This window comes from Corvus kubaryi, unplaced genomic scaffold, assembly GCF_017639235.1.
Source record: "Corvus kubaryi isolate FWS band 111438036 unplaced genomic scaffold, C.kubaryi_AGA036_p1.0 37396, whole genome shotgun sequence".
NCBI classification, from domain to species: domain Eukaryota; kingdom Metazoa; phylum Chordata; class Aves; order Passeriformes; family Corvidae; genus Corvus; species Corvus kubaryi.
This window is the reverse complement of record NW_024581135.1, coordinates 1,731,309-1,796,242: the sequence shown is the minus strand read 5'-3', so window position 1 is coordinate 1,796,242 and position 64,934 is coordinate 1,731,309. Positions and strand designations below refer to the sequence as shown.

Sequence of the window (64,934 nt, the reverse complement as noted above, 5' to 3'; positions counted from 1 at the left end):
TGGACAGGGACAGTGAGAGGGATGGGGACGGGACAGGGATGGGGACAGTGACAGGGACGGGACAGTGAGAGGGACAGGACAGGGATGGGGACAGTGACAGGACAGAGACAGGGATGGGGACAGGGACAGAGACAGGGACAGTGAGAGGGACAGGACAAGGATGGGACAGAGCCAGGGCCACGCTGCCACAGCCGAGCCACGCCGGACAGCCGCACGCACCTGAAAGGCTGAATTCCCTCCTGGTTCTTGGATAATCCTGAGTTTGGCATCGGGATGCACTAAAATTCCCACGTCTCTCCTGTTTGTTGAAGGAACTCCTGGAAAGCATTCCCAGAATCATTCAGGCTGGAAAAGACCTCTTAGGCTGGAAAAGCCACCAAGTCCAGCCTAACTTTGATAAAGTCTGGCTTATTTTGGTGAAGAAATGGTTGTTTAAAGCGTCACCGCTCACCTCTTGGGAATGTCCCCCTTGGCATTCCCAGCTCATTAACTCCGCTGTCTCATTAACATGCGGTAATTAACACATAATCGGGGGTCTCTCCAGCATTCCCACTCCTCCTGCTCCTCTGGGATGGGGCAGGAATTCGCAGCAAGGAAGCAGCACCTGGAAAGGAGGAGATTCCAAAGGAGCGGCTCGCCCTGCACCGTTGGGGTCCAGCACCCCGGGACTCGTGGAAAACCGCGGAAAACGTGGAAAACCAGAGAAATCCCTAAAAATCCTCATTTCCAGAGGGATTTGAGGTCCACATCCCTCGGCACGAGGAGGAAGGAGGATGAAGAGCTGCTGCTCACCTGATTCCCGCTGGTTTAGGGGGAATATTTCCAATATTTTCCTATTTTAACCCCAAACCCCACAGTCTGAGAGAGAGAAAATTGATCCTGAACATCTCCTGGGATTTTTATTCCATGGATTCTGGGCTGCTCCCAGCTCCAGCTGTGTTTGGGTGACCTGAGGCGCTTGTTTGGCTCAGAAATCACGGATGCAATATTTATTTCTGTATGTTGAGGAGGCTTTGAAAGTGGTGGGAAAGATTCCTAACGCTGACCTTGCCAGGAAAAACGGATGGTTTGCAAGGCAGTGAGCCTGTAATATAGAAATGATCCCCAAAAATATATAAATATAAATTTAAAAATGTTTTACATCACTTTTAAAAAAGAATCCACTTTATCTTGCAAAGTCAGTAATAAAAGCAGGGTGTCATGGATTTGCTTTAAACTGTTTTAGAATTAATTTTTTTTAATCAGTTGTTCTTTTAGGAGCAGGTTTTTTCCTATTCCTGTTCCGACGTAACTTGAGCTCTATCAAATTCCAGGATTTTTAGGCTCAAAGTGCTTTTTTGGGGGGAGTTACAGGGAAATGCAGACTGGTGGAGAGCTCCCCAGCCCCCAGAACCCACATGGGATACTCTGAAAAATCAGGAATCTGCTCATGGAAAGGGCTGTCCTGAGTTTTGTGGCCTCGGGACTGAATTTTCCAGGGAGGTTTCTTGGATATTAAGGAGCAGCCTGTGCTCCCCACTTAATTCCAGGTGATTTCTCCAGGGAACGAAAGGCTCAGTGTGTTTTTCAAGGGGGATGTTATTAAAAAAATGTATATATATATATATATATATATATATTCAAAAAAAAGATTTATATACACATCTTTATGAAAATTAACGTTCACCACTGTTTCTTTTCTTCTTTTTCGATTTTTTTTTTTACTATAAAATCAACATTTTTTGGTCTCACCCCCAGCCAAACCTGGAATTTTGTTGTCCTTTTGGGATTCCCTCACCCAGCAAGAGGAGTTTTAATCTCTTTTTCTATGCAAGTTCCACCTGGCTCTGGAGATTCCCAGAAAATCAACAATTTCTCCAAAGCCTTTCCCTCCTCTGGCAGCTCCCTGAGCTTAAAAAAAGGAAATTAAGGTGCCTGAACCCTCCCTTGCACCAGGTTGGGGTTCCTGGTCGGTCCCTGGAGCTCCTGGGGGATTTCAAACCCCACAAATGCTGAGCTGCACCGTATTTATTTTTTAGGAACTCTCTGGGATCATGTTTTGAGATGTTGAATTGTTTTTAACTCCTGTAAATGCTGTACATTTGTATAAATAAAGGGGTTAAATGTTCACTGTGAGGTGTGTGGTAAAATTCCAGCCGTGGAATTAGAAGAAAAAACACCAGGACAAATCCCCCAGAGCAGGCTGGGATTAAATATGATAAAATTATTGAAAACGTGGAGTTTTCATAGAGCAGAGAGGGAAAACAGGATCCAGGCATCCCAAATTTAACAGCAATTCCTCCGCTTTGTGTCCAGAATAAAACCATTTGTACCAAATAACCCCGGGAGCTCAACAGGAGGAAAAGATGGGAATGATTCATTAACTACAGGGGGAATTGAAAGAAAATTCCCTAAATACAGCTCAGTTTGGGGGATTATTATATTAGACTGGGATATAAGGAAAAGGGGACTGAGCTGAAAGTCAGGTGGTGTTGTGGAAGACTTCCAGGAAGACAGGATGGAGTTAAATCCCTGCATTTCTTCTGATTCCTGCTCATATTCCTGCCTGTACGAGTTATTAATGTTATTGTCCGTGCTTTTGTCCCTAAATGATGCATTTTCCTCGTCTCTCTCACTCCAAAATGTCAGCAGCGATCCCACCCTCTCCCCTCACTCCCTGATTTCCTTTTCCACACCTTTCCACAACCATCCCTCATTCCTTCACCTCTCTTCTCATGGTTCATCGCCAACCTCGATTTTTCAATATTCCTGAAATTCGATGTCTTCCTGGATTTTAAACACAGGGAGCAAAGATCACTGGGTAGCATAAAAAGAGGAATCTGTGGAATTCCTGCAGGTCCCCAAAGCACTCCCAGGGAGTAAGGAAATAACTGCACTGCAGCATTTCAGTTCTACTCTAACGCATTCGTTTCTTAGCTCGAGGTGGTTTAATTCCAGGTTTTTTTGGGATAACACACACCTAGGGCTGAGCAGCAAAAAGCTGAGGGAAAGCCCAGCTGGCACGAAACCACCCGAGTGTTTGAGCCCCACTCGAGTTCAGCGATTCTTCCAGGCAGCTCCTCAGCAAAGAGTGACAAAAATGTCACCCCTGAGCCTCCCTGGCCTCAGCACAAGCCCAGATTATCCCCTCCAAAACCTGCTGCAGTCCTCACTGCCTGCAGAGCAAGGACTCACTGAGAATTCCATCATTTTCACAGCATTCAGAGCTAAAAAAGCAGCTCCCAGCCACAATAAAACTCCAATTAATCCTCTGGCAAGAGCCCGGATCAGTTCAGACCCCACCGTGGGTCTGTGCTGGGCCAAACTGGGCAGGGCTGGGAGGAAACCTGGTGGGTGAGGGAGGGGTTTCTGTTGAACCAGGGTTTGTTTGGTCTGAGCTGAGCTTTGCTGAGCTGCTGCTAAAATTTGCTGTTTTAAGAGGCTTTGTTTGCATTTAGGGTAGGACTGGGAGCAAACAACTCAGTCTCAGACATTTTGTGTAATCAGGTTAAAGAGTTGGAGCCGCTGTTAACAAGGCACAAACCCCAGCTTTGCATCCCTAAGCCAGGCCTAAGCTGTCTCAACCCAGCCCTGCGTGCAGCCCCTGGCAAAGCCCAGCTTCAGTCAGATGGCCCTGACTTCCCTGGAAACAAAGGGAATTCTCCCGGAGCGGGATGCCCCGGAAAAGCCAACAGAGAGTTTTATTCTTGCAGCTGACACAAGCTGGGATTGTTGGGGCCGAGCAGCTGGGGGTGTGTGTGCACAGGGACATGTAGCTCCTGGAAAACTCTGGGATTTCGGGAAAAGTTCCACTAGGAAGTGCCAGGCTGCACAGAAATTTGAGGGCACAAAAGGCTCCGAGTGATGGCAAAGTTTGGTTCTGCACTAAAGCACAGCCGTGCCTTTATCTGGTGGGAATTCAAGCTGGTTTTAAGGAGATCATTTCACACAGCTGGAAAAGTGCCCCGAAAATCTGAATAAAAATAGAGCCCAGCTCATTCCAGTGGCAAAAGCAGTGCCCAGGTGAAGGTTTGGATGGCTGATGGAAGTAGTTCCCCATCCCAGCTGGAATTAAATTAGTCAGCACTGAGGGAAAGTAATCAATTAAAAACAAACTGCAGGAATTTGACTCGGTATCCCAGGGCTCCAAGCCCCTTCCAACCCGGCCTTGGACACTTCCAGGGATCAAGGGGCAGCCAAAATCCCAGAGAGAATTCCCATGGATACAGTTTATCCTCCTTCCTCAGCCAGCCAAGCCCAGCTCAAGAGGAAGAGAAGGAATTCATTTTACACAGTCCCACGGGCAGGTTTTAAGTGAAAACAGGGTGGTTTCAAAAGTCACCTCATTTCTAAAGTACAGGATTTCAGAAATATTTTAATATATTTTATATATCTATATTTATAGATATATAAAAGATATATATATTCAGTATCTACATAGATTAATATATAAATACATATTATATATAAATATATAAATATATAAATATATAACACATGCTATATAATAGATATTTATATATTAAATATTATATGTATTAATATATTAAGATTTATTTTATAAATATATGTCTATATATAAATATATATTTATATATAAAAACATATTTTTAGATATTAATTTATATTATATAAAACAAATATATAACATATGCTATATAATATATAAATATATATCAAATGTTATCTATATTAAGATGTATTGATATCTTTTTTATATTTTATAAATATATATTTTTATATATATAAATATATATTTTTATATATTAATTTATATTATATAAAATATATAAATACATTACATATGGTATATAACATATAAATATATATTAAATATTATCTATATTAAGATGTATTGATATCTTTTTTCTATTTTATAAATATATATTTATATATATAAAAATATATATTTTTATATATTAATTTATATTATATAAAATATATAAATACATTACGTATGGTATATAATATATAAATATTTATTAAATATCTATATTAAGATGTATTTATATATTTTTTATATTTTTAAAATATATATTTATATATATAAATATATATTTTATATATTAATTTATATTATATAAAATATGTAAATACATTACATATGGTATATAATATATAAATATATATTAAATATTATCTATATTAAGATATATTAAGATATTTTTATATTTTATGAATATATATTTATATTTATAACTACATATAAATACATATTTATATATATAATAATATATTTATAAATAAAACTATATCTCTACAAATATATATTTATACATATATTTTTACATATAGAACATATCTATTTAAATAGATCTATTTAACTAGATATTTATGCATATAAATACGTATTTATATATAAATCCTGTATGTCTTAGAACAGTACCCTCCTCATCTCCCTCCCTCAGACATTTTGGACCGTGCGTCCCTGAAAATCCAATCCCACACACGTTTGGATGAGCAGCTTTCCCCTTGCCCTCAGTCCAGCAGGAAAGTGCCTGGAGAGCCGAACAGCAGGAAAACCAAGAGTGCTCTGTCTTGGCTCACACAAATCCCTCCAGGAATAAAACCTCGATTGCCACTCTCGAATTAATGATTCCCGTTGCTCTGAGCATCCCCCCCGGTACACGGACTTTTCCCAAACGTTTTCCCACGGTTAGCCCGAATTCTGCCGCGAGCTGAGCCCCCTGGGCAGCCTCTGGAGCAGCACAAGCTGCCAGCCCCGTTCGTGCCAGTGGCAGAGAGCTCGTGGCCCCGTGCCGGAGCTGGCTGAAGTTACACCCGGCTTTGCTGGGCTTTAGGGCTGGACTAAGCCCTGCTGAGTGACACCTCAATTAGCAGGGAAGGGGAAGCACAGGGAGGGCCCCTTTTTCCCCCAATGGTACCTCTGAGCCTCGGGGTTATCTGCAGGGTGTTGCAGCCTGCAGGTGCTGCGGTGGAAGGAGCTTGTTCCGTGCTCTTGGTGCCCTTGGAATGAGAGCTGCTCCAATTCCCAGCTTTTTTTCCCCTGCCCTTAATAAAAAGAGGCTTTAAAGGAACAGGCACATGAGGCAAGGCAATTATTTTGTTATTAAATTTCACTTCTACATCACTAACAGGACTTTTACTCCCTCCACCTGACAGACTGTAGAGTATTAATTTTAATTTTTTTAATCAAAACCCAGTTTATTTGCTCTCTCCCAAGTTAAGCACAGCTTAATATAAACAGATATAAATATATATTTAAATATAAAAATACAAGATGTAAATCCTGCACTTGTTGCAGGAGGATGTCAGCAATAAAGCAGTGACTTCCCAAGGAAGGCTGAGGAGAAGATTTGGAATAAATTCCTCCAGATCAATCCCAAAAATACTTACCCCTGTCCCCTGGTGTTAACTAGCTAGCCAGAGATAATTAGCTGTGACTATAGCACTGCTTGAACATGAACAATCCTCTTTCCACTGGCTGAAAACTTTTTTGGGATTTGCTACTTTGACTTCCACTGGAATCTGATAAAAAGTGACCCCAGAGGAGTCTCCAGGTAGAAGAAGCAAGATCCCAATCCCACTGAAAACCTCAGGATAATCAAGGCCTTACACACAGCAATTCTCCTCCTGAGCTTGTTTCTTTACCTTAGGAAGGAATTCATTTTGGAATACTGGGAGTTGGTTTGGATTTTATTATCAGAATTTGATTATTATATAATAAAATAGTATTATTTTATTATCATTTATTTTATTTTGCGTTCCAGAACTTTTATTTTATAGGAGAAAGTGAATTCATCCAGGTTGGCTCTTCTGATGGGAGGAAAACACAACTGGAACAGCTCCAGCTTTTTTTGGGAATTGAGAACATTCTATTTAGAAAAAGATCAGGAATTAGATCTCCCCTCAAATCCTGACATAAAACATTGATGTGAATGAGGTCAAGGCAAAACTCCCAGTATTTCCAGTGAGGTTTCTGCCTCAGGAAAAGCCACTGGAAAAGTCCTTTACAGGACAAAACTTAACTCAAAAATGAACATCCCAGGCTTAACTGGAATAACCTGACAGCTCCCACCCTTCCTAAAGCACAAGAAACCATCTGAAGAAAAAAAAAAAGTCATCAAGATATTTCCCATGTTTGTGAAGCATTCCACAATTTTCCCAGTATTTATCCAAGAAAATTCTCCCCAAGTGCCCAGTGAGAACCCTCTTTAATTTGTCTCCTGCTAATTGAGTGGATTTTGCAAACAGACACAACACACTGAAGTTCTCAACTTCTTTAATCCTCTCACTGAGAAGGAGGAAAAAAAACAGCAATAAAATCCTTGGAAGTAACAGAGCTTTTATGGATAGCAGAGATCAGGGATGGGGCTCTGGAATCACAGCACAAATTCCATGGGAAAGGAATCAATCCTGCCCCAAAATTCGGGCGCTTCACCCTTGGAATGTGGGCAGGGCAGAGCCACCAGCGGTGACAACGCTGCAGGGGAGCGGGAAAACTTTGGAATTGCTGGCTTGAGGAGGGAATTGGGAATGGAGAGCACTCACTCTTCCTTTGGGAAGTCTTCCTGGCTCCCAGTGAAGATCCAGCAAAGTCACAGATGTGCAGTGGTGACAAGGACAGAGAGAGGCACTTGGTCAAGGAGCTGGTTCTAAAGCCATAAAAGCTTTGGTGGGGCTGGCTCAGACCCTGGGGAGGGAACAGCAGAGCCACACGCTCCTGGGACAGGCTGGAAATCCACGGAGTTGGGTAAGGCTGGGAAAAGACCAATGACAAAGTTACAGTTCCTGGATCCTCATCCTGTGCAGCCACATCCACACTGAGCTGCACCGCATTCCCACGGAATAAACACTGAAGGTTCCCACTGTGCCACCAAAAATTGCTCCAAGATTGACTGGGATGAGATTAAAATCTGATTTACTGCTTCATCCCTGGAGCCAAATTGCAAGGCATTGAAATTCCAGGTATTTCAGGTGCCTTGGAATGTCCTCCCTGTTGTTCCCCGATTGATCTGATTGTTTTTCTGATAGCTGAGGAGCCCGGAACCTTCCTGTTGAAACATCCTTGTAATTGCAATAATTGATCCTAATTGCTCTCTTTGCATTTCCAAATTCCAGAGGCAAGTCTAGATTGCATCCAAGTACAGGAAAACAACGATGAGATCCAAGCATTGCCCTATTATCTCTTTTTTTCACAACGTATTTAATGACCTAAGAAAGTTACAAAAGCAACTTGAAATTCCATTTATAGATATAAACTAATTAAATATATTTAGCTAACACTGAGGAAAAAAATCCCAAGCACCATGAAGACAAAAAACAGTAAGAGATGAGTAATTCCAAGGGTAATTAAGGACTTTTTACGGAGTCTCTGGATGAGCTGGAGACCACTGAAAGTTGACCTCATTCTCATTTTCCAACAGCAAATGAGTGATGAGCCCAGTCCTGCAGATTTTATTAAGTTCTGTATTCTGGGAGAACAATTTCATGACTCATTCCATTTTTTCTTTTTTTTTTTTGCCAGTTCCTAATTTCAGGAATGGCAGAATTGCTGGAAATTTCAGTGGCATTTTCAGAGGATTTTGAATATTAAGTTGGCCAGTGAAAGGCAGAATTGTTGAGCTAAGTGAAGATGGGAGAGAAGACGAAAAAAGGAAATGATAACCACATTTAAACTCCTGCCTGAATGCTGTCAATTCCAAGTCACACGTGGTGAGCACGTATTCCCAAAAGACTACAAATAAATAACAGCTACTTCATTCTCTAAGAACACTTGGGAGTGAGGAATTCCTGACAATGCCGAGGGAGAATCATCAAGTCGAAGAACGCAAAGGTCACAAGAACCTGAGGGAGCTGAGTTTGAGGACTCAGTTGCCACTGAGTTTCCTCATGATGGGGCTGTCAGGCTCAGCGTTGGTGAAAATGCTCCCCACAACCACGTGGGTACCCCAAAGGTTGTGCCTGATCACTTTGCAGCATCCCAGGTCATCCACGGAAAATCCCAAATGCCGATAGCGCTCGTCGGTCTCGAACAGGGGGTTGTTGGTGTAAGGCCCAAAAAACTGAGGGAAACGACAAAAAGAAAAAAAAGAGAGGATTTTCCACAGGAAGATTTAAAATTGTGAAGTATGTTTAAAACTAAGCCTGAGTTCAGCTGTGCCAGGCTGGTGGAGAAGTTTTGAGTTTTCCTTTGGCACTGGAGTGCATTTGGATATCAATCCCACCCTCACGTGCTTTGGAATGAAGGACAGAACCCTGCTAGAAACAGCACAAACAGGACATGGACTCACGAGAGAAACTTCCTAAGAAATGGCAAAAATTAAAAAGGTAACCTTGCAATGAGTCCCTACAGGGAAAGTTGGTCAGAAGAGCAAAAATGTGACTGAATTGTGAACAGTTTAACTTGCAAACTGGTATTTAAATTAAACTGGTATGTAAGATGCAAACAGGTATTTCAGTTCTTTGTCTCAGGAGGAAACTTCTGACTTGAAGTCCACTCCTGATCCTTGGCAAGGATGTTACTAATGGAGTCTGAAGACAAAACCCTACTTCCATCAATCCCTAATTCCTGAAATGCATGGAATTCTGGGAAGCTTTCAAGCACTGTACAGCCCCTTACCTGCCTGTTCACCTTATAAGCATCCCCTGTTTGCCACTGTCGACACAATAAATCCCTGCTTTTTGTAGTGTTTTTAAATAAAACCCCACTAAGCTGAGCTTTGCCACCATCCCCTTGAACTACGATATGGTTTTAGCAGAGCTCAGACTAAAATTCATCTCCCACTGAATGCTCCCGTTGTTCCATAGGAACAAAAAGTTCATTTTTTGGGACAAAGGGATCATTAACAGGTGCAAAGAGGCTTTTCAAACCCTTCACCTTCACAGGTGTCAAGGTTCCCAAGTTACCTGGGGAGGGAATAAAGTAACCAAGAGATTTGGGGCATAAAACTTCTCCAGTTGCCTAAAATCCAATTTCATTTCCTAACTGAGAGCTGACACACGTGGGGAACTGGCTCAGGGTTGGTATCTTAAGTTATTAAAGGAATTACCCTGAAAAAGTTGGATTTAAGCCAAATTCCACACAGCAATCACTTACTGCCAGTCCTGAGGATGGATCAATGAAATCAGCCCAGTAGCCTTCAGAAGAAATTGCATAGCAGATTTCCTTGGCACCATTGATGAACTGGAAGGAAAAAAAATTGGGAAAAGAAAGGTATCGAATGAGGTTGTTATCACACAAAAAGAATTATTTCTAACTTTATCTGTTCTAGATAAAATCCTTTAATTTCAGTTATAAAAATTGGATTTTTCTCTCCAATTAGTGCCCTCAGCAGCTCAAAGTTTCAAATTTTTAAAAACATGATTATAATTACTCAGCTTCAGTTCCTTAAGGGTCCAAAATAAGGGAAATTTACCCTCTACAGTAAATTCTGTATTAGTTCAGAATAAGGGAAGTTTACCCCAGCAAATTCTGTATTTTGAGGCTTGATGGCTCTGATGATTAATTATGTCCAAACTGTAAATTAAATCCCAAATATCACAATTTTAGGCACAACATTTCTCATCCAGGATCTCTTTTTTGGTGCTGGAACAACCCCTTGGAGTGAGGTTAATAAAAACTTGAGCTGGATTCATGCAAATATTTAGATTTGGCTGCACAGCCTCGTTTTTTAGCCCCTGAAATGAGGAGTTTTCAGGTGAATTTTTCCAAGCAAACAAACAGATTCCCCCGGGAATTTGCTGTTTGTAACCTTTAGAGCAGGAGGTTACACCCAACATCCTCACACACCCCCAGCCAGTGACCAGATTAGACCTGACAGGGAGGTGCCCGAGGAAGAAAGATGCCAATTAACACATAATTAGACCAGATTACAACGCCAAAAAGCAACAGCCCAGAAATAATTCAAAGAGTAGAACGCACTGAAATGAAGGGAATTTTAATTTGTGTGTAATTTTATGTTGCCTTCTTTATTGTGTGTTTGCTTTAGAGAGGCCACATTTGCATTTAAAGGATTGGAAAGGTCATTTCCAGATGAATTTCAGGCATAATTATGATTTATATACAGATTAAATGCTGGGTTTGGGGAAATTGTTACAAATAATAGGTAGAAATGTTCTTTTTTGAGGTGCTAAGGGGGAATGGCAGTAGTGAATAGCGACACTTAGTGGGGTAATGCCAAAGCTGTGGAAAATGGGAAATAAAGAGACTTTCAGAGACCTCTAGTGGTAAAAGAACAAGGCAAGGTTAAGATGAAATAACAGAACTGAAATCCAGGGTAAAAGAATTTAAAAGCATCCATTAAAGTGGAAAAAAACACCAGAGAAACTGGTGGGGTTTTATATTTTTGATCAGTAAAAACTGCTCAGACAGACTCTACAGTGGAATCTTAATGAAATCAAAGGAAAACCGCAGTGAAATCCCACAAAATCCACTGATTAAATCTGGAATAAGGTGAGAAAATAGTTGCTGGATCAGGACAACAATCAAGTGTCTTTACTAATCTCCTGTAACATTTTAACAGACTTTTGTCCCACCCCACTCTGAAGAACTTAAGAATTCTAAGCAGACATTTCACACAAAATAATAAAAAATTTTTAAAGCTGGGGGAAAAAAAAAATCTCCATTTTATAAGAGAAAAGGATTAACTCCGAAATGCTTTAAAAACACAGTAACAGAGCTAGAAATGCACCAAAGCTTCATCTGCAAAGAGAAATGAGCTGATGAACTCACATTTTCTAAGAGCATCTCTCTCTCATCCTCCACCTCCTGGCTCCACACGGTCATGTCATTTTTAGTCTTCTGGGTGACAGTCAGCACAGTCAAACGGTGGGAATTCACCTCTGGGAACAGGGACTCGAAGTCTAAAACATGGGAAAACAGCATGGTCTGCCCAGCTTTTCCATGTGAGCCTCCCCCTCTCACCCAGGCAGATTTCCCTTTTTAAACTTGTTTGATTCCAATTTCGTTTCAGTCATTTCCTGCTTGAACAGATCAGATACAAATTCAGTGCTGGCAGAAGTTTCATGATTCCCATTTGTTGTTTCGTTCCAGTGCCAAAGGATTTGATAACTGGATTTTGGATAGGGAATTAACTCCAGAATCTACCTGGCACTTAAGCAGCAACTGGAAACGACATTTTTGTATGAAATATCAAATATTGTCAACAGCAAAGCTTTGGTTTCCATTCTAAACAATGGGATTTTTGTAATTATTAACTCTGAATTAACCTTTTCCACTCCACATTCTGTGGTATCAACTACAGAACATTTCCTTCAATGTTTTTCACATTTTAAAAGTTGGAATTTCTCAGTTATAAATAAAAGTGAACCTTTTCTCAGCAGCTCAGGACAGGCTTGCACTGCACATTCCACCTTGGCATTTTCAAAGTAGGTTTCAGCATTATTGATTTGCTGCTTCTGGGGAGCATCAGCACCCTAAAAACCATGAAAATTGGAATTTTCTCAGTTAATATAAAACAGGAAAAATTCTGTACATCAAAATAAGGTTTTCTGATCAGATACACTTGAGCAGTTTCAGATGATTTGCAATGAGACTTCACATTTTTCAGCTATTAAAAGTGAAATAGATTTTGGTGTTATTTAAACCCACACAGAAATGTTTATATTTTATAGAAAAAAGGAGGATTTATATTTTATTGTAATTGTATTACGTTAAAGCAGAATACATATAAATACAGGAATTATATTAATAAATATAATACATAAATACAGACATTTTCGTTAATTATCAGTCCGAAACAACGATTTTAAGTATTTCAAACAACATTAACTGATAGATTTCAGATTTACCTGATTCTAAAAGCACCTGGTTTTCACTTAATGAACTAAACCTGAATTTTCTGGTGGCTTTTTTGGGGCAAACAGGATCCACCCAAGCTGAACACAGAACCTGGGCAGCTCTCCAGAGGCTGATGGTTCCCAAGCACATTGGGATATAATGACTCATCCATAAATCCACTCTCCAGCACTTTTCCAGTGGAGATTTGCTCATGGACTCCCAAAATCTGAGTATTCCACAAAGTCAGAGCCTGGAAAGCTGAGTGAGCAGCACTAAGGATTTGTGGGAATGTTGGGATCATGCTGGCAAGTATCAAGGCTTTTGTTGATAATGATGTATCTGACTGGCAGCTCTGCCAAAATCTGGTCTCACTGTGAGGCTGGGGGACTCCTGTGTGAATTCCATGGTTTTCAGAATTAAACACTGCCCAAACTTTGCAAATTCAGGTCCATTAAGTAAAACACTGAAGAAAATTTCAATTTTACTTGGTAAAAGGTGGTGAGACTTGGCAAACAGCACGTTTGGAGACTGAAATTCTCCCATTAAGTCACTCCTACAATGCTGTTTCAAAACACAGCCTGAAGTATTTCTTTCTCCTAAAAGAAAACAACTCCAGGCAGGCTCTGTGTGACCTCTTGCTCAACCCAGTTAAAGTCCAGATTTCCAAATGGTGCAGAAAATCCTTTGTCAGGAGGAAAGAGGGATGGGTTCTGTTTCTCTCACACCCAGGAGGAGTCTGTTCTCACCTGGAACTCATTGATGTATTGTGCCATCACAAATTCATGCCTCTCGCTTGCTGAGGGCTCTGCTAAAATATCAGGGAGGCTCTTGGAAGCTTGGGATTTCTTCTGGGAAGCTGTGCCATTGAGGTGGCAGTCAAAGCCAATATTCCCAGGCAGCTGGAACCTCTGGTCCTGGGGACCAAAGGGCCCCATCACCTCATCCGGCCACACAGTCCTGGGACCTGCAAGAGGCCTCGCGTCAGTCAGCACATCCCAAAAAAAGCAGGAAAACCCAAGGAAAAACCCCTCTCCCACACACGGATTTGATCCCAAACATCAGTGATGCACAAGTCATAAAAATCACACTTCTGAATTCCCACAGCACACGGATTTAAAGGGAATAAATCTGCTTTTCCTTACATAAGTCAGGAGGTGCAGCAGCCACGTGAGGCTCATCTGAGCCAGAGGAACCTGCTGTGGAAAAAGCCTTGGGATTCCCAACTCTTTTGACTAAGGAATAAAAGCCTGGGAGGTAGGTGACCAATCTTGCTCTGTTACAGAGCACCTGAGGAGGGAAAAACAAAATTAAAGTAATTTAAATACAGCTCTGTGGGTCACAAGAGAAATCCTCCCTTGATAATTATATCAAAATTTTAATTATGATCAGCTGTTAACATCAAGCTTTAGAAGTATTTTACTATTATTTCTATATTTTGCTATTCCAAGCAAAGAAAAAGGCTAGAAACACTTAATGGAAAGTCTCTCATGTGAGGAAAAAAGCCCTGAAATCTTTAACTAGCACCACTGAAACCCCACAATTTAAACTAAATTATGGATAGGGATTGTCTCCGTGATTATTTCCGTGCATGTCACCCTGGAAAATATAAATCCCACCTGCCACAGCATGGGTGGCTTTTGAAAAATTCAATTTTTCAGGTGGGGAATAGAAATTCTTTGGAGAAAATAACACAAAAGGATTTTCCTCAAGTGCTGTAGCTTAGATTCTGCAAAAATCTATGCAGTTTTGTCACTAAATATGTGTGGAACAAGTTTACATCAAGAGAGGCACTTTCAGAAGTAGTTTCCTTTTAAAAGAACAGAATAAACGGTGCTATTTGTATGTTTCCTACAAAAATTGTGTTTAAAGCATCAGGACCTACGGCAATAAATGGTTTCTCATTCAGCACCTCTGTGTAAATATAAAATAATCCCTACCAAGATCACAAATACTCAAATGCTTAAAGACACATTGAATTTATGACTTAAATCAATTATTTACAGTTCAAGCCTGAAGCTGCCTCGTTCTATAACAGCTTTAAAAGGTTCCTGTAACACAACAAAAGTCTAATCCCACTTAAATCTTTCTCTATTATGTAAAATCACTGTTGAAATTAATTTTTGCATCGTGATTGCGTTATAAACAGATGTAAACAATTACAGGCGACATGTAATTAGAAGAAAAGAGCATTTTTCCCTATTATCAGCCTCACTCAGCATGGAGATGTCACTAATTACAGCTGTGACTGAGCTCACTCATGCAAATATTTACACACCTGGCATTACACGAGTGAAACAACAGCGAGGAAATGAATGAATTATTCATGGTCCCATGGCAAGAGCAAGAATTAAAAAAAAAAAAAAAAAAAAATCAGTAAAAGGCGTTTTCTTCTCCAACCTGAAATTAGCTGGGTGAAGCCGTGTGTTACAGAAACACAGAATTCCTCTGTGGCTGAGCACAGGAGAATATAAAAAGCACAGAAAAATTTGTGTTTAATCCTCAATTACGTTATTCCCGCGATTTCCAAACGGAAAGAGGGCTGGCTTGGGGATACTGGGAAGGGATTCTGGGAGGGTGGGCAGGCCCTGGCACAGGGTGCCCAGAGCAGCTGTGGCTGCCCCTGGATCCCTGGCAGTGCCCAAGGCCAGGCTGGACAGGGCTTGGAGCAGCCTGGGACAGTGGGAGGTGTCCCTGCCCATGGCAGGGGGTTGGAATTAAATGATTTTTAAGGTCCCTTCCTTAAACCCAAACCCGTCTGTAACTCTACTGAATGCTCAATTCCACTGCTCCCGTGATATCCACAGAACCTGGCGTGGCTCACTCACATTGGCCATGGCAAACGGTGCTCTCCCCTCGCTGACAGGCCCGGATACCCCTGGAAAAAAGAAGAGAAGAGGGGAGAGGACAGAAAGGGGACAAGGAAAAAGAAGGGAAAGGGAAGAGGAAAAGGAAAGGAAGGCGCTGGACTCCCCAGCCCCGAAGCCTCCTCACGCCCCGCACAGCCTCCCCCGCGCTCCCCCAGCGCAGCCCGGTGTCCCAGGAGCGGCGCTGCCGGGGACAGGCAACGGGAAAAGGGGAGAAGGAAACGGGAAAAGGGGAGAAGGAAACGGGAAAAAGGGAGAAGAAGAAGAAGGAACCCCCGGCCGCTCTCACCTCTTCCTGCAAAATGGCGGCGGCCGCCCGCCCCCGTCACGCCCGCGCCGCGCGCCTCCAGGCTGAGCCAGTGGATCTGCCGACACCTCGATCGGCGCGGCGCGGAACCGCGCGGAATTCGGCGCTCGGCGCTCGGTTGCTCGCGGCTGCGGACGGGGCGGTGGGGGGCCCTGAGGGGGAAGCGGCGATGGCGGCGGGGCTCGGCGGGGCCGGGGAGGTCCCCATGGGAGCGGCGGGGCCGGGATCTATCGTGGCGGGGCCGGGATCTGTCGTGGCGGGGCCGAGGTGTCCCCTCGGTGGTCCCAAACCGGTGTTGCCCAGTGTGAAGGGCAGCGAAGGGCGCCCGTGGGTGCCGCGGAGGCGGGACAGTACCCGCGGGGGGCACCAGGGGGTAGTCACGGAGCGTAAACCGCCCTCATCCCCCCCCTAGTCATTCCCGGTGATCCATAAAGTGGAAAATGGGGAGAAAAAGGGAAAAGGGGGTTTTATTGAAGGGAGTTGGGGGGGGCGGGGGGGAGTGTTTCCGCTAAGGAAAGGCGCAAGGTCGGGGGTTTGCTGGAAATGGAGAGCATCAGTGGCACTTCTGCCGCAAAACTGCGACTTCAAATAATTTATACAAAATAATAAAAATACATTAAAAACCTTCTTGAATGGCTTCCCTCCCAGTTGATTTTTCTGGGGTTTTTTTTTGGTGGAAAGGCTCTGGACAGGCTCCCCAGGGAATGGTCACAGCCCCAAGGCTGCCGGAGCTCCGGGAGCTGCTTGGAAAGATCCCAGCACGGGATCTGCGCTATCCATCGGAATTCCCAGAGAAGCTGCGGCTGCCCCATCCCTGGAAGTGTCCCGGGCCAGGCTGGACGAGCCTTGGAGCGCCCTGGGGTAGTGCAAGGTGTCCCTGCCCATGGCAAGGGCTGGGAACGGGATGAGCTCTAAGGTCCCTCCAACCCAAACCAGTCTGGGATTCTATGAAGTCGCTCCAAGGTGTTCGACTTTTTCCCCATCCACTTCAAATTCCAGCCGTCATTCCAGAGGGGGATGGAATCCAGGATCTCTGGGGCTGTGCAGTGCTGTGCAAGCCAATGCAGCTCTTGAAATGGGGGATTAAAAATACCAAGGGGGAGGTGCCCAATCCCAAATCCCATCTAAAGCTCCTCCCAAAGGCCTGTTCTGCTGGTTGCTCCTGCTCCAGAGGGAAAACACACACAAACCCCTTTGGAATACCCTTTGGATTAAGGATCTTCCTTCTCATTTTTTGCCATTTCTTTGCTGTCTGTTCCAAGCAGCTTTGCTGGTTGAGGATGGGGAATTTTAATCTCTCCCAAATAAAAGGTTGGGCGTTCCCATCCCTCAGCGACTCTACACAAGGCCTTTAATTTATTTTACTTTTAACCAGAGATTTCTGGACGTTTATTTTCCTTTGCCACTGGTTTATTAGCAGAAGTTTATTAACATAAACCAGTTCCAGAGGTTTCAATAGTTCAAAATCAGAGCAAGACATCGGTTTTGTGTCCATGGTGATAAAACTCAGCCCTACAGTGTCCTTAGATCATTTAATAAAGTTTTGGCTTTATTTTATCAGGATTATTATGATATCCATTCCTAAACAATGTGATATATTAAGTAGCTATAATGTTGCAATTTTGATTTTTGGACTTTTTCATGAGCACATTTTGCTCACTATTGGATGCCACTCAACTCTTTTATTAATTCAATGTTAGCACACTTAATTCTCATTTGCTTTTAAATCAAATATTCATGTGGAATCTCTGAACTTCAGCAAAAAAAAAAAAAAGAGATGAGAGATTGGAGAAATTCAACTTTTAACTCTTTACAGAATGTGATTTATGTCCTCTAATAGGAGGCACTCTGGATTACATCCAGCCTGTATTGACTTGTCTTTAGGCAATCCCAATTTATCTCCTCTCCAGGGCTGCCACTTCAAGATGCTCCAATCAATCCCTGAGTTATCAGCCCCTCAAGTTTGTGGTCTGAATTCATAAAGATTCATTTCAATAAAGCTTCTATCCAAAGGAGACTGCAAAATCAAACTATCCAATTACAGATTTATCAAATATTAATAAGGAAAAATCTTCCAGATCTTTCGGATGCCAACATCCTTCTCCCCTGGTGTCAGGAAAGTAATTAGCAGCTGGCTTTGATTAAATTCTTCCCTCGGAGATTGCTGCTCTCAGTTTGAGGGAGAGGAAGGAACGCACACGACAGGATTCCTAATTCCTCCTTTGAAAGCCTTTTTGGAAAAATCCCCATGGGTTCAGTTCAGGGAAACTCCTCCGTGTCCAAAACCTGCAGCAGTTTTGGAGGTGAAACCTGAAGTTCATGGCCAGGTTTTCCTGTTGTTACTGAGATGCTCTTTTTCCTCAGGGATCCCAGCACGGGAAGGACGTGGAGCTGCTGGAGAGAGTCCAGAGGACACCATGGAGACGATCAGAGGGAAAGGCTGAGAGAGTTGGGATTGTCCAGCCTGGAGAGGAGAAGGCTCCAGGGAGAGCTCCGAGCCCCTTGCAGGGCCTAAAGAGGCTCCAGGAGAGCTGGAGAGGGACTGGGGACAAGGGATGGAGGGACAGGACACAGGGAATGGCTTCCCAGTGCCAGAGGGCAGCGATGGATGGGAGATTGGGAAGGAATTGTTCCCTGGGAGGGTGGGGAGGCCCTGGCACACGGTGTCCAGAGGAGCTGTGGCTGCCCCTGGATCCCTGGCAGTGCCCAAGGCCAGGCTGGAGCAGCCTGGGACAATGGAAGGTGTCCCTGCCCCTGGCAGGGTGGGAATGGGATGATCTTTAAGCTCCTTTCCAACCCAAACCATTCCATGATTCCATGATTCCATGACTCCATGATTCTTCTCTCTTTTTTTGGGACAGTGCTTTCCTCTTGGCACCCTGAACAGGCTGCAGCACAGGGAAGAGCCTCAGGAATTCAGGAGAGAGGGATGCAGAGGGAACTTTCCCAGTCACCACCACCCTCTGCCTGGAAAAAACTCCAAGCCCAAGCTGGGATTCTCCTTCCATGCCCTGACTTGCTGGATTCCTCGCTCTGGAAGAAGAGGAGCCAGAGGTGTCCCTGAGAAACTGCTTCACAAGGAAAAAGTGGATTTTCAGCCGTTTCCTCTCTCCTCTTGCAGGAACCCAGAGAAGCTGTGCAAACTCCATCCTTGGAGTCTTCAGAACTTTGGGATGAGATTCTGGAATTGGACTGGAAACCCCAAATCCAGAGTTTCATCCTTAATGGGGGTCTTTGCTGCTTTTATTCCCCATTCCACTCTGCTGTCAACCAGGTGGCATTCACCCGGAGGCACTGGAATTCTCCATGGTGGTTTTCCCTTTGGATACAGCAGAAGCTGGATAAGTGGTGATAGGAACACCGAGATATTCCTTATTCCCATTGTCCATTTATCTGTGCAATGATGGATTGCGCTGGTGCTCCCAATTTTCCTAATGGCACCCATTAAACTTCATTAGGACTGTGTTAAACCCCACTTGAAATCGTTGGCATCGATTTTGCATCTCTAAAACCTGCTCGCAGCACGTCAGGAACTGAGCATGCCCAGCCTCCCCAGCATTCCAGCCACATTCCCTGCGGTTCCAAAGTGCAGAGGGAGGGAGTGGGATCTCAGCCTGTGGTCCAGGGGATATTTAGGATCACCCTGCAGAGCTGACAGTTCTCAGCCATCCTTTATCACTGCCCCGGCCAGGGGATTTTTAGCCTCCAAACTCCAGCTCAGCCTTTTTGTTTATCCATTTCATTCCCTGTATTTATTTTCCCTCGCATATACACTGAGGCTCCCCCTTCCCTTGACCTGCTAAACCTCGGGAATGAGGAATGTCTGGAGTGCCAGGGAAACGGGGATGGAGGAGAAGGGAGGAAAGGTTTTAACGTGCTCTTTCCCCACAAAAGTAAACATCCTCTGGCTATAGGAAGCGTAAACTTCCCCTGGAAATGGATGTGTTTACATGAACAATCCCTTTCTTCTGGCATTTCCAGAGATTTGCTGGCTACCACTGGGGAAAGAGCCTTTTAAGTGAGCGGTGCAATTACACCAGATAAGTCTTTGCATGATTTGTTTTCTCTTTTTGGGAAGACATTCCCCCTGTGGATGTACTGCTGGGAACCTGAAAGGGATTTCCTCCTTTATCTCAGGGCCTTGTGTCCCTGCCCGCTGGAATGTCCATCCCAATGGGCAGAGGGGGAAAAGGCTTTTTCCCAGAAAACTGCCTGGCTCTGACTCCACTTTATGGAGATTTACTGGGAATCCTTTACCAGCGCAGCTTCTCCTGTATCTGGAAACTCCCAGTTTGTATTTTCACCCAAGAGATAATTTTATCAACCTTCCTAAACTGGAATGTGCCACTCCCAGGGACATCGTTCCGATAGGAGCCCTGGTGTGGGATTATCCGAATGGATCTGAGGTTGACACATCTCAGTTAATTAATTCATCTCAGTTCTTGTTGTGGCTTTTCATGTTTGGTTTAAGATGGAGAAGCTTTAAAAGCTTTATCATTTTCTTGGTAGGGATTAAACAGGAATATTTTTCCTGGGAAGCATGAGCTGCTCCTCCTCGCTCCCGTGGGGAGAGTGAGGGGATTCCTGTCTCCTTTCTCTCCAGGTATCCCTTGCAGCAGCACCTCAGGGATGCTGCCACATCCAACACAGCCTGTGGGGAGCAGGGAATGTGTGAAGCTTGGATGTTTTGGGAGGTATTTACATTTATGACTGGGAGGTGTCTCTCCCACTCCAAATCTGGGTTTTTATGGAATTTAGGTATCAATAATTTGGTGCTGAGGCTGTCACCAAAGTTGGAGGCCAGAAATAGTCTGGATTAACTTTAATGTGAGATGAATTTGGTCCACACTGGAGCTGGACTTGGAAAAGGACTGGTTTGTATCAGGACTGCACTTTCCTGAGGTCCCAGCTCTTGGATGGAGAGATCCAGAAGGAGCAGGAGGACCTGGAGCTCTCTCCTGGGATCTGCTGGTGGCAAAGACACCAGGCTTGGCAGCCTGGAAGTGCTCCAAGCCCTGCTGGTCCTGAGGCATCCATCTGCTCTGGAATGTGGCATTCCAGGCTCTGGGCTCGGGGTCTGTGTGCCAGATGTGCTGGGTGCCAGGTAAGGAGGCAGGTTCCCCTCAGAACTGTATCAAAACCAGCTTTTTATAGGCTGGTTCTATTTCGGTCAATCTTTCTTTATCCATCTGGGAATTGTTAGAAAATCTGAGGAGGCAGAATTCCTGCTTAAAGCCAGTGCCATGCCTAATGGGCTACTCATTCCAGCAGATTCCTCATTTATTGGTTTTTTTAAATATACAGGGTCATATTTTTTAACCCTCAAGGATGGGAAGCGTGTCTCGCAAAAAGGTTTATGGCATCGTGTGCTGCCTGTGAGTTATGAGGCTGTTCCTGTCTGGCAGGGAATGAAAGAGCCCAGCATCTGGCAGAATGTGAAACCAGAAATCCCAGAACTTCCCACTCAGAGGAGCTGGGATGGCTGATGGATGTTGTGATAAAATGTCTCTTTTGACGTGTGAGGCAGGACAGTTGGAGGCCCTTTCTGTTGAAATTGATGGAGTTTAACCAAACCTCCTGGCTGGAAACTTGAGGAAATCAGTCATTGTGCAGCACGTTGCTGCCATGCTGTAGCAGGGATGCTGAAAATCCCTAAATATCCCTCTTTTGTCCCATGTTTTAGGAGCAAATCTCGTCTCAGCTCAGTGAGAAAGGACCTAAATAGTGCCGAGAATTTCAGGGATCAGTCCAGAAAACCATATTGAAAAGCCTCATCGAATTCTTGTTACCCACATTCAGAGCTCCGTAAAGTTTCCAGAAGACGTTCTGATGCATTTAGTGAAAACTGGGAGGAAAACAGCCATTAATAGATGTTGCATATTAGGAATTCCCAGATATTTCCTCCTCCGAGTCACCGAGTGAGGCAGAATCCAGGTGTGAACTCCCTGTCTGGGCTCTCCAGCATCGATTTGGTACTTGGGGGTGAAATTGTTGCTGTAGAGGAGCCTTGGGTAGAGTCATGAGGCAAATAATTATTCAAATGACTGCATTTTGCTTTGTTAAAGTCAAACCTCTTCACTTGGAGAGCGTTTTTATTGTGCAGAATGAAATCCTTCTGCTGACAAACCCGGTTGGCTGCTGTTACATAATTCTGTCACCAAACCCTTGTTCCTAATTTGCCTTTTTGCTGATGCCTCATTCCATAAACACTTATTTATCCTTCAGGAAGAATAAGAAATAGTGGAATTTCCAGACCACCTTCCTGGTGGGTTTAATATTCTCTTTTTTTACCAGCTCAGGGATAACAAGCAACCTCCTGACTTGTCACCGACAGATTCCTTTTCTTGTGTTGGAATGACTCAAACAAGTGACTGAAAACTCCATTTTGCATATGTCAACCTCCTCCTTTCTCAAGGTAACTTAAAATAAAGGCTCCTCACTTTCTCACATCGACTTCAGAAGGAAACATCAGACATTCCCCTTCAAAAGTTCTGATAGGAGCAGGTGAGACCTGTGAGATGATCAAAGGGAGAGGGAAGTTTGCTGAAATCTCCTGTCTGTGTGATGGAGCCATGAAATGCTGCGCGTTCCCATCCTGCACGTCAGATTTCAGCCTGCAAAGAGCTTCTTTGGTGCACACTGTTTGCATTTTCGGTTGGCAGGATCTTCCAAACGACTGAAAGAAAGGGAATCAGTGGGGTTAATGATCGGTTGATCTGTGGGATAAATCAGTATGATCCTCTGGGATAAATAAATACTGATCAGAAGAAACGGGATTAGGGGGACAAGCTGTGGTGGTGGATCGGAAGGGATCGTTCCTGGTCCGTTTTGCTGATTCCCTGCTGAATTTTTTTTTGAATTTAAAAATTCGTTTACCTCCCAGACAGATGCGCAACTTTGACAGCCTCAGGATCATTTAGCTGGAGTGGAATGAATGCTTCCTTCAAACCTGTAGATGAATGACAAAAAGCCCCAGAGATGCAGCAATGTGCAGGCAGTTTTTTTGAATCTGTAGGGTTTTTTTCAACTCCACACAGCAGACCCAACATTTTGTGCTGTCTCCCAAATCTTTTGCTTTGACAGGAGGTAGAAATCAGTGTCTGGTGTGTCTAACAAAAGGCAGCATCAACACATCTCTGTGTACTTGAATATTCAAATTCACATCTTTATTCATCTCCCTCCAATCCGTTCCAAAGTCGCTCATCACCAGCTCTGGGCATGAACCACACCAGCTGTGAGCTCAGCAGAGGTTTCTCCACAGAGGCACAAAGGAGAGCCTTGAGGTCGTGGTGAGATCATCATTTCAGCGCCCTGAAATCAGCATCCCCTGGGAGCAATCCCAGCTCAGCTGCTCCAGCCGAGCCTAAACAGCTCAGGAGAAAGGAGAAGCGAGACTCCTTTCTGCCCTGAATAAAACAACTTTTGGAGTGAATCACTTCGAGGGAAGAAAGCCTTGGAGCAAGCAAAATGTTTCGCTGAGTAAATCAGTTTAATGTGGAAAACCAGCAGAAGGGCTGAGTGCCTTTTAACACTTTTCTTTTTCTGTTGTGCTCGCTTTTTTCACCAGGGAGAAGCTGGTCTTTGGGACCCAGCTCTGGCCCTGGGTGAACCAGTGGCTGCACCTATTTCCCTGCTCCTTTGGGAGCTTTTTGGGAATCAATGAACATGTGGGGAAAATGGCATTTCTCGTTAGTATGGGCGCTACGGAGCTGATAAAGCGAGCGGGTTTGGGAAGGTCACCGAGGCAGGGTGGCTGTGGGCTGTGACATCTCTTTTGTAGCACATCATTGCCTGGTGTGAGCGTTGCTGTCCCTCCAGACTCCCCCGGGATGTCGGGGAAGTGTCCGTGGCTGCAGAGCTGTCACCCTGCCAGCGAGAGGGCAGAGGAAATGAAGGCGCTGCTCCCTGGGGCACCTCCTGAATATTTATGGTGGCAGCGCTAAGGGTTTCTGTGGAGCTGCTCGGCCCGGGGGGATCTGGAGCTGATTTTCTGCTGCTGTTTGCTTTGCAAGCTGCCAGGATCCATCCCCAAAGCCAGATGAGCTGCCTGGGTGCACAGCGGTGATGGGGCTGTGACAGGCACACACGTCCTCACTGCGTTGTGACAGCTCCTAAGGAGCTCCAGGTCTGGGGACAGCAGGGCAGAGCTGATCGTAACACACTGATCACCCCAAAAACACCCACGGGGGAGGAAAAGGGGGAAGAACCAACTCACATCAGCCAAGGACCTGCTTGGCCAGCCCTGAACTCTTGGGAGAGAGCCCAGCTCTGGCACAGGGTGCCCGGAGCAGCTGTGGCTGCCCCTGGATCCCTGGCAGTGCCCAAGGCCAGGCTGAACATTGGGACTTGGAGCAGCCTGGGACAGTGGAAGGTGTCCCTGCCCATGGCAGAGGGTGGGACAAGATGGGTTTTAAGGTTCCAACCCAAACCATCGGATGGTTTTATGAGCCCTCTGCTGCCAGTGCCCCTCTCTGTCCCTTGCAGCCCTTCTCCTTGCCCATCCATGCCTGTGGACTGGTTTAAACACTTGCCAGTATTTAAACTGAGCCCAGCAGCCCTCAGCAGCAATAAAAGCCAGTGCTGTGTGTTTGTGCACTGACTGCTGATTGCCTGGGTTGCAGAAAAGTGGGTTAGACTCAGATTATTGCCTTTGTCCACATTCCTGACCTTTTCCCTCACATATTGCGTGGCCCGCGGGTGGAGGAAGGAGGATTAAAGGTTAAGCAGCCTCTCTTGAAAGAGTTAGGATGCCTAAATGTTTAAAATGTTTCCTTTCCCCAGTAATTCCGATCTATATTAAAGCTAAAACCCTTCTGAGAGGTAATAAAACAGAGCAGTGGAGGAGATCATTGGGAAGATTAGGAAGAAGAGACTTAAGAGCTTACTCTTGATGCTTCTGGGTTTATACTTTGTTCTTGTTTTACTCTGTCAATCTCTTCTAGCGTTTCTCCCGGTGGTTTTATTGTGTTTTTATGGAGCAGGGATGGTGCTGCAAACTGCCAGGGAAAAGCTTGTTGTCGTTGGGTGGAGGGGGAAGAACATTCCTTTGCACATTTTTCGCTGTTCCTGTTATATCTCAAATTTAGAAAGTAACAAGAAGCAGCATCCAGTTCTCATTAATGCTTCAGGGTTGGTTGTTTTTTGGGGGTTTTTTTGGCACATATGTTTTCATTTCCAGGCGTCCAAAGGAGAAGATGAAATTCCTCCTTCCCAGCCAGCACTGGAGCACACCAGGACCAGCAGATTCCTTGGATTTTGCTGCCAGGTAGGAGCCTGGTAACCTGCTTTGTCTGCTTGGGTTATCCCTAAACCCAGCAGCAGTGGGAAGTACAGTGCTGGTTTTTTGGGACAAAGGGTCGTGCTGTGACTGCTTCCCTTATGTGAGCGTTCTTCTTGACACAGCCTGGCTGGTGGCCCACATTAATTTGCTCCAAAAAAAAAAAAAAAAAAAAAAAAAAAGAAAAAAAAAGGAAAAAAGAGATGATATTCACGTTCTTGGAGGAGTTGTGTGTTCCATCTGGATACTGCAAACCTGTGAACCTTGTCCAAATAACTCCCGTGTTCTTCTTGCTTGATTTTTGTGCATCTTGTCAGTTAAATATATCCGGGAGCTCCCGAGGCAGGAGCGTGAGGGCGCCTTGTGCCCATCACAGCCAAGGGGTGCCCTGGAAGATGCTCCCATGGAGCATTTGCTCCCTGATTAAATCCCAGCAGTGTGGAATTCTGTTTGGGATGGCTCACAAGTCGGTGTTGGCAGGAATTCCATAGGATTCCCATGGAAATGTGTTTTGTCGGCTCGGGTGTGAGCAGGTCTCGGAGCTCCGGGCCTGGGTCTCTCTGCTGCCCTGGCACTGGGGGGACTGGGGGATGTTAAAAGGCTCCTCTCCCTCTTAATTTCAGTGTTTCTATGGAAACAGATCCCAAACAGGAATCATTCTCTCCTGCTTTTTCTCATCCTGGTTTCGACAGTGGGAAAAAGTGAAATTGGGATGAAAGCCAGAGCAGGCAGCAGTAGGTGTTGCTGTGGGAGCAGGACCAGGTCCTTGCTGCTCACGTTCCTCTTCACTTCCAAATCAAAATACGTGGAAATAGGAACTCCAAAAGCTTCAGTTCTTATTTGGGAGATGATTTCTGTGTTTTATTCAAAAGGTGACTCATGTGACCATGACATCAGAGCATTGCCACCAGCTGCAAGGGAAGGAGGCTGCAGAGCTTTCCAGATTTCTCCTAAACCCCCTGACCTGGAGCACCTCTAGCTTGGGTTTCAGGAATAAAAACCCAAACTCTGAGAACTGTACATTATGGAAATAAAATATTCTTTTGGGGAAAGAGAATTTGGATGAAAATACTTTGGGGCCTGGCCTGTGTTTGTCAGGGAGATGAAAACCAGCAGCTTTTTGCTGTCTCAGGCATTTGAGTCTTGTCTTCATCACCGCAAGTAGTGCAGGATAAGGAGGTGCAAGCTGGGGATGAAAGCTGGGAAGAGAAATCCCTCTACAAGTCATCAGTGAAGCAGCTTCTTGGCAATGAAAACTTCAGGAATTGTTTACTCTTTGGCGATAAACTTGGAAGTCTGGATGTTGAGCGCTCGGCTGGAGAGGGACCTGGAGCTCTGGGGGCTGCAGGACCTGGTGCATGCAATGGATTTGGTGCTTTTGAGGCATTTCTAACACTGCTGGTGGCTGTCACTCGGTGTCACAGCAGGGTGACAGGTTCCATGTGCTCCAGGTGTTCCTTATCTTTACTCCAAGGTGTCTCCACCAACGGATCACGTTTTGTTTCATGCCTGGCTTGGCGAATCCTTCAGGCCCAGCTATCCCAGCACCCGGCAGGAATGAGGAATAAACTCCAGTAATTCAGGCTGTTACTGGTCAAACTGGGCTGATCCTCTGGCTGCGTCCAGGGAGGAGAGAGTGAAAAGGGAAGGAGGGTGGTGAGCACCTGGACAGGTTTGATCCCAAACCAAACAAGAGAATTTCTCACAGGTCATCTTGGGAATAATTGCCTTTTTGGGAGATTACTCCTCTCTGTGGTGTTCAGGGACAAAGAACAGAGCTCAGGAAGACGATCTGTCCTGATATCTGTGACAGGAGGGAGCGCTGGCCACTGCCCTCCTTGTCACCCTGAGAAGGGAAAGCAGAACTCTCCAAGCATTTTGAGGCTTTCCCCAAATTTCCCCATCCAGATCTGGGCTGGAGCCCTTGATGGGACCTAAGCTGGGTGTAACTTTCAAGTTCATCACCATGTCATGGTCTTCTTCAGCAGCCAGCCCTGCTCTGTGTCCCTGGTCCCATCCTCTCCAATCAAAGGAGATGTCACTAAAAAAATCCCTGCTGCTGTATTCACACTGAAAAGAAAGAGTTAAACTTTCTTTTTTTCCCATTTTTTTTAGGGCCTGCCTTGATGTAAGCTTTGGTATTTAAAATTAATGAAGAAAATGAGAAAATAATGTGGCTCATATTACTCCTCCTCAGCTGTTTTGCTTTTTCTGGCAAATTGTTGCTTGTAGACGTCTGGCATTTTATTTCTTTTTGGGGTTTTTTTAAGCTTTGACATCTCTCATCATGCTCCATGTAACTCTTTCTTGGGAATTATGTGACGGGTGGATGGTCCCTCATTCCTGGTCCTGCTCCTCAGGGCATCCCTTTGCAAAGCCCTTCTCCCTCTCTTCCTTCCCTCCTCCAACCTGTGGGCGTCTGACTCAGAGAGCTGGAGACTCATTCTGGAGCTTTCACGTGTAACTTCTCATTAATTAACTCATGACTCAACATGTTCACATGAGAGAAGAGGGACTTTGCAGTTTTGCTTTTGCTTTCCCTGGTTTTGGTGCCGCATGGGTGCGTGGTAGAATTCCTTTGGAGACAGTAACATTTGTGGGATGGATCAAGTTGTGGTTGCCCCATCCCTGGAAATGTTCCAGGCCAGGTTTGGGATAGTGGGAGGTGTCCCTGCCCATGGCAGGAGATGGAATGGGATGGCTTTAAGGTCCCTTCCAACCCAAACCAGTCTGGAATTCTCATTTTAGGGCTAAAGCCAGCTCTGGCACTGGAACCAGGCTTGAAAGGAAAAGATCTAGAAGCAATGAGGTTCTTGCACGAGTGCGGCTACAGTGGTGGGAACTCCTCTGCCCAGATTGCCCTGCTCACTGGGGTTGGCCATGCCCTGCAATTTCTCCACGTCAAAATCCTGGTGCTGGGCTGGCCGTGCCAGCGCAGTTGGGTTGGGCATCTTCCATCACGTTGGATTGAGTGTCTTCCATCTTGTTGTGGTGGGCATCTTCCATCACGTTGGGTTGGGCATCTTCCATTGGGTTAGGTGTCTTCCATCATATTGGATTGGGCATCTTCCATCATGTTGTGTATCTTCCATCACATTGGGTTGGGTGCCTTCCATCATGTTGGGCTGGGCATCTTGCATTGCATTGGATTGGGCATCTTCCATCATGTTGGGTTGGGCAACTTCCGTCAGCGATGGGTCCAAATTCCCACATGTCCCCGTGTCCGACCCCTCCAGCTGCCAGACTTGCAAATGAGGAGGTGTTAAGGTGCACGGAGGCTCCTGGCAGCAGCTCCTCATTTCTCCTGAGGTTTGGGAAGTGCCAGGCGTCCGGATGCCGCCTCCATCGGAGCTGGGCAGGGTGACGGTGACCATCCCAGAAGGAGACATTCCCATGGGTTTGTCCCATGCCTACAGCCGTACATGTGCTCCTCAGAGGGGATCTCCCTCCTCGTGGACTTTAAATGGCCATAAACCCCCAGGTTTCTCTTTCTTCCACTTTGCACTTTAGGAACGGTTGGAAAAGTGAAGGAAAAATTGTTAAACTGAAGCAATTGAGTCGAGCATCCAACTGCAAGCCTGGGGCCAAGCCTCTGATAGGAAAAACAACTCCAAACCCTCCTGCACCCAAATAAGTCCAATAAAAGCTCCAAACTTAATCTTGAACTTGAGCTCGCAGGATTGGGGTTATTAAAGTTATTAAAATCCAGTTGTTGGAGGGCTGGGGACTCCGTTAAGGAATCTGCGGCTCAGGGAGGAATTTTGCCCAGGGGGATTTCCTGGTTAATGCAGCTGTTGACTGGCAAATTGCTTTGCTGGCTGGGCCAGTGCTGGGCTGCTTCCATATGGAATTGCTGCTGCTGCTGGAGGTGAAGGGGAAGAGTGGGGAAAACTCCCAATAATTCAACCCCTGTGTGGGATTCAGGCTCCTGGTGCTCTGTCCTAGCTATAAATATTAAACCTGGATTTGGGATGGGATTTCAGCGTGGCCTGTTGGCTCCTCTTCCCGACCTCATCCATCTCCAGACCGGAGGGGTGGGCTGCAGGATGCTGCTCTCCTCTCCTTATCCATTTTTCCTCTCCCTATCCGTATTTCCTCTCCTTCCATTAATCACTCTAATGGCAAACTGGAAGGAAAGGAGTTTAAAAATCCCTATTTATCTGTAGGAACATATCAGAACCAGAGCCAGCTCTGCCCCACAACGCCTGGAGGGGGTGGAAAAGCTCTGGATTTTGGGAGCTGGGGGATGAGAGATCCCACACTACTCTGTGTCTGCAGGGAGGTGACTTTGCAGGGTCACAGAGTGCTGGATTTATTCCTCTGGGGGCTCTAAACCCTCTTTGCAAGGGGCACATTTGAGTTATGAGTTGCAGCTCCACCGAGTCCCAACGTCTGGGCAGAAACGATCCCCCAGCTCATTGTAAATGCAGGCAGGCCTGCAGTAAATAGGATTCAATTAGCAGGAAAAAGCTCGGAAAACCAGAGGTTCTTTGCAGTTAGGAGGGCTGGAAGAGGGGGAAGAGGGCAAGCCCGGGGTTGCTGAGCCAGCCCTGGTGCCTGATTCGTGCTTCACTGGGGAAATTGCTCTGGTTGGTGTTAAATTTTAGATTATGTAAGGTTGGAACTGGGTCTGACTGATTTAAGTTGTACCAGGCTGAATTTCGAGTCTCAGCTCTGATAACGTTAAACATTTCTTGCCAGGCTGCAGAGAGCTCCCCTGTTAGACTGCACAGGAGGTATCGCCCCATAATCTTTCCCTTCATGAGAAGATTCATCTATTAAACCAAAGTTTTGCACTATAAAAATATATTTAATATTATTTTTTGAGTGGACAACAAGTTTTTTCCACCTGTCTACCACTGCTGTGGCTGTCTCATCCCTGGCAGTGTCCAAGGCCAGGTTGGACAGGGCTTGGAGCAACCTGGGATAGTGGAAGGTGTCCCTGCCCATGGCAGGGCTGGGACTGGATGGGCTTTGAAATTTCTTCCACCCCAAACCATTCAATTGTTTTATAATTCGGAGTTTTCACTGAAAACACAAACACTTCCAGCCAATATTTTTTATAAACCCTGAAGTCATTTCATTTTTTGGAAGGCCTTTTCAGAGAGTTCAGAGAGGGGAAAAAAACCCAAACATTGGAAGAGCTTTGCTGGCTAAGCCTGAGAAAAATCTGTGTTACTTTATTCCCTTGTAGAAATGTGTTTGGTTCCACAAACGCAAAGGTGCCGGCGCTGCAGGTGTGTGAGGGGGTGATAAGTGCTGTTCACACACTTAGTAAAGCGGTGTGCAAATAAATGACCACATTCCCGATGGTTTGAAACTCCTGGCGGGTTCCTTATGGAAAGGAAACAGCCAGACCAAATAGATTCAGCCCAGAACTTGTGTTTTAATGGATGAAACTCTCTGAAGCGCTCGGAAACGCGGCAGGAAAACGCAAAATCCCACGTGTTCCAACGGAATTGTTATGACCTTGCAGCCAGGAATTCTAACAATTATTGCACAACGCTGGTCTCCTTCCTTTTCCCGTCCTGTCCGGGCTGCTGTGGTGGGTGCACCTCATTCCCAGGCGGAGAGCATCTCCAACAGGAATGAGAGCCCCTCGGAAAGCGGTGGCTGCAGGCAGAGCGCAATCATTAGGCTGATTTCCCTCCATAATGAGGTGTTGTGGAGCACAGCTCCATTGAAAGGCCTTTAAATAATGTTAGCATTGAATAAAACAACCTTCCAGGGAAATCAAATCCCTCGCCGCCTCTGGCGCTGCCTCTGAAAGGGAATCAATTTTCTTTGCCTGATAGCTTTCCCCAGCACTTAACGCGCACGGGGGAAGGCGTTCATTGTGAGGGTTGCCCGGGAATTGCCTTCTGAAGGTCAAATCTTGGGGAAAAAAAATGAAGGAGAAGAAAGAAAACAAGGTTTGGTGACCCCTATCCTGATGGGAGGGACCTGCTGCAGCTGCTTGGCTGGGGAGAGGGGCTGCAATGCTCATGGTAGGGTTTGGTTGTAGGTTTTAATTAGAGATACAATGAGCCTGTGGGGGTGTTTTCCTTAAAATTCCAACCAGGAAGCCAATCCTAGCCTGGATTTGGGCTCTGTGGCTGTTTGGGTGTCCCTGGTTTAGCTGTAGCATCCTTGGCTTGCACAGTCTGAGCCAGCCGGAGCATCCAACACGTTGCTTGCCTCGCTTTGGAGACAAAGCAACGCACAGAACAAATCCAGAAATCCCACATTCCTGGCTGGCTTTGCAGGGAAATTCCCGGCAAAGTGCAAAATCGGGGATTCCTTTAAAACCACGCTTAATTCCCCTCCTTGTGGAGCATCCATGTGGCTGCTCCCTGGGTTTACTCCACTGCGGCTGTGAAAACCAGGAATGAACAGTTTGGGGTGAAACGAGTTCAGGCCACCCTCAGGAAGTCAGGATTAATGAGCTTCTGAGGGTAACAGGAAGCAGGATTGGGCCCAGGATGGATTCTCAGCAAAATGCAAAGCCCAGGGATTGTGTAGGACAGGGAATGAAATGTCAGAGTGGGGGTTCAGGTACTGAGGCTGAACATTTCCCAGGAAAATCCCACTCGGAAATCATTTTCCCCATAAAATCCCAACTGCCGAGTGTCACCGTAATGCGCCCTAATGACGGGGAGGGGGGGCACTTTTAGAGAGTGGTTTTAAAAAAGCTCTGGAATCCATCTGGATTCTCTTAGGAACAAGCAAAACCTCATCAGGGACCACTTCAAAGCCCATTTCCTCCTGCTTAAATTATCTCGTGTGCGCCTGCTGCTGCACGGACATTGTTCCATTAGGGATGATTTTTGACTGTGCCTAATCGGAACAAACGGCACAATATTCCAGGAGTGATTTCCAATTTGTTGGGAGCCCTGATTCCTGCAGAAAGCCTGCCTTGGCTATGGAGCTGGATATAGGGGGGAATTCACAGCCCTCCTGCATGATGTCCTGCCCAGAGGCTTTGGAAAATGGAATTAATTGAGGGCTTTTAGGAAGCATGGCAGTGTTATCTTTTAATTGTGTGTGAGTTGTTTTAATGGTGTTGAGCTTTCAAATTGTTTCCTATTTCTATTTCTATTATATTTATATTTCTTTTATCTTTATTTTATATTTATATTTATATTTATTTTTATATTTATTTTTATTTATTTTTACATTTATATTATATTTATATCTATATCTATATTTATATTTATTTTATATTTATATTTATATCTATTTTATATTTATTTTTATATTTATATTTATATTTATTTTATTTTTATTTTTATTTTTATTTTCATTTTTATTTTTAGTGTATGTACAAAATTTTATCTATTATTTATTTCTATTTTTTTACATTTATATTATATTTATATCTATATTTATATTTATTTTATATTTATTTTAATATTTATTTTTATTTTATATTTATTTTTATATCTATTTTATATTTATTTTTATATTTATATTTATTTTATATTTATTTTTATATTTTTTAAAATTTTTATTTTTATTTTATTTTTATTTTTATTTTTATAGTGTATGAACAAATATTTTATCTATTATTTATTTCTTTTTTTTTACATTTATATTGTATATGTTTATATCTTTTCATCTCTATGATATTCTTATATTTTAAAAATATATTGCATATTTTATATATTTATGATATCTTTATTATCAATTTTATAGATTTAAATACATATTTGTTTGTAATTTTTTTTCATATTCCACAGGCCTGATGACCAATCTTTCCATCCACTCTCCAGGATGAAGGCTCAACCTGCTGCTGCCACTCCGGGTATTTTCTTCTCCACTTTCCTTTTCCCATTTTCCCTTTTTTATCCCTTTTCCCTTTTGCCCTTTTTTATCCCTTTTCCCCTTTTCCCTTTTTTATCCCTTTTCCCATTTTCCCTTTTTTATCTCTTTTCCCATTTCACCTTTTTTGCACGTGCACTGGCAGGGAAGAGCAAACGATGTTGTTTGCTTCCCAGTCAGATCCATTTGGATGATCCTGATGTCCTTTTGTGCCACACCCTGATGGCACAACGGTGCCTCAGATTAAACCCGTGTCAAAACTGGGATCTGCCCCCATTCCTCCTTTTCCCCTTGTGGAGCGACTCCTTTGTCACCTGGCAGATGAAGGGAGGGCAATTCCTGCCCTTTATTCCATGCTCCGGCACAGCCTGGGAATTGCTGCCTGCTGTGGAGTAGGATTTGGAAAGAACACATAAGTTTAGCATGTTAAAATAGGTTTTTGGTGGGATTATAGCAGAGTAACAATCCCAGTTTTTGTATCTCTGGAATTGAATTCCAGACTGGTTTGGGTTGGAAGGGATCTTAAATCTCATCCCCCGTGGGCAGGGACACCTCCCACTGTCCCAGGCTGCTCCAAGCCCCATCCAGCCTTTGCTTGGACCCTGCCAGGGATCCGGGGGCAGCCACAGCTTCTCTGGGAATTCCATCCCAGCCCCTCCCCACCCTTCCAGCCAGGAATTCCTTCCCAATATCCCATCTGACCCTGTTCTCCCCCTCAGACTCTTGTCTTTTGAACTAGGCAGCTCCAGGCCCTGGGAATGTACAAACATTCCTGGTGGTCCCTGCTCATCATCCCAAACTCCAGCCTGGCCCGGGCAGGGAATGAGCCTCAGCAGCAGATGCTGCATCCCTGCTCCCTTCAGGAACTTCCTGCAGGGATAGGGTGAAAAGGAAAAGAGGAAAATCCCGATTTCTTCATGTTCTAGATATTAAAGAAGATACTTTGGTGGCTCAGCAACACAAGGACCATTTTATTCAACATGCTTTAATGTGTACCAGGTGTGTATCCAGCAGCTCCAGCCCTGGAATTTTCCAGCAATCCAATAAATTATTGGGTTTTTTAATTGACTCCGCTATAGCTTGAGATCCACATTTGATCTCCCGGTATTACCTCTGCCCTGATGGCCTTGGCAATTTGCCCAGAGCTATTTGATTTCCAAATCAGCACTTCTGGCTTTATTTTGTGGTCATTGGTGGCTTTGGGGGGATTTCTACCCCCGAAGCTTTGCTAGGCCATAAAAATTCAGAATGGGGGGAGTTTATACCCCCAAAATCTTGCTAGACCATAAATATTCAGAATGGGGGAGTTTATACCCCCCCCCAAAATTTCTTAGGCCATAAAAATTTATAATGGGGGAAGTTTAAACTCCCAAAACTTTGGTAGACCATAAAAATTCAGAATGTGTGGATATTTAAAGAACTCAGATTTTCAGGTAGTTGGAGTTTGTTCCTATTGGAAGTGAAGCAAAGCTGTGTGGATAATGAATTTTTAAAGCAATTGGTGGGCCAAACTGAGAGAAAGTAGATTCAAATGAAATAAAAAATATATTTTTTTTTCTTTAGGGTCAGCCTAAATAATTTCCTTATAGCCTAGAGGAGATCTGGAGGGGAATTTTAGGGTTGGTTAATCCCATTGATGTTTAGCATCTATTTTTTTCCAAGTGGATCAGTTTTGCCATTTTGGAATGAGGCATCGGGAGGAAACATTCTGAACCTGCTAAATTCAGATTTCACATCTCATCCCTCCCAAAACACTGCTCTGCTAATTTTAAATTAATCCCTAAATTTATGCTCCACAGAAGGGAAACAAGTGGTAGGAACAGACTTGAATTTTTGGCTGAGAATTTGGAGATGCAGCCCCGGGGAGGAGCTGGAAGATGCCGATGGATCCTAGAGAAGCACAAGAGGTGACACCTGGGAGATCTTGGAGAGCTTTTGCACATTCCCTGCCCCTTTCCCAAACCTCTCTCCTTGTCCAAACCACATTTAGGAAACAAAGAAAATAAAAACACAGCAGCACAAAGTCATGAAATCTGCACAACCACGGGGCCATCCCCTGAAATAATCCGAAATAACCAGCTGAAAAATTCCTGTGCTTTTGATGAAGCTGCTTCAGGCATTGTTTCCAACCTGGTTGTTTGCTAATTCTGTGCAGACAGAAAAAAAACAAAGCAGGAATGAGATTTTCCCCAGCTCTTTTTGCTCAGTGAAGGGAATCGAAGATGAAACGTTTACGATGTGCTGCAAATCAATATCAGCCTGGCAAGGCTTTGACACGTTCGTACCTTTTATGAAGGAGTAAAGAGCATGGAAAATACATGGAAAAGCAATATTCCAGAGCCCAGACACCTCTGTGTGTGATCTGATGGGCAGCGAGGGATGAACCCCCAGCTGGGAACACGCCAAACATGACCTGCAAACAGAGAATCCAGAGCTGGGATGAGCCAGCTCCCTGTGGGCTCCCTTTTATTAAAACAAATGATATTCGTGTTTTGTGAAGTTAATTTATCCTACAACTCAAGAGCGAGGTGATTTTTATTCTCTGGCTTGAATTTTATTTGCTTTAATTATCTGAATAGCCAAACCGTGGTGGGGCACATGGCAAAGCCTCCCAAATCCAGGTTTTTCCATGGACACGGATGCAGAGTGTGATGCCAGGAAAAGGCCAAGGGACCACGGCAATAAATAAAATGTGGGGTTTTTAGAACATGTCACTTAAAACATAACTCTTGCTCTGCTAGTTTGCTGTAAAAAGGGTGTCCCAGTGTGGTTTTCCACAGTTCGAAATCAGCCAAGGTTTTGACAAGGGCTGGGAGGGATTTTTGGCAAAATGTTGGTGAGGTTTGACAAGGCTTTGACAAAGAACCGAGGAAAATCAGCGGGTTTGGCTCAGATTTGGATTTGCACAGAGAGCAAGGACACACAAAGACAAGGACACACAAAGACAAGGACATTTTGGCAAGAGCTGAATCCCTGCTCTTTTGGCTCCCTGCAAACCCCAACTGGGAGCTGTTGACCCTTTTGGGAACAATGGAGAGGAGGCTGCTATGCTCAATGGAGAAAGGCAGGGAAGAGGAGATGTGAGCAGGGTTTCAGATGCTCCTCATTGTCTCATAAACTCTGTTATCATTTAGTTAATTTAGGAAGAATAATTGATTAGTTTAGGAAGGATTTCTTCCCTGGGAGGGTGGGCAGGCCCTGGCACGGGGTGCCCAGAGAAGCTGTGGCTGCCCCTGGATCCCTGGAAGTGTCCCAGGCCAGGCTGGACCAGGCTTGGAGCAGCCTGGGACAGTGGAAGGTGTCCCTGCCCATGGCAGGGGGTGGAATCAGCTGATCTTTAAGATCCCTTCCAACCAAACCATTCTGGAATTCTGTGATCTTATAATAAAATGGAAAAAGTTTGAAACTATGCAGAGTTTGATGGAGCTGCCCCGTGCCTGCTCTTCCCTTGGGATTTTAATTCAGGGAGTTCTGGTTCTTACAGAAGTGGTTTGGTGTTTTAAAGGGCAGAGAATTCAGGTGGTTGTGGTGTGTGCTGGGAATTTTCAGCATCCCTCACCTCACTGTGACATGAGTGATGCCCTCATTTAAATAAAGCCATGATGGAAAACACGATCCTTATGGAAACCAGGATCCGTGTGGATTGCATCAAGGCTCTCTGATTTACACACATTACTTATGGAAAACTGGAGTCTGAAGAGCCCAGGAGAAAATGAAGGTGTGATTTCCTCTGCTGCCAATCCTGGCCTTGTCCTCTATAATTTCAAAAGGCACAAAACCACTTCAAATTCTCCCACAGTCGCCCCTGTCTTTGCTGTTGGAGCCGCCTGTGGCTTGTCACGCTCCATCCTCTTGGCTTCCCTGCAATCTTGGGACTGTTTAGCCCTGGAATAATGTAATCCAATTTTCTTTGTTGCCATAAAGGCCTTAATTAAGGCTTCATGGGATATTGCAATCAGAACACGTCGGGTTTTCTCCTATGTCAAAGTGATGCCTGCTTCAGATCCATCAGTGTCCTTGTGTTGTCAGAAGAGCTCGGATGGGTCACGTGTGGGATGAATTTATCCTGCACCACTTTTCCTCCAGCAACACAAAACTCTCAGCTGGCTTGGGATTTTTGCCTTTCTCCTGAGGTGTTTGCCACAGAAATGTGATGATCTCTCTTGGATTTTTCCTGCTGGCATTCGCAGGAACAGCAGGGGCCACCTGGGATGTGGCAAAAGTCACCCTGGTCACCAACAGCTTTGCTTAATTAACACGGGGACCGTGTCTGAAGAAAAAAAAAAACAAACAAAATAACAGTTTTGGGTGTTATCTTGCATTTTCCAGGGAAATTTTTATCATAAATCCATTTTTATTGCAAAGGTGCTGTTGGCTGGTGTCCAGCTTGTGGGATTCCAAGTCACCTCCCCAGGAGCAGAGGGGATGGGATGGAGCCAGGCTTTGGAGGTACCTGCAGCCTCTGGTGTTTCTGGGAGCAGGAGGAATTCAGCCCCAGCGTGGGCACAGAGAATCATGAAATCACAGAATCAAGGCATGGGTTGGGTTGGAAGGACTTGAAGGGCCATCCCGTTCCAACCCTGCCATGGGCAGGGACACCTTCCACTATCCCAGGCTGCTCCAGCCTGGCCTGGACATGGATCCAGGGCTGAACGTTTTCCTTGTGGCTGTGGATTTGTTGAAATTCCCAGCAGTTTGTGTCCAGCCTGGCTGAGGACAGGAGGCAGGAATGCACTGGGAATGCTCTCCTGGGATGTGCTCTCGCTCCACCTGAACCTTGCCAAGCTCTGCTGGGATTGGGCTGGGAATCTCTGGGCTGGTTTCTCTGCTGGAAAAGCAAAGGAAATCTCTTCTGTTGTTGGATCCTTCCCGAAGTGTCTTCCCAACGTGGCTTCCACAAAGAACGCGAGCCTATTCCTCCCATCCAACCTCCAGTTTGTCCTGGCTGAGGGTGGGATTTCTCCTCCTGTTAAATGCTGCTGTGGGGTTTTCCAAAAGGGTTTCCGACGCTGCCCTTTTAAAACAAAAGCCGAGCATAGATTATAGCTATTTCCCAGGTTTAATCCCTAAATATAGTGGGAATTATTTTATTTTCCCAGAAATACCATTTGCCTGGTGTGTGGATGACCCCAGGGAGCCCTTTTAGGAATGTCCTTCACAAAGGGAATCCAGCTGGGTGCGAAATGAGCCCTTTTGTCCGTCGGAAATGCGGGATGGGGGTCGGGATCGATACATCCCTGCCTCTGGAATAGCCCTGCCACAGACCTGGCAACAATGGGAAGAGAGGTTCAAAAGATTCCCGATGGATGCAGCCAGTGGCAAATAAAAATCTGCATTTTAGCAGGAGATTAAACTGCTCCTGTCGCTCCTGTTTTAGTGCTTCAGCTGCAGCCCTGAGCCGGGAACGGTGCCCTTGGATGTCGTTACTCTTATCCTAAAGCACCACAATAAAATCCCAGCTCCATGCAAATCCTGCCAACCTTTGGAATATTTGTGAGCAAGGCTCTTCCATGACTCCAAGTGGTGTTATCCATCCTGGGAATAACCTGGGCAAAACAGTGGTTGGTGGATGCTCACTGCCCTCAAATCTTTTTGTTCTGTTTCCGATTAATTAATTAATTCACATTTTTCCAGCTCCTAATTCCTTGTTCTGGAGTTGTTGTTGCTGGTTTTCCTGCAGCTTCTGCTCTTTCCCAGCATTTATGGCCCAATGGAGGAAAGGCAGAGCTCTGTCTCCAGCTGCGAAAACACCCGGTGTTATTTGCATATATGCAAATTGAGGGACTTAGCTGAATTGTGGGAATGGGAGAAGGTTGTGGGGATGGAAAACTCAGCGTCAGTGGGGAAAAACCGGGCTGGGAGCTCCTTTGCTCCACATCTTCTGTCCATGTGGAAGCCAATCCGTATAAAACTGCTGTAACTGTTCCCTTAAAAAAAAAAGGAGGTGGAATTGTGCTGTTTGTGCTGTTTGTTTTTCCCTGAATGTGGCATTTCTTCTCCCATTTTATCGCCTTGCAGATGGAGAAAGTCTCTTTGCATGGAGCATTCACTCAGCTCCAAACCACAGTCTTTGTGCCTTCCCAAGCGGAGCTGCATGAAATTCCTCAGTCAAATATTCTCAGAAAATGTAAAATCAGCTCCATCATTGTTATTTCTCTACTTACACAAGTAATTTTTGGAGGCTGAAAGGCAGCCTGTGAAGTTCACTGCAGCATTTCTAGATTCCATGGTCCTGATATTTGGGTTTAATCCTGAAATGCCATCGAGGAGTCGTGCTGGAACTGCTTCATTTTCTCAGGAAAAAATTTAATTTAACAGTGAAAATGGAGGAGGGAATGAATTTGGAAGGGTTTTTCCCTTCCTGGTTTTTTTCAGACAGGCAGGAAAATGAGAGCCCAGCCCTCCCCAGGGCTCCAGACCTTCCCAGAGCTCCGTCCCAGCAGTGTCAGGGAACATAAATCCCTCTCACAGCCTCATATGGATGTTGCCCCCTCCCTGCTTTACAGTGGATATAATTTAAACCTTCCCAGACTGAATATTCCCAGTTAAATGCACTCATCCCGCTTTTCTCTCTCATTCCTACTTGTTGGAAATGCATCCCTGCTCCTGCTCCAGCTCCCAGGACAGGGCTCACGGCAACTGTGCCATCCCTGGACCTTGGGGTGTCTTAAAACCGTGGTTTTTCCAATTAAATTTCGATTTGGAAGCTGCCAGATGCGAGCTTTGCATCGAAGTAAGAACTTAGCATTTGGGAGAAGTTCCCATCCAAATAGCCCACATTTCCCTGGCTTTGTTTCTCCCGCAGAATCCCAGGCTTGTTTACTCAGATCCTTTTTGCTTCGGTGTCACGACCCTGCCCTTTCCTTCCTCCTTCCGCGTGCTCTGCTCGTCATTAAATCTCCGGATTATGACACGAAGTCATTCCTGCTCCGTGCGTTTTTCCCTCGGCTCCTCTCCTCAGGGAGATGGGATCTATCCAAGGATGGCACATCTCTTAAATAACACTTATGATAATACTTAAAGAGAGCCATAAACGGAATTGCTGCCGTTAGCTCCAGAATGTGCCGCTCGTTCCCGCTCTGGTGGGGTGCTCGCAGCCACAGCTTCCCAATATTCCACTGCTGGCGTGGTTTTTACATTTATCTCATGGAATTCCAGCATCAGAAGGGATGTTCCTGCTCCAGTGGGGTGCTCACAGCCCCAGCTTCCCAATATTCCACTGCCGGCGTGGTTTTTACATTTATCTCATGGAATTCCAGGCTTGGAAGGGAGGTTCCTGCTCCAGTGGGGTGCTCGCAGCCACAGCTTCCCAATATTCCACTGCTGGCATGGTTTTTACATTTATCTCATGGAATTCCAGGGTCAGAAGGGATGTTCCTGCTCCAGTGGGGTGCTCACAGCCCCAGCTTCCCAATATTCCACTGCTGGGGTGGTTTTTACATTTATCTCATGGAATTCCAGGGTCAGAAGGGACTTGATGATGATCTAATTCCAAGGGATTCCCTGGCAGGGACACCTTCCACTATCCCATGCCCCATCCAGCCTGGCCTTGGACAATTCCAGGGATGTGGATGGGATGTGCAAGGTGGGTTTTTTCCCTCTAAATCGTGGATTGGGCATGGAAGGAGGCAGCCTCTGAAAGATTAATGGAGCCATTGATCCCAGCAGTGCTGTAACAACTCGGCATTGCTCACACATCTGAGGGCTGCCAGCATTCCCGGAGATAAAAGCCGGAGCGGGAATGTGCGGCGTCTGTCTCCGTGACATCGTTGCTCGTGGGGTTTTTTTTAATCCCTCTTTATTTTCCCTCCCGTTCTGCCTATGGAAAAGAAAGGAACAGGAGAATAACGAGGGTCAGGTGGCAGGGTTGTTATTTAGGATGAACCCCCTTGTCGGCTTCCAAATAATTTCCAGTGTTATTGGGTAATCAAAGGCAGGAATGAAAATGGGAAGATCAAATAAATAACGTGGAGCTAATGAAGCTCTATCCACGTGCCAGCAAATGTCAGGGAAAAAAGGGTTGGACATGCAAATTCCTCTTCATCCTGCTCCCCAGGGAAAAGTTCAGACTGACTGAAGGTCATCTTAGGCATTGTGATTGAGGCATAACGTGGTGCTGGAAGAAAGAATCCCAATGGGAATCTTTCCCTTGTTTGCAGGATTTGTTCCCCAAGGAAGCCTCAAATCTGAAATGAGCTGGGGCAGAAATGGGGCAGGAATTCCCAGTTCTGGGCTGGAAACTGGAGGGTGCCCACATCTACTGGGGGTGAACTGGTGAGATTGGCAGCACCCCAGATGTATCAATAAATGTGGTATTATATCCATAAATATGATATTATATCCATAAATACGGTATCAGATCAATAATTGTGAGGGAAGGGAGAAATCCTCCTTTTTTCTGGATATCCCCAACCACGATCTCCAATATCCTCACATACAACCCCAATTAATTTTATTACTTCCTGGGGCACTCTCAAAAATATAAGGAGCAATCCAGGCCTGACAGAGGGATGAATTAAATGATCTAATTCCCTAAAATATGAGGGTTTGGAATCCTGAATCGTCTCCATGTCCTGAGGTAGGAATTTCCTAGCTCACCCTATCCTACTCTGAGTTTTTCAGCCCCACTGTGGGGTTTGGTGCTCAACAGGAACTCTGGAAATGCACCTGTATACTTCAATTTATTATTATTATTATTACATCAAAACATCTTTGATGAGCACCTTAAGGAACAAATGTATGAAACTTTTAATCCTCTCACTTATAAACAGCTTTAAACACTTGGAGAAACATTGATGGAAAACATGTAAGGTGAGACAAAACCGAATAAATATCACACTTAATGAGGTGTCTGCACAAATAATCATAAATATCTTGTTGGAAACACATAAAATTCCATGTATGAGACGGAAGTATGGATTGCAGCAGCATCAAAGCCTCTTGAAAGAAAATATGTTGGTGACCATTAAAAGTCTGAGGGAGCTGATGAGATTTGTGGGGATCGGTTCTCCCTCTAACTCATGCAAGATAATTGGAAGGGCTGGAAGGAATTCCAAGCTGGAACTGGGAGATGGGGGAAGCTCTTTTCTGTTTGTTTTATTTAAAAATCACATTTTCCCTTCCTGAACTAACTCCATTCTCTTCCTTATGGGAGAATTATCGAATCATGGAATCATTAAGGCTGGAAAAGCCCTCCAAGGTTGAGTCCAACCATTCCCAGCACTGCCAAGGCCACCACTGATCCATGTTCCCAAGTACCACATCCACACTTTTAAATCAGCTTTAAAAAGGCTTTTAAATCCCTCCAGGGATGAGGGTTCCACCCTGTGCCAGGGCTGGACCACCCTTTCCAAGAAGGAATTTTCCCTGTATCCAACCTGACCCTCCCCTGGCCCAGCCTGAGGCTGTTTCCTCCCATCCTATCCCTTGTTCCCTGGGAGCAGAGCCCAGTCCCCACCTCCTTTTCCTGGTCTGAAGGGCTCTGTTAATGGTTGAACTCGATGATTTTAGAGGCCTTTTCCCACCTTAAATATTCCACAATCCTGTGCTGCCTTGCTTCCCTGTGCTTCCCATCCTCCCCACCACCATTCCTGCTGCCTGGGGTCAGAGCTGCACAGCTCCCCATGGATTTAGCTCCACTGGGGATGAACAACCAGCCAGGTTTGGGGGTTGGAAAAACCAAACGTGTCTCCTTTAGCTCACGGAGAAGGCCTGGAGCCCCAGGGATATCCTGGGAAGGAATCCTATTTCAACACGGATTCCTTACCCACGTTAAGCCACCTCTTGGCTGCTCTCCAAAATGTAAACAGACTTCAGGGCTGGGACTTGGGAAGTCATTTCAGATGTGTTAGCTCGGATGTTGGGAATTTGGGACTCCTGAAGCCCCAGGCCTAAAAGGAACATTGTTTTCCCTCTCATTAGTCCTTCTGCTGAACTCCAGCCACAGCCTCCCTGGATTTTCCCACCAGTATCCCTTTATCTGGTGGGGCTGAGAAGGAAAACCTGTTGCAAGCATTAAATATTTTCTGATGGCTCATCTGTTTAATTGTGGCTCTGTAGGATCAGATTTCTGGGATACAGAGCAATTCCAAGCGTTTCTCATATTACAGCTCTGGATCTGAGGACACTGCCAACTGGGAAGGCGACTGCCTGGGGACACACCAGCCGAGTTTTCCAGGGAAAAGCTTTCCTTCCCATGCTGCCAGCAGGTGATTTCTCCAGGTGGAGGGATGTTTTTGGAACAGGGATTGTGCTGCTGAGCTGCACTTTGGGAAAAAAACAGCACCGAGCTTTCTGCAGGAGGGGCTGGGGAGGAGTTTGGTGTCCCTGTCTGGGATGTGGTCACGTGCTTTTCCTGCCAAATTTCGGATTCTTGACATCAGCATTTCTGAGGCCAAGTTCTCAGGCTGGGATCCCTCTGGGACCTTTGGCCTTTCCTGCTGAGCTCGGAGCAAGGACCACACTGGCCATGAGGAGCTCTGTGCCTTGGGGAAACCGATCTCCCTTCAGACATGGCTGGGAGTAGATAAAACCTCCTCCAGCACGGAGGAAAAATTCCCATTTTGGATCTTTTTGGAGAATCTCCCTCCAGCAGTGGAAATCCAACGGTAACAACTCCATGCCAGGATCTGCAGCAGGGAACAGGACAGGGATGTGCAGCATCACAGGAAGGATGTGAGGGAAGCATTCTCCACGTGAGGTTTGCTCTCCTGCCTTGTGTTTCAGGAATTCTGTGAAGGTGGAGGGTGCAAGATGGAGGATGAAGGGTGGAGGATGAAGAATGGGAGGGTGGAAGATGAAAGATGGAGAGTGGAGGGCAGAGGATGGAGATGGAAGATGAGGCTGGAGGATGGAAGGTGGAAGACAGAGGATGGAGAGTGGAGAATGGATTGAGGACAAAGGGTGGAGAGTGAAGGATGAAGGATGGAGGATGAAGGATGGGATGTGGAGGTTGGAAAATGGGGGATTGAGGATGGAGGGTGGAAAACAAAGGATCGGGCTTGGAGACTGGAGGGTTGAGGACGAAGGGTGGAGAGGGGAGGATGGAAGGTGGAGGATGGAAGGTGGAGAAGTGCCCGCCGGGATTTCGGGCTGGATTTTTCCTGCAGTTTTCCAGAGCCATCCTAAGGTGGCGGAGTTGCCGTCTGCTGCAGGCTGAGCCCTGGGGCGGGCTGCTTTGCGATCCAAGGGGAGGAAAGGTATTCCAGGGAAGCGATCATTTGTCTTGCAAAGCAGCCTGAGCTTTACAGGAGAGGGAAAGATCTGAGAGCAAATTAGCGAGTACTAATTACAAATGTGCCAGCGCTGGAATATTCAGGTCATTACAAATGTGTAACTCCCTTTGAATCGCTCTACGGCAGCAGATGAGCAGATGGTGAGAGATCCTGGCAGCCGGTGTCCCACCCTGCCAGGGAAAAACGGGGCTGGAATTGTGCCCTGCCCTGGGCCAGGTGCCACAGAGGCCCCGGTGCCACCCCAGGGCATTCCCAGCCCCTGTGGGACACGGATGTGCCCCCTCCTCCTTGGCCGTAGCAATTCCAACCCAAAAATGCGCTGCAAAATCCATGGCATGAAAGGCTGGAGGGAAGGATTTGATGCCCCGCAGCATCCGTGCGATCCAGGGGCTGGAAGGGGAGTCAGGAGGGATGGTTTGGCTGGAAATGGCAGCCGAGCTGGGTGGGGTCACTGGTACCTCTCAGGGCACTTCTGATCCCTTCCCAACCTTCCAGGTGCTGCCAGAGCAGGAGGGATGCCTGAATCTGGGAATGTTTTGTCTCCTCGAGGAAAATGAGGTGGAATCACTTGAGCTGTGCTGTCGTTATCACTGGAATTTTATTCCAAACAATTGTAAATTCTATCCAACGTGGCTGGAGCCATTTCCGTTCATCTTCTGCATTTCTATCTTTGCAACATTTAGGATAAACGTGAATCCAGTGGGAAATTATCCTTGGCACTTTCATGAAGCTTTTGACATGGGAGGCAACCTGGCTTTGGAGGAGAGCAGTCACACCAGGATGTGGAGAAGATCTTCAGCTCCGCATGGTTTATGCATTCCATGAAAGGGAACGTTGTCTGGACATGCCTGATCCACCCTCTGGAGGGGGGAGTTAAGCTGGACCAAAGCTGCTCATAAGGAATATTTTACTCCACAAGGAGCAAAAAATCAGGATTAGCTCTGTTTGAGTTACGATTCCTTCTCTCCGCTCTCTGGGGAGCAACACGGATGCATCGGTTGCTGCTGCAGCAACTCCAATTGCTGCCTTCAGGAAAACCTGATCCCAATCCTTGCATCCCACCTGGAGAAATCCCAAGGAGGCAGGCACAGCTTTCCAAATGAAATGCTAAGTGGGAAGACCCTCTGAAAGCTGCGCTCCTTGGAAGATGCCACTGGGGTTGTGGGAATGCTGCCAGGACAAAGAGTTCTTGGATTTTAGCAGGTGGGGAGAGCTCCAGGAGGTGGAGGGCTGGGATTCCATCCTCTCCATGGGCATATCCAACTCAGCTCGGAGCACCGGGAGGAGGAAAGCGAGCATGGCTTTGTGGGCTGTGGCACACACATTTCTGTAACAGCTGAAAGAAAAAAAAAAATGAATTAAATAATTAGGGGCCTGTGTCTTATCTGCTGTGACGATTTGCAGTGCTCAATAAGCCGTGAAACTCCTCATTTCTCAGCGGGGATGCAGTGGGCGACTGTGCTGCCTAAAAAACACCCACAGCTCCCACTCCGAGCGCGGAGAAACCAGGGAGAGACGAGCCTGGATTCAAAGGATGGAGAGGAAAGCGTGGATTTGGCCCTCAGATGGTTGCTGAGCCACCCACCTTGGCTGCTGCAGGGCCCTCCTGCATCACAAATATCTGGTCCCACGTAGAGGATGGAAGGGTGGGCAGTGATCCCTGTCCTGTTCCCACTGAGGGTACAAATTCCCTGAGAAAAGGACTCTGGACAATTGTTTATGGATTTAACTGTGGTTCCTTGGCTGTGGCAGCTGCCTGCTGCAGCAGCACTGGGAGCACAGGTTAATCTGTGAGATAGCCACGTTTCCAGGTTCTTTAGGTCCATCTCTGCTCATGCAGAGAGCCAGAACCACACAAATATCCTGAATTCCAGCTCTGTACTGCACCCGATCTCCCACAGACTTGGATAACCTCTCCTACTCCCCATTTCATCAGCGATGCCCTCTGGAGAGTACATCCAAATCCCTCCCGCGGAGGCAGCTGAGGTGCAAACATCCAAAGGACTGGAGCAGGAGGGATGGGGCATCCTGGTCCTGATCCCTCCTCATTATGCACTTCCAGTGGCTTGGAGCAATCAGGCGTCCCTTTCTCAAGGACATTGACGGATTAGCCTCATCAGTCCCCCGCTGCGGCCGCCAACTTTGCCCATATTAATCAGAAAAAACAGCTCCCTGATTGCCATTTAAATTGCACAAAAGATATATTTGTCTCGGGGAGGTCCGTGACATTTCAACGTGCCTTGAAGGAGCTTTGCTGCCCTGCTTCCCAAGAGCTTGGGAAAGCAGGAAGGGAACGTTTTGCCTCGTCCTGTAGGGCTCCTGCCGGGGTTTGAAAACGCAGCAGCTCCTCAAGGTTGTCGTGGGGGGATTTGACTGGGTAATACCAAACACAAACACTCGTTGCTGCGATTTGGCTTCTGATCCAGGCTCTCCACGGCCTCCTGCTTTAGCCATGGGTGCTCTGCCTCTTTTGTCCCTCTGAGGAGGCAGGGAAAGCAGCTGTGCCCTGGAACTGGGGTGGTTGGGGTGTAGGGCTGCAGCCGGGTTTGGGTTTCCTCCCTCTGCCCTCAGGGGCTGACACTGGTCACAGAATGTTCATTTCGTGGCGAGTCCATGGTCCCCTCCTGCTGCTGTTGGACATCAGAGAGCGGCAACGAGACACTGACCCAAATCTGGGGATGAAATTTGTCTCTTGTCCCTCACGTGCCGGGAATTCAGATTTTTTTTGGACAACCATAGGAGTGACTCAAAGGTGAGGCAATAAATACGGAATTAAATGTGGAAAGTGGAATCGTGGGATGGTTTGGGTTGGAAAGGACCTTAAAGCTCATCCAATTCCATGAGCAAGGACACCTCCCACTGTCCCAGACTGATCCAAGCCCCGCCTAACCTGGCCTTGGACACTGCCAGGGATCCAGAGGCAGCCACAGCTTCCCTGGGAATTCCATCCCAGCCCCTGCCCACCCTCCCAGCCAGGAATTCCTTCCCAGTATCCCATCTGCGGGGACTCACACCTTCTGATCAACAAATCAATATCGTGGTGCAGAAGCATCTTATTGTTTGTTTAAAATACCCCTGTGCTCACACATCTCACAACTTTGACGTAACACCTCACACACTTCACTTGCTTATCTTGTACTACTTATACAGCTACACATCCCTGTACTCACACATTTCCTTCCTTACTTATGCTTGTTACAACTTCTACATAACACAGTACTTATGCACTTTACCTACTTATGCATTTTACTTACTTACACGTTCTACCTACTCTTACAGACTACTCTACCTATACATTTTACATCTTTTACATAAAACAGCCCATATACAGTTTGCAACTGCTGTGCATGAGAGCTCACATTGCTGGGTTGCTTTCTTTATTTCATCCGTGAGCTCCACATGCACTTTTTTGATAATATGATTGGTTTTAACCCAGTGCAGCACAGTCCTTTTTATCTATTTCTTGATGCCTTGGTATTTAGTTTTTCAGCTTCTTCTTTCCCAGTTTAGCACAGTTTACCTTTCAGTCCTTGATGAATTCCTGAGGGCTCTAACAGGTGGGGCTCCCGATCCAGGCAAGCAGCGTTGAGATAATGACAGCAACAAAACCCATCCAGTGCTCAGCAGCCAAGTCCAGGAAATCCAAACAACAAGACAGCAAAGGACAGGGAGCCGATATAAAACTATCCCACCTCTCCCCCTGAACCTTCAGACTGGAGCTTAAAACCCCTCCTGGGGCTGATGTGCTGCAGCTGAAGGTGGAGAGGCCACATGGAGCCGGTGAGGGCAATTCCAGCCTGGTCCCACTCTGAGGGCTCTGGTAAAAATAATTAAAGATGGTTTGGCTGGGGCACACTATCAAGGTTCAAATTCTTTACAACACCCACCCATCCCTGCCCTCTGGCACTGGGAAGCCATTCCCTGGGTCCTGTCCCTCCATGCCTTGTCCCCAGTCCCTCTCCAGCTCTCCTGGAGCCCCTTCAGGCCCTGGAAGGGCTCTAAGCCCGATGTGACAGGTCCAGGATTATTCCTGGAGCATCCCTTGAGGAGAGGCTGCACAGAGGAGGATGAGACTTCCACAGAGTCCCGGGGTGAATCCATCCCCAAAACCCCCTTGGAGCTGCCAAACGTCTCCCAGCAGGGCTCCTGTATCCCCACACACCGTGATGATGCCAGGCAGGGGGGATTTTGCTTTTCCAGGGTGTTCTCGCTGCCTTCGGAACTATTTAAAGCCGGCAAAGCTAAAAAAACCCCCGTGTTACTCCCCAGCACATGGCGTGTGTGTAGCACCTCCTGCCAAGCCGGGCCGTGTGCTCCCCTCAGGCGCTGCTGGGCGAGGAATTCCACCCGAGATCCATGGATGTGTCCTTAGAAACGACTCATTTAGGGAATGACTGCGCCTCCGGGAGCACAGCGCGTTAATTACTGTGCCAGGTAATGCCTCTGCCACAGGAGCTGCTCGGCGTTAATGGCTCTGGCAGCACAGCCTTTTCCAGCCCTTTATTCCAGCTCTTTATTCCAGCTCTTTGTCCTGCCCCGGGAGCTGCTTTGCACAAGCCAAGGAGCTGCCCCGTGCCAATTTTTTCTGCGTGTAAAAGGAAATCGTTTTGGAGGTGTCTAAAAGAGGCTGACGGGGTTTTCCAAGCTCCTGTGATCCCCCTCATTCCCACATTTTCTCCCTGCTTCTCCCTCCTCCCACGAGGCTGGGAATCCTTCTGGCTTCAGTCTGATATTTGCTGGCTTCATCAGGTGCTGATCTGCTCCCACCTCATTCACGCCCTGACCTTGCAGCCTCCCATCCTTTCCAGGAGATCACAACCTGATTTCTTTCAAAGATCTCCCTCGTAATGTTCAAATGATGCATTAGGCCCAGACAGAACAGGAGAACATTTATTTTCAGAGAGAAAACAGCCCTCAGCAGATCATGGAGTGATGTGAGAGAAGAGGAAAGATCTGTTTCCACGGAATTTTCTTTCTTTTGCACAAAATCTGACAGGAAGCTGCAGCTGATTTTTGTTTTCTTGGATAAATAATCATAAATCATAGAATGGTTTGGGTTGAAAGGGAGCTTTGAAGGCCATCTAATTCCAATCCCTGCATGGGCAGGGACAGCTTCCATTATCCCAGGTTGCTCCAAGCTGTGGCCTTGGATGCTTCCAGGGATCCAGGGGCAGCCACAGCTTCTCTGGGAAATCCATCCCAGCCCCTCCCCACCCTCACTGCAAAATCTCCTTCCTTATGTCCAATCTAAATCAACCCAAATCCTTCATTTTAAAAGCATTCCCCTTGTCCTGCCGCAGCAGGCCCTGACACAAAGTTTGGCCCCGTTTTTCTCACAGCTCCCCTTCCAGTACTGTCTCCTTTTCCTTCTGGGAATTTTCTTCTGTGGTGATTTAGGGAATTTTCTGATGATTTAGGGAATTTTCCACACGTGTGTAGCAAGATGTACAGACAGGCCAAGGATTGGGATGTCCACATTCCCCAGGGTGGGATTTCTGCACGCGTGGCTCCGGCCAAGAATTCCCAGCCACACATTCCATCCTCTTTATCCCAAATTTCTCCTGCTAGAAACAAGCATCCCGTCACAACATCTCTGTTTTCCCCAGAAACTCTGTTTAAAACTTCTCTGCGTGCCCCGCTCGCTTTAGGAAATGCTCTCCCGGTGGCTGCCAGATAAAAAGCAGAGATAAGAAATGGACTGACCCCGGCAGAGCATTTTTAGAGCAGAAAGTTTAAATATTATGGATTTTTTCCCCGGTTTTCTGGGCGAGAGCCAAGGATCCAAACCCTGCTGCGTTAGCCTGTGCCTCCCGGGTGATGGATGTGCTGGAGGTGGAGCTGCCAGGGCAGCTGGAATTACTGTGGGATGGCCAAGTGAATCCAGGGAATGCGTGAAGCTTTGTTAAGTGGAGAGGCTGCAATCCCAGCACGTTGGGAATTCCTGGAGCTGATGTGCTCGCGGGCAGATCCCACAGTGGGTAAATGAAGCGTTTGCTGAGGAAACCACAAAAAATCCAGTGAAAAGTGGAATCCCAAAAGATTGAGGGGCTCAAGAAGAAAATTCCTGGGAAAATGTCTCCAGCGTGGTTTTAGAATCGTGGAATATTTTGGTTTGGAAGGGACCTCTAGAGGTCACTCACCCCTCCAACCTGGGGGACACCTCCCACCAATCCCAATTTTAGAGATCGTTTTATGTTTGCTGCAGATGTTTCCAAGGACGTGAAATAAATGGGGCTGTTTGAGTCATTTTTTAGTTTTCTTTTTTTTGAGATTAAAATATTCCCCCGTGCTCACAGCTTTTAATAACCCGACTGCAATGAAAACAGGCATTCTAAAAGTGTGGGAATGGATTGCCTGGTGGGTTTGGATGAACACGGTTATTATTGTCCTTGGAAAACAAGCTGAGGATGTGAAAAGCTCGGGATCATCACAGAGCATCACCCTGCCCACGCATCTTCGAATCTGATTTTATTTTACCAGGGAAATGGTCTGCCTTGGATTGACTGGATTTTTCCCAAGTTAGAGAACTGGCCTTCAGATTTTAAAGGAGAAAATGGGCTGGAAAATACTGTCAGGGCTGTTGGGGGGGGGTGTGTGCATCTTGAGAGGAATTCAGGATTTCAGCTTTGTGGGAAGTTACTTCAGGCCACATTTATATTTATATTTTTTCATTTATATTTCTGCTTGGAGAAGCTGTGGCTGCCCCATCCCTGGAATTACTCAAGGCCAGGTTGGATGGGGTTTGGAGCAAGCTGGGATAATGGAAAGTGTCCCATGGCAGGGATTGGAATTAGATGAGCTTTAAGTTCCTTCCAACCCAAACCATTCCATGATTCTGTGATTCCATGACTATTCCATTGAGGCCCGTTGGTGTTAGTGACAAGCACAGCTCCAAAACAATTAAATCCAAGGTCAAAACTACGTTGGAAGACACCAGAACTGCAAGGAACTGTTTTAAGGAGCTATTAAAAAAAAAAAAAATTAAATCTGATTAAAATCCATTGCTGTCGATTTCCTGCGCCACTCCTCTAATTTAATTAAAGGTTTTAACAACAACACAAAACTAAGGATGACTTTCCAAGAGCTGTTTTAGCTCCTTAGGTGCCATTTTCAGCTGTTTGTTTTTCCCTGGAGAGGCTCTGAAGAGGAATTCACCTCTCTGGATAAATGAGAGAGGAACCAGGACTTCCACCAGCAATGCCGTGCTAGAAAATCATTCCCATTCCTTGCTGACCACATTTACCTGGAATTTGGGGGGTTTTTTGGACGCACAACCCCGCCGGATCCCCTGCGATGCTCCTGGTGCCAGCTGGTGCTGCCGGGAGTTGGATAAAACAATTTTTCCAGCAGCAGCTCCTCATTAGGGACACGGAGCAGCTCCAGCATCTCCCCTGCCCTCGCAAACTGTTATGCAAATAACTCTTGCTGACAGCACAAATACATTCATTTGGGTGTCGCACTAATTGATTTTCGCTCATTAGGAGTGATTTCGCCCTAATTTGATAAGGAAGTGTGAAACTATTTCTCCCGGCAGCAGGTTTGGTATTTGCGGAGGTATTAAGGAGGTGTTAATTAGCGCCGGCTCTCCCGTCACGTTGATGGTTTGGGGAGCAGTCCCGGCGCCTGTTGCTCCTCGGGCTTTGGCTAATTAAGTTAATTACGTGGCGTGTGGCACCTATGGATGTGTGGCCCAGGCAGCAGCGTGGCTTTTGTCCCTGTTTCAGGTGGATTTGGGAAGCTGGAAGAGCAGAAGTTGATGGGATCCATCCCTGAGCACCCTTGGGGCGAGGTCTCCTTCTTAGATTGTCCCACTGGAACCTCCCTTCCCTGAAACTCATCCAACATTCGATCCCTCAAGTTAAGGAGAGACTTTCCTCTGTATTTATTTCCCAGGGGTGTTGAGGGGCCAAGATCCTGGGAAAAACGGGATTGGGTTTGACGGATCCGTTGTTTGCACACACACAACCACCCCCGTGCTTTGGGAAGCCAAGAGATGTCCCAAAATCCTCCTTTTTTTTGCCACTGGAATGGCAAAACAGCTGCTCGGTGTCTCCGGGATGGGTTGTCCCAAGTGTTCCTAAGGGTTTTCTGCATCCAGAGCTGTCTGAAGGCTGGAATGTCTGTTTTACTGTAAATCTGGACGTTCCAAAAACTGCTTTCATTGCACTTGAACTCAAGCCAAATATTTTCAGCCTGACACGAGCAAGGACCGTTCTTAAAATGAGAGTTTCAAAAGCATTGTTTTCCTTTCCAAAAGAGAGAACTTCCCAATGAAAACTATTATTATTATTATTATTATTATTATTATTATTATTTTATCCGTAGCAAATGTCACGGACATGCTTTTCTTCTTTTTCACGGGAAAACTATTACCATATGTGAGGAGAAAAAGGGAAGAGTGAAAAATTTGGCATCATTTGGGCGTTTGTGGCAGAGGGTTTTTTCCCACATGAACCACGGGAAAAAGCCACGGATGCCAACTGGTGGCACTGGGATGGTGCAGACACACGCAGGGACATTTTGGGCTCTCCTGGATCAGAATGAATTCCTGTCTTCAAGGAATGACCCCCAAAAAATTCCTGCTGAGGTTGAGGAGGTAAATTGCTCCCAGCTGGAGACAGGAGCAGTGGTGGGAAATCAAGGGAAAATAATGGGGAAAAAGGCAAAATCTCCATGAAGCTGAGGAAAATTATGGGGAAAAATGCAAAATCTCTGTGAAGTTGAGGAAAATAATGGGGGAAAATGCAAAATCTCCGTGAAGTTGCAGAAAATAATGGGGAAAAATGCAAAATCTCCATAAAGTTGAGGAAAATAATGGGGAAAAATGCAAAATCTCCATAAAGTTGAGGAAAAGTTGATTGAACCTTTGGCCAGACATCAGGCTGTGGACAAAACACAGATTGTTTTTATGCCATGTCCTTTTTAAACCCAAAATTTCTCCTCTAGATGTTTCCCACATCCTTTTGTTCCTTTGTTAGCTGGTTTGGGTTGGTTTTTTTTTTTAATTCTGCTGAACTTTGTATTTAGGCACAAAAAAAAGTGGAGGGATTCACCCTTCCCAGCAAAATCCCTCATCCCAGCCTCTGGAGTGATCCATGCTGGGCTGTAAATGCACATTTCAGCCTCGTGTTGGAGCCGACTGAGTGTGACAGCTCCTGAGTGACCTCAGGCTCCTCTCTGAAATAGTTTATTTGGGATTTTTTCTCCAAACAGCTTTTGTTGCAGGACATGTGAAGGGTCTGAAGGGACAGATGGGTTGAGATTCTGATCTCAGGAGGATCTGGATTGAGTTTTCGCTTTTGATCACTCACAGGTGAGGGGTCTGACTCATGAAAAACCCAAATTTCCTTGATTGTCTGCCAGGAGGCTGAGCCAGGTGTGGGTCATGGCCTTGCACGGCGTGAGGGGATGGAGTCATCATGGAATCATTGTGGAATCATCGTGGAATCATTGTGGAATCATCGTGGAATCATCGTGGAATCAGGGAATGGTTGGGTGGGAAGGGACATGAAAGCTCCCCCAGCTCACGGGCAGGGATGCCTCCCACCATCCCAGGCTGCTCCAAGCCCTGCCCAGCCTGGCCTGGGACACTGCCAGGGATCCAGGGGCAGCCCCAGCTGCTCTGGGAAAGCTGAGCTTTGCTCTGTCTGGGGCTCAGCCTCGATTTTCCAGTTTAAGAATCTGTTTTCCACAGCCCAGCAATAATAACAAATATTCAACACCTGCAACACCTCCTTCAGTTCTGATTTGCAGCAGACTCCAAAAATGGGAGGTTTTCAATCAAATTTCCTGTAAATGACCCTCATTTCATCTGAAATTATTTGAATGAATCGTGGAACTGTTTGGGTTTGAAGGGATATTTAAATGTCAACCCCCTGCCATGGTGGGAACACCTTCCACTCTCCCAGGTTGCTCAAGCCCCATCCAACCATCCCATGGATATTTCCAGGGATCCATTTCCACATCCAGGGATCCAAATCCATTGAAATAATTCATTTTCAGCCTGAGTGAATAAAATTTCCACCTCCAGTAGGAGCACACGGAGTGGGAGAAGCCTTCCCAAGACACAGCCCCGCAGCCTCAGCTTGTGCTCCCAAACTCGGACTCGTCCCCGCTGCAAAACAACCACAAAGGGACATAAATTCAGCTCTTTTTTTTGCTTTGGAAAGCACTGGATCATGGTTTGGAATCTTTGTCAGTCAATATTTTGGGAAGTCTTTTCCAAGCGTGTGTGCAGAACAAAGGACACGGCTCAGAATCCAAGTGTTGCTTTCAGGGTTGAATTCCTCTTCCAGTTGCTGTGGCTGTGACAGCAGAGTTTGGCATTGAGAAATTTCCACCATATTTTTGGGGAAAATCCGCCCTTTTTGTTGTTTAACCTCCCCCGTCATGACAGGGGTGATCCAAGCCAAAAATGCCTGATCTGAGCTCACCCAAAATATGAGAATAATCCCTTGACAAGAACAAAGCCTTTATCAGAGAGAGAGAGAATTGTAAATTTATCACCTCTCCATGGAGTGAAACTCCTGAATATATTGGGTTTTCTCTAACTGAGAGCTTAAACTCCACCTTTTTTCCAGACTGGATATTCCTCCTAATTCTGCAGAGCTGATCCAAAGGCTTGGAAAGCCCCCAGCCATCCTTGCCCCACTTTCCTCTCGGAATATTTGTTCCAGGGAATATTATATCAACATATTGATCTCCCTAAATCTCATTAAGAGGTGCAGCAGGTCCAGCCACGTCTCAGAAATTCATTTTCACCTTCCCCTTGCTTGATTTTCTTTCTTAAATTCCTGTTTCTGCATCAGATTAAATCTAAAAATAAACACTGTGTAAATACCTCCCTGTACCCACATATTTTTTGAGATGAAACAAAGTGAAAGGCTGAGTTAAATGTGATTCCCAAGATAATTCCATCTGGGACAAGAGGCTGCTGGTGCCTTTCCCCCTGGAGGTGGATTTAGCTGCTGTGAGGGTGAAATCCTCTTTTCTCCACAGCCTGGGGAGAGGTTGCAGCCGTGGAATTTGGAGCACAGAGCTCTGCTCCGGGGAGGAGATGCCCTAAATCCCAGAGAATTCAGTCCTGTGACATAAATGCACCCCAGTGCCTCGTTGTCCCAAAAAACCTCCCCGCTGGGCTCAAGAAATCCATTTAATCTCAAAATATCCCAACTTTTGAGGGTGTGAGCACGGAGCAGATGGAACAGATTCACCCTGGTTTTGTGGCTGGTGCCAAAGGCATTAAAAATCACTCCATGCTCTGCCACCGGTGCCCAGAGAGCCCCATCCGAGGGCAAGAGGCTCCAGTGTCCTCATCATTGCAGGGATAGGCTGGAATGGGAATGATCCTGGTAATTAGGGATGTCCAGGGGGAGATTTCAGCTCAGTTCCCTTTGGAATGTAGAGGGGAAGAGCCAAGACTGAGCCTCCATTGCCCGAGGTTCCTGCAGACATCAGCAGCTCCTAAACAACTTGGGGTGGGATCCTGTCCTCTCCCAGGGCTGGGATACTCCCTGGTTTTTTGTTTGCTATCCTCAAAATTGATTTCATTGTGTTTTTAATGATTTCTTTCATCAGAACTCAAGCATCTGCTTGGTCCCTTCCTAAGCACTTTACTGGAGTGGCTTTTCCAATTAAAAATCCCGCTAACCTGAGCTCGATGGCATTAAATTGGGACAGGATGATTCCCTGGATTCAATCTCTTCCTGCTGCATCCCTGAATCCTTCCAGTCAGGAAGAACAACATCTCACACAGTCACCAAGGCACCAAATTATCCCCATGGAACGGGGAAGTCCCTTTAAGTCTTGTTTCAGCTGATGCCACTTCCTAAAGATTGGATATTAGGGAAAAAATTCTTCATGGAAAGGGTTGTCCAGTGGTGGAGTCCCCATTCCTGGAGGGATTTAAAAGCCATGTGGATGTGGTACTTGGAGACATGGTTGGACTCAATTATTTGGAGGTCTTTTCCAAACTTTTTGGTTCTATAATTCCATGATTCTATTCCTGGATCAAAAGCAGCCTGAGACCACAATGATCCCTTCCAGACAGCACAATCAAGGAAAAAAAGGGTAAAAATATCCTTCCTTCCTTCCTTCCTTGTTCCTCCCCAAATCCAGAGATGGAAAATAGAGGTGAAAATGGGAAACCTTTCCAGTGAAGATGTTGGGAAGAATTTTCCTGGAGATGGACTGATGGGAATTGTGGTATTTGGTGCTTTAAAAGGATTCATCCTTTCGGGTGGAACAACCCTAAAAACTTCCTGCCTGTGGGGCGTTCCCTTAAACCTGCTGTGCCCTCAAGGACATCAGGAATTCATGGCCATTGAGAGTTATACATCACTAATTTGGTGACATAAATCTTGGGAAATGGGTATCTCATTCCACAGCCAGAGCTTCCAAAACAAGAGGTAAAAAAAGGACTCTGGAAAGGCAAGCATTAAAAAAATTATCATCAAACCCCCTGAACGCTGCACCCTGTCTGTCCCCATCTCCACATTTCCCTTTGGAAAGGGCTGGGGATGATGAAAACATGGATTAAAACGTGATAAGATCACGGGATGACCTATTCCAAATGACAAGGTGAATGCCCTCCCGATCCATCACCATCCGTTTCCCGGCTGCGGGAGGGATTTGTGCATCCATCACCAGGGAGGCAAAGGCTGTTCCCCACCTCTGCTGGGCCATCTGGGTCTAATCTCGAGCAGGGGGCCCCAGTTCCTTCCTGCCCCCCATCCCTGCGTCCTTTCCCTGAACAAATGGATGTGTGGAGGTTTTAGAGCACTGGAAATTCTGGATTTTCCCTCTGGAGCCTGGTGTGGGTTGTTCCTTTGGCAAGCTGGGAAGAGGCTGTGCTTGGACAGGGCTAGGGGAGTGCTGGGCTGGTGGGGAAATACTGAATGTGGAGCCCAGCAGAGCAGGAATTCAGGGATGGAATCCCACATGGCATTAGCCACGAAACTTCCTCACCACTGGAGAGAGGGATTTGGGTCCCAGCTCCGTTTCCTCCATGCCAGACTTAAGGAAAAAAGGAAATGGCCTCCAGTTGCACCAGGGGAGCTTTAGGTTGGATCTGAGGGAAAATTTCTTCCCCAGAAGTGGTTAAACCCTGGAACAAACTGCCCAGGGCAGTGGTGGAGTCCCCAAGCCCTGTGGATGTGGCACTTGGGAACACGGGGAAGTGGTGGCCTTGGCTGGGAATGGTTGGACTCGATGATCTTAGAGGCTTTCCATCCTAAATTTCTCTATGACTTCTCAAGGAGGGCTGGAAATCCCCTCATTTGGTCCATGACTCTGAGGGGTTTCTCTGGCTCTGAGAAATTTCCGTGTGGGGTTGGATCATAAAATAGGTGGAAACTAATCATAGGTAGAATCCCAGAACCCCAGAATCCCAGGCTGGTCGGGGTTGGAAGGGACCTTAAAGCCCATCCACCTCTGCCAGGGGCAGGAACACCTTCCACGAATCCCAGGTTGCTCCAAACCCCATCCAGCCTTTAAAGGTCCCTTCCAACCCATCCCTTCTGTGAGCCTACAATGCTCTGGAGAAGTTTGGACAGCGGGACAACCCTGCTGGAGCCCCTCCCTCCTGCAGCAGGGAATAAACCGAGATGAGACTCCCAAAATCCAGTTTTCCAAGACCAAGCTTCCCAGCCCACACCGCACGGATCAGACTCCGCAATCCCAGCTGGAATAACGAGCGGTGCAGCTGGAGGATATAATGGGATTGGACACGTCCTTACTTCCATGAGTGTCTGCCAGCCAAGCCAGGAGGAAAATGGGATGAGACACCTCCAGCAGCTTTGGGGGGTGCAGGATTCCTGATGGATGAGGGGATTGGCAGAGCTCACCCAGCAGAGCCGTTCGCAGTCACTCAGTGGCGTGAGGGATGAGGAGTTCCTCGCTGACCCCTGGATTGTGAACGAGCCCGTGGAATTTTGGGCTTTTGTGGATGAAAACACCAAATGAGATGTGGATCTGTGGCAGGAGGGACGTGGAGACAACGGCTTCCCTCCAAGGTGCCCAGATTTATCCGGTGTTTATCCATCGCTCCCAAAGCCAGCAGGAGTTGTTCATTATTGTTTACTCCGTTTTTAATCCTAATTGTGGATTTAGGCCCAAATTAGTGCTGGAGTCTGGGCTGCGTCCAAAGCTGAAGGATTTATTTCTATATAAAACCAAAATATTATTGTGTGACAGCAGTTTCTGGGTTTAGGGGCGTGCAGGGTGCCACAAATACCCCAAAACCAGGGAGCTGCAAGAAGATGGGATGCGAGGTTTGGGGGATGCACACAAGGCTAGCTCCTTGAAATGAAACCAAGCTTTTATTGCAAGAGGCAGATTTTGATCATTCTCTGCTTTTCTCATTACAGAGAAATATTCTCATTTCATTTAAAGCTGTGCTTTAAATGAAAACAGAAAATGAATGTTTGCCAGGGACTCCGTGGCCCAGCCTTGTTTCCCCTCATGCTGGCGCTAATTAAGGTGATGTGTGCACAGTTAAACCCACACACCTCGAGCCAGATGCTCCAGCAGAAATTTAGGCCGGGACTAAAAGCCGCGATGCTGATTTTTGGAAGGCGATGCCCTTTAATACCGGCTTGTGCGCGCAGAAGCACCCGCGGCTGCTAAAGGCTTGATTGCCTGAGGAAATACCCGGTAATTACTGCTGGAATCAAACAGGGGCGGGATCCAGATGGATACAAAGGTGGCGTTTCCCGGGAATTTATGGGGCCGTTAAAGCCGTGGTGAAGAAGAGAATTGTCATGGATTTTTACACTGAGGGTGGGGAGGCTCTGGGAGAGAAGCTGTGGCTGCCCCTGGATGCCTGGAAGTGTCCAAGGCCAAACTGGACAGCAGCAGCAGGGTTTGGATCCTTGGCTCTCGCCCAGAAAACCGGGGAAAAAATCCATAATATTTAAACTTTCTGCTCTAAAAATGCTCTGCCGGGGTCAGTCCATTTCTTATCTCTGCTTTTTATCTGGCAGCCACCGGGAGAGCATTTCCTAAAGCGAGCAGGGCACGCAGAGAAGTTTTAAACAGAGTTTCTGGGGAAAACAGAGATGTTGTGACGGGATGCTTGTTTCTAGCAGGAGAAATTTGGGATAAAGAGGATGGAATGTGTGGCTGGGAATTCTTGGCCGGAGCCACGCGTGCAGAAATCCCACCCTGGGGAATGTGGACATCCCAATCCTTGGCCTGTCTGTACATCTTGCTACACACGTGTGGAAAATTCCCTAAATCACCACAGAAGAAAATTCCCAGAAGGAAAAGGAGACAGTACTGGAAGGGGAGCTGTGAGAAAAACGGGGCCAAACTTTGTGTCAGGGCCTGCTGCGGCAGGACAAGGGGAATGCTTTTAAAATGAAGGATTTGGGTTGATTTAGATTGGACATAAGGAAGGAGATTTTGCGGTGAGGGTGGGGAGGGGCTGGGATGGATTTCCCAGAGAAGCTGTGGCTGCCCCTGGATCCCTGGAAGCATCCAAGGCCAGGTTGGATGGCAACCTGGGATAGTGGGAGGTGCCCCTGCCCACCTGGATGGGCTTTAAGGTCCCTCCAACCCAGACAATTCCAGGATTCCACGTTCTCAGCCATCAGTGAGGACAGCACAAGGAGCCACTTCACCTCCAGCTCTGCACCATCCCAGATCCCCACACAGATGTGCCCATCCAGCTCCCCCCAGCGTTTGCTGTTTGCTCTTCCCAGCTGTGCCTGTGGGCAAACGCAAATCCCAAAAGCTGCTGGTGGTTAATCGGGAAAAGATCCCCGGCCAGGGAGTGTAAACAGCTCGGGAGTGTGGATGTTCGGTGACCACAGGAATGAAAGCCACGCAGGCTGCCTGGGCCAAGAACCTCTCTTTCGATGCCTTCGAACCAAAACAAAATTCCCTGAGCTTGGAAGGGGAGCAGGAGCAACGTGCAGGGCTCCCCAGAGGAGCATTTGGAGCAGGGAATGTGGGAATGTGGGCTGTATTCCCTGGGAAAAGCTGCTTCGGTTCCATGCAGTTCCGTGATTTCCATGATGGCAAATAAGGCTCAATTCCCTTTTTGTCGCCACAAAACCTGGGGATTATTTGGCAGGGCAGAATGGCTTCGTATGCAAGACTTGGTTGCAAAGCAGAATTTCCCCAAAACCTTGATTTTTTAAAAAAATGAATCCTGGAAATCTTCCTTTCAGCTGTGCTGAATTTGTGGATTGTTTTGATTCCGGTCCTGTAACGACTTGCTGATGTCAAGATCAAAGCAAAATTGGTGTGTTTTGTGTGGGTTTAATGTCCCTTTCCTTTTGTCTGGGCTCAGAAGGGAATGAAAGATGAGACCCTGGTGTTATTCCCAAGGGAAAGCATTCAGGGAAGCAAGAGGAGAAATAAAAGTCCAACCCTTTGGGGCATTTGAAATGGCGGTGAAAAAAGAGGGAGCCAAGCCTGGGGAGATGTGAGGAGTGAGGGAGGGACAGCAGAGGAGGCATGAAAGGAACAAACGGAGAGATGGGAATGGGAATGAGGCAATTAAAGGCAGGTTTGGTCAGGCAGGACCCTCTCCTTCATCCGTGTCTATGGAAAACTGGCCCTGGAGGGAATTCCTGTCAGGATATTTCCTTCAGCAGCACTCCCAGCTCCCTGTCAGGATCTTGCCATGTCCCCAAAGGATGAGGATCAAGATCCTGCTCAACTCCAGAGGCACCTGAGCCGTGTGGGATTCCAGGTGTCTGGCTGAGCACAGCTCCTGCTCCACCTACAGAATGTGGGATCTGAGCCTCTCCCTGTGCCAGCCTTTCCTTTTCCATCAGCAGTTTCCCAGTGATTCCAGGAAAATCCACCAGTAGCACTGGTGGGGCAACACACAGGGGGCCAGAAGCTCCCCAGTACCAAAATTTGGGAATATTATGGCCCCAGAGTGGTGACTCTTGCTCCCTTCCCCTTGGGGCTGGAGAGCAGAACTCTGCATCAGCACCACTCCTGAGCCCTGGAGCATTCCCAGCTGGAATTTTCCCAGTCCCAGGAGGAATTCTGAGCAGTGACTGTCCCCCACTCCAAGGAGTGCCCTTGGAGCTCCTCTCTGCAGGGTGAGGCTGCTCAGGGAGGGACTGTGTCCCCTGGCTGGCACAATCCTGCTGGGAATACGGGTGTGGAAACATCCCTGTTTGCCTCCCCCTGAAAAAGAGGGAAAAGAGGCAAAAGCTGGAAAAGAAACGTGAATAAACACAGAAACAATTTGCCTCCTGCCAACTTAAAACCATGGAATTAAGGTTGGAAAAGACCTTGAATATCATCAAGTCCAAGCTCCAATGTTGATAAACCTTTGTGGGTTGATAAGGGTTGGTGCATCTCATCCCAAGGCTGAAATTTTCCGGGATAAGAAGGAACAGGAATTTCCTTCCCATGAGGAAGGATGGTGAACTCTAAATATTTCCTGCGTTTCCCAGTCCTGGCAGGAATGTCATTCCCCCCACAGCCAGGCTGTTTGTGGGATTTTCAGCTGCCTTTCTGCTCAGGGGGCAGAGCTGACAGACAAAACACAGAAAACGAAGCCATCCAGGAGAACTTCTGGAAGATATTTATGAGCTTTCCCATCAAATGTGGCGAGATCTTAATCCCTTCCTTCATGTTTACATAGTTCTATCTCCATTTTCCATTCTTTAGCAGCTCCTGCTGCGTGTGGGGCTGGTTGTTATTAGAGCGCATCCCAGGGCCTGAGGCACTGCTTTATCCACACAAAATAGGGGAATCACCTTTCTTTTCCACCAAAAAGACAGGAGTTGCTGTGCACAGTGGGTTTGGTAAAGCAGAGCTTGGAGGAGCATCTCCTGGCTGGCTGGAGCTGCTTTTAGGGTCCTCATGTCGGGGGAAAAGAGCTGCTGAGCATTAAAAACCCTGCTGGGAAGCCCATCTCGTTTTCAATTCTCCTCATAAAGCTCAGTCCCTAAAAATAGTCTGTCTTGTTTAAGGAATGGTGGGCAAAAAGCCCTGAAATTCCCTTGCTGTTTGAAAACATGGAGATAAAACACCGGGAATTATGAGCAGAGAATGCGAATGGTCTGGTTAAGCCATTTATCAGCCCTTTTCCCCAGCTATTCCCACTGTGTGCTCACATTTCCATCAGGGATGACAGCGCTGGCTCGCTGGCGGAGCGGGAGAGGATGGATCCCCACAAATCTCCTTGCTCCCATGCCCTTCCCTGTGATGACAGATCCATCACGAGGGATGAACGATCCCGATATCCCCTTGATTTATGCCCCAGCTGCAAAAATGAAAATAAGGCTCGTAGGAGTTTCTCCTGATAAATCCCAGCCTTATCACCCCGGCTCCACCGAGGTCACTCCTTTTCTCCCGGAGATTGGCAAGAGCCAAGGAGATAGGAAGTGGGCCAGGATATTTAGGGGAATAAATGGCAGTGTCTTTATGAGGATTAAAGGGAAAAACTTCAGGAATGATAAAAAAGACAAGCTTTGGAATCCTTTTAGCGAGAAATTAATGGAGATAAAGTCAGCCTGACGCAGGGACGGAGGGGAGGGAGGGGGGAATGCTCCGACGTTTCCCTTGGCAAACCAACGGCGCTGGAATATCGAGGGCAACGTTTGGGAACAACACAAGCCAGCCAATACAATGCTCTGGTTTCCAGGGAAACCCAACCTTGGCCTTTGGTCCCATATTTCAGCGGGTTTCATTATCCTCCCTGGATTTAGGATAATGAATTGGCTGTTGATGGATGCCGCTGCCTCGGAGCCGCCTCCCTCTCCGAGGTTTCCGCTTTTTGTTGGGATGTTGGGATCACTGCAGGAGGACTGGGAGCACCAAAGGCAAGGGTGTCCCTTTGGAAGGGTTTCTCCTGCATCTGGATTGTGGAATTTTGGGGAGCCTGCAAGAATCAGTTGATGTTTTTATTTCATTCTCTGCATAAATAAGAGAGGCTGGGAGAGATGGGAATGTTCACCTGGAGAAGGGAAGGATCCAGGGAGACCTTTCTGGAGCCTAAAGGGGCTCCAGGAGGGCTGGAGAGGGACTTGGGACAAGGGATGGAGGAACAGGACACAGGGAATGGCTTCAAACAGAGAGAGGAGGGTTAGATGGGATTTTGGGAAGGAATTCCTGGCTGTGGGGGTTGCAGGTGGACAAAGGACAACCAGGAGAGGTTGGAAATACATTCCCATCCCCCAAATCCCTGTCTGCTCCTCCCTGGCCCCGAAAAGGCCACTCATCCTTCCAATCTTGGCCACCTCCTCTGCTCTTTTCCTTCCCTTTTTTTCCCAAACACCCTCAGGCCGTTTTTTCCCTGAGTCACTCGGCAGCGTGGGCCAAGGTTTGAGGAGTGACTGACTCATCACTCTGAGTGCTGAGGCCATGAAGTGTTATTTTAGAAATTAAACACCCGACACATTCAGCAAACAAATCCCTTTAAGGTGTCTCCCAAAGTGGCTCCTAAAAGGAAAATGTTTGCAATTAAGTCACTTCCCAAAAATGTCTCCGTCCGTGCTGAGAGGCTGAAATTCTTTCGGCTTCTCTTTGTCAATATTGGGGGTGGATTTGGGAAACTGGGGAAAAATTCACTGTTTCACCTCATAAATGAGCTGACAATGGAACAATTTGCTGGGAAAGTGGTGGTTCTATTTTCCCTGTTAATTACGTGGCTTGTGATGGTTGGAATAACCCCTAAAATCCCCAAATCCCCGGATCAAATCCAGTCTGGGTTTGGATGGGGATGATTGGGGTCTGTGCAATTATGGGAATCCTCGAGCCCACAGTTCACTCCCCAGGCTGGTTCTTGTATGCTTCCCACATGGATTTAATTTTGTGAGCCACACATTCCCATTTTCCCCTGATTTTTGTATCCTTTTCTCCTAAACCCAACGAAATACGTCACCATTAAAGGGGTTCTCATGTGATGGCTTCATTCTGAAATAACCCCAAGGGGGTGAAGTTCAGAGCAACCCAGAACTGCTCTTGATTTACTGCAAATATGATTAAAATTTTATCTGAGGGCTTTTTTTTTTCCCCGAGGTTTTTTCTTTGCTGCTCTGTGTTTTCATCCAGCACATAAAATAAGCTTTTTGGGGTTGGTTTTGTTTTCTCTTCCCAGTAGTTTAGCAGTGCAAAGATTCTTGTGGAGGATTGAAATTCTCTGAAAGCTTCCCCTCGGTTAATCGTGATTTTTATCATGTTAGAAGCAAAGCAGAGGAGGGCTGAGTGATAAAGGTTAAGAAATGCAAAGTGGAAGGGTCATCCCGTGGAGCTGGGATGAGTTACAGCCAATCCCGCCCTGCTGGGGCATCCTGGCTTTTCCAATGGGTTTCTTTGGATTTGTAGCTACTCCAGGCTCCGGGATGAAGCCCTTTCCCCTCCCATTTTCATTCTTTAACTCCTTTCCTTGTGCATCACCACTATCCTTGGAAAAGGCTCGGAGGGGAGGGTTTAGGAAAGGATTGAAGGAGCTGTTCCATCTAAATCCTGCCATAAAAGTCATGTAAACAAAGGTAAAATAACAAGTAGCCCTGGAAATCATTTAACGAGGGTTTCTGCAGCTCATGGCTGCTCTTCCTGGGAATTTCAAGTTCCTTTAAATGAAACTTAACAGCAAGAAGCCTTTTATTTTCCTAATGTTTCCAGCAGCTCTTGCCGTGGATTTGTCCTTCACGGAGGCCTGTGGCTTTTACATCCCTGCAATGATGATTCCCTCATAGAAATGATAATATCCTAGTTTCTATGGGCAATCCCAGCT

General features: G+C 46.4%; 1 protein-coding gene across 1 annotated transcript; it reads right to left on the bottom strand.

The window, feature by feature from the left end:
• Window positions 1-7,205: 7,205 nt before the first annotated feature.
• MMADHC (metabolism of cobalamin associated D) lies at window positions 7,206-15,914 on the bottom strand. Its single transcript, XM_042040487.1, has 8 exons — window positions 15,896-15,914; window positions 15,568-15,617; window positions 13,885-14,029; window positions 13,489-13,706; window positions 12,273-12,378; window positions 11,675-11,805; window positions 10,040-10,126; window positions 7,206-9,005 (listed from the first exon to the last, which is right to left on the bottom strand). The coding sequence occupies exons 2-8, from the start codon at window positions 15,574-15,576 to the stop codon at window positions 8,811-8,813; spliced, it is 891 nt and encodes a 296-aa protein (XP_041896421.1). The 5' UTR covers window positions 15,577-15,617; window positions 15,896-15,914; the 3' UTR covers window positions 7,206-8,810.
• Between the last annotated feature and the right edge of the window lie 49,020 nt (window positions 15,915-64,934).

Coding starts and splice junctions, on each gene's coding strand:
- MMADHC (XM_042040487.1), bottom strand. Junction 12,379..13,488: donor AATACATCAATGAGTTCCAG/GTGAGAACAGAC, acceptor CATGGTTTTTAG/GGTGCTGATGCTCCCCAGAA. Junction 11,806..12,272: donor TCCTGAGCTGCTGAGAAAAG/GTTCACTTTTAT, acceptor CCCATGTTTTAG/ACTTCGAGTCCCTGTTCCCA.